Genomic DNA, 69,780 nt, shown 5'->3' on the forward strand with positions numbered 1-69,780 from the left:
TGACCTTCCTTGTCCCAATTCCCAGCTTATAATTGCTGTTTTTCCTTCTACTTTAATTTCTCATTCTAAACTGCATTTTTCTAATAGCTCAAAACCCATATTAGCTAGAAAGGTTTGCTATGTTCCTTTACCTGTCCTTACAAAGTTACACTTCATTTTCCCCATTATTCATCTTCATTTTTGTTCACATGTTTATCTTATTACAACTCTAACATATAGATGTTTTACAATAAGTTCCTATCCAGGTGGCATGTACCTCTAAAAACAATTGTATATCCATCTATGAAATACCTTTATAATAGCTCATTATCCATATGAGATGGAGATCTACAAACAAGTGTGGTGTGTTCCTGTACCTATCCTCTCAAAGGTACACCTCCTGTTTTTTTTAAAGTTTTTAAAAATGCTATATTTAAAAAAATATATGTATCAATATAACTCTATTACCAAACATAGATTAACTTTTTAAATTTCCTATCAAGAAGACATGTACCTCTGAAACCACATTTATTTTGGTCACCAGAGTACTGTCTGTGGATTTGCCTTTTTCAATTTTGTACATTTTAGCAGCTTTTGTCCTTCTCTACCTCTTTCTATTGGTCTCTATCCATATGAGCTACTTTTATACAAACACATGTGGTTTGTTCCCTTATCTTCCTTCTAAAAGTTACACCTCTTATTTTTTCCAAATTCATTATCTGTATTTTATTTTTGAAATATTTGTATTATTATAACTCTTACCTAAGTAACATGAACTATTTTGATAGCTTCCAATCCAGGTGACATATACATTGCATTTTCTTCAATGACCTTCCTTGTCAAGAGCACGTCCCTTAGATTAGCCATTTTCGCTTTCAGTTAATTTACAGGAATTTATATTTCTAAAGGACACATTTTTAATAGCCCAGTATCCATGTGAGTTAGAGATCTACAAACCAGTGTGTTGTGTTCTTTTACCTCTCTTCTGAAAGGTACAACTCTTATTTTTTTTCCATATTCATAATTTTGATTTTATTTTAAGACTACATGCATTATTAGAACTGTTTTGCCTAATTCATATTAACTATTTTTAATAGCTTCCAATCCATATGACATGTACCTCCTAAAACCAATGATATTTTATTCACTGACCTTCCTTGTCAAGAGTATGCCCCTTAGATTTCCCCCTTTTCAGTTTCGGGAAATTTATAGGAATTTATCTTTCCCAGTTCAGATCTAACCCATCAGGTGAGGGTAGAAACTAACCAATTAGTGACCTAATTAATCAATCAAGTACAAGGTGAGACTGAAAACCTGCAGACACTCAGCCCTCCGTGGAACCCGTTTGACACCTCTGGTATAGAAGGATCAATTCTCATATAATCACCGAAATGTAAAAGGGCAAATTTAAAGGTCAGTGACCAAAAAGTGGTTTTAGATGTATATGTAATCTCTATAGGAATCTATAAAAAATTTAAATTTATAAGCTTTAACAGCAAAAATATATGTAGAAAATTATAGGTTTGTTTGATAACACAAGAAGGGTCTGTACCTATGATTTTCCTTTACATTTGCAGGTATTATTAGGTTGACACAAAATACAAATTTTTTTGTCACATTCAATCAGCGGTATTTCACTTTCATGACGGTCCCTAAACAACTGAACCCACATTCTACAGCGTTTTGAAACTTTTTGGCCTCTGCAAAAGGAAAATGTCGATTTTCGATAAAATCACAGGGTGTAGGTTGCTCTCTACTCTCATCCAATTGTATATATTTCACTGTCGTATTTGTAAAACCTTTTTTGGAAGAGGTATTGACGATCAAACTCCCAATATCAAACATAAAACCAAATTTACCCGGGTAGATTAACCCACGTGGCAGCTGCTTACATTTTCCAGAAAGAAAAAACAGCCATAACCATTTGAAACAATGCTCATTTTGGGACGAATTGTTTTTGGGGAACATATATATTAATATACCCTAGCCTTCCCATTTTTCAAATCCAAATATATCCTTAAAAAATTTAACTCAAAACTAATAATTCCTAGAAAATATGTATCTACAGTCCAGGATAATGCTAGATAATCTGAATAAGGCCCCAGGTGTGTTTGAAATGCTAACTAGTGGTTTTCATCTGTGTACCCCAGCCTTCGTAGTTCTTGTACATATTGTTTGTGAATGTAATCATTCCACATGTTTAGGGAGGTCCATTCATAGTATCTTAATGACTAACAGAGCGTTTATATTTATTATACTTCATAATGTCTCATTCAAGTTATACAATTTCACTCAAAATATGAGTAACATACTTTCAGGCCTGCTGAGGGTTTGGTCGATGAATTCAGCTGCAGAGAAGAAGTACTGGCTGATGTCAAAGGTTGTCGTATCCTCGGCCGTGACCCCAGAGTAGATCAGGTCAATGTCACGGTAGTACTCCGCGCCCGTGTCCACGTTGTTGTACGTCCCCTCCGCCGCATTCAACACGTGTGTCACGCCCAGCTTCTTCAGACCGTGTTTGTCTTTTGCACTCGCTCTGTCAAAATAAGGATTTTCCAGCCTGAGCGCCAGGCTGTTTGTGCCAATATCCCAACTCCTCGTCATTCGTTTTCATGCCAACTGTTTTGCAACGCAGCTGGTGATTTGTGGAAGACTAAGGAACCAGGCTTAAGGTTTACTGTGACATGTACTTCAGAGGGGGGGGGGGTACACAAAAGGTGCACTCACAGACTTGAAAGTCAGTATGTAACATAATACTTAATAGTACTAAACAGATGCAGTACTGCATGTGCACATGTTTACCATGAACAGAAGGTAAATATTTAACTATGTGCCAGTCTTTCAGCTCTCTTGCCAATTCCTTATTAAGTTGTCGAGCAAAACATTTGGCGTGACAAGGAGTTGGCATGATGGTACAACCAGCCTGCCTGGCTCTCAAGGTATATACTGCTACTTTGTAGATGTTGAATCTGATCACTCACAGGGCGCAGTACGTCTCACTTACTCATCTCCAATCCAAACGTTGGGCCAGACCTCATTGATGTGAGTGTACTCCACGCTGTCACGGTGAAGGATCTTCTCCAGCTCATAGACTCCAGGTGTGACGTATTCAGCCTCAGTTTCAAGTGGCTTCATCTTAGGAACAAACTTCCTCTTTAAGGTCTCCGACGTCTTGGAGCTGGAAGAAGCCATGTTTTTCTGGTGACAACGTTCTTCTTTCACACAAGGTCCATTCAAGACCTGTTGCACCGAACGCAGCACATGTAATTATGGCAGGTTTTTGGTTAATTGGTTAAATTACATGCGTTATTTAAATTCCTTGCTATCCCTGGGCAACAGAGTTTGAATTCTGATCCAAGAAAAACATGCCATAAGAGAGAAGTGAAGTCGAGTACTCCCTTTAAAAGGCCTATCATGTGTGTCTTGTTACCATATTTTCCAACAGTTATGTATATGAATCAAATACCATGCATAAATTACATACCCACACCTTGACATGGGGGCTGGAAGTAAAATTTTGGGACCCTGATATTTGTTCAGGACAGAGACCAGTGACAGAACAGGGATCAGATTGAGATAATATTTTTAGTTCTGTGAAATGGGAGAAAGAGGCCCCCGACCCGTAGAGGCTGGCTGAAAAACTTGCCTGTCGAAAAAGAAAAACAGATTTAATGGCACACTAGTCATTATATGATACAGCACTACGTTGTTCACTATGAAGTTATCATATGAAGACATACTGTAATCTAGGCTGAGTATGTACCGGTCTCAGTTAGCATTCCACTCCTTGTACTGAATTTCAGGCAACAGGGTGGAAACTAAAGAGACGTAACCTGGGTTTACGGATCCTCCATCTAACCCCCTGTCTAATCCCAGAAAGTGCTGGAAAACCGTTATCTTTGCTCCTGGCGGAGTGAAGCTGTTCTGCACTTATCATCCCTTTGCATTCACCCAAAGATATATAATGTATTAACCCTAGAGTACACGCTACTCCAATCGTCTGTTCAAGCTTAAGGAAGATTCCTTGGAATTCTGTCAGTTTTGCATTTCAGTCTTTCAAGGCTGGGCCGTGGGACATAGTGTCGTTCTGTTAACTGTACCTAGTATGACGTAGGCTGTACGTGCACAAATGTTTTCCATTGTAGTGTATTTCCGGGATGGAAAATAATCTAGGTGTTGTGAGGTAAGATGGGAAACGATGATTATCTGTCAAAACATTGGGCGTTATCTGAGGTCTCAGTCGTAAGGCGATTTGCATGTTGCTCGCTGATCGTTACAGCCTCCTCAGGGCGAGTCTGAGGAAGACGTCTGGTGATGATGACGGATGCATTGAGGAAGGGCGCTGAATGAAGCCTCGAAACGTGTCTGATCTCCACCATCATGCCCCTCTCTGCTCCCTTCACAACTTCATTCACTCTGACAGTGAAATCATTAAACCTATGATATCCAATTCCTTTTATTATGACAGTGAGCAAGACTCTCTCCTGTGGGAAGCAAGTATCTTATACTGCAATGGGTCCATTTCTTTTTATCTCCTTTCAAAGTTTGACCTGAATCTACATACGCTCTGAACCAGTGTTGGCATGTTTCTGTCATTTTGAATCAGCCTTGTTACTGTAAGACTTTTCACACCTTTTAACAACTTCACTGGTAGCAGTTTACACCACATATTTTGTTTTGCAAGATAAGTGTAACATTATTTTATTTAAAACAAGTAGGTTGGCACATGACAACCTCTGACTACACATTTTCCCAGACTGTCTGAAGACATTTCTGTCGAGCGCCAGTGGAACCGTGAGAATATGACACACTGCGCTTGTTTGAGTAGCAGGAGTTTGTGATGCTAGTGGGTATTCCTACCAGGTCAATCCTCATTTCCCCTATCCGGAGTTCTGGATATGTCCAGATGCTACCGTTGGTTTAGACATTTAGCTCTGGCGAGAGCCTGACTGTTTCTTGGGCCAGGCAGAGCGGGTGGCACCAGGCTGTATTTCTCTCTGGTGACAAAACAGCGTTGGACGCCAGGGACTGCAGTTGGAGCAATGGCAGGTGGTGGAGGGAAGAAAGCTATGCAACTGCACCCCTCCAGATGTGATTCTGCTAATTGAAGCTAATTAAAGGACATGTTTTTCAGACCGTTGTCGTTAGCATTGGGTGCTCATTGCAATCTGTCATTCCTAATGTTATTATCAGGGGCAGACATTGTGTTGAGGTGATCATGAGTGACATGAGTGGACTTATTTTGTGATTCTCTATCTAGCTTCTTCCTTACAGTTTGTCCTCGGATTTGGGAAGCAAAACATCTCTCACAAATTTTCAGTGAACAAGAATATATTAATCACACATTTATTTCAGACAAATTTGCAAAAACAATCTGCAGCGGGGGTATTTAACATTTGTCAAGGCTGGTTTGACTATTTTTCATTTAGTTATTCATACATGCAGTGTTGCCAATGTGTGGTCCTTCTCATTAATAATCACAAAGACTTTTAGTCTTTTTTTCAATGCAAATGAAACAATCTATTGAACCTTTCAACAGTTAGAGATAATTGCTGTGTGTGGTTATAACAGTGTGATAATAACATTGGTTATTACAGTGTGGTTATAACAGTGGTTATTACTGTGGTTATTAGAGTGTGGTTATGACAGTGTGGTTATAACAGTGGTTATTACTGAGTGGTTATTACAGGGTAGTTATTACAGGGTAGTTATTACAGTGTGGTTATAACAGTGTGGTTATTACAGTGTGTTTATAACAGTGTGGTTGTTTCTCTGGACCTCATCCTGCATAGTATATAGCAGCACATGCACAGCTAGCTAGCTGTCTGTCTAATCAATAGTCCAAGCCCTTTATACTACAAACTAAGCGCCCACTTCATGTCCCAAAGCCTTAATATGAAGTGCCTACATGAAAGTGTTCTCATTCTGATCTAGCTTGGCAGTGGAGTTTTGTGTCGAGTTCTCTGAGCTGCTCAAGGAATCCAGCGTTGGGACAAATGTTTCTGTTGGCAGACACAGCCTGGATGGCATCAACCAGGGTCAGGTCCTCCACAATCATCAGATAGGCAAGGACCAGACTGGATGAACGACTCAGACCCATCACGCAGTGGACCAAGACCTTACCTGCCAGAGAAGGGGCAGGAGAAGGACGAGGAGGAAGAAGAAGGTGATGAAGGAAAACAAGACGAGGAGGAAGATGCGGAAGAAAACGAGGAAATAGACAGAACAAGCAGGTGTATTTAATAAATAACTACAAGTACTTTAAATCCCCTCCTGACTGATGTTTAACCTCATTTAAATCTCTAAATCCTTGGAAACAGCAGTCTCATTAACACTATCCCATTTAGGAGAACACCTCACGGATTACTTGTTGTTCATTCCATCTCGCGTACTTTGTGTCAAACCCTGGCTTATAACACTGCAGGCTTAAAATCATCAAAATGTAGTACTTCCTTAAATAACAAACCTCTGAAAAGTTTTTCTTTCAGCAATGTTGCAACAAATGTTTCTATACACATTAATCCGTGGTTTCTTATCATGCTTTGGGGCACTGGGCCCATGGGAGCGGCTAATTGAACTGTCTTCTGGGCTGTGTGTTTCTGTTTGGGATTACTGCGGGCCGGCTACACACCGGAGCGGCTGTCCTATCTGCCAGCTAGTCAGCATGTGGAAGAGAAGATGGAAGGCAGCCTGAGTTCTCAACAGCAGACTTCTCCCTGCGTAGGGCACTATTTAAAAGTAGGGCCCACAGGGAACGGGAATAGGCAATAGGGGGCCATTTGGGATAGCACCGTCATCTTATTACTGTCATGTCAGATACTGGATGCAGTCCGCGTAACAGGGAAAGTAGCAGCTCAACTACACCACAAGGCCCTGAACATAATTGTGTAATTTCCATGTCCAATGAAAGTGTTGCTTACAAATTACCCGGCCAATCCATTCATAACCAATTTCCCCGTCCAATGTCCCTGGTTTATGAGGAGATTACTCTGGGGTATGATATTAGCCTGATATTATGTTTTAGCAGTTTTATGATTTGCATTTTAACTGCTAATGGAATGGAAGGGAGGATTACAGCTGTTGTTGCAACCGACAGACAAATTATGTTTGAATGTAATTCATTCACTAACAGGGTACTTTCAAAGGTTATTTTAGAGAGGGGCAAAAAACACGCGCAGACAATCAGAGACGATGCCTCCTGCTTGGTCAATAGATTTCAAATATCTGTTATGCACTCAGTGTGACAACCTTTGATGTGCAAAAGACATCATAATATATTGGTTGATTGATTGTTTGATTGATTGCCTACCGTTAGGTGAGCTAAGGGCAGTCTTTATGAATTCAGCTGCAGCGTAGAAGAAGCGGCTTAGGTCAAAGGACGGTGTGTCGTACGCTTCCACGCCATGGTATGTGATGTCAGCGTCTCTGTAGAAGCCCGCCCCTGTGTTCACATTAAACATTCCGTCGGCTGCGTTCAAGACATGCGTGACGTTGTGGGCCTGGAGAGAACGCTTGTCTTTGGCTGCATACCTGTCAACATATACATGGTGTTGGTAGACATCACCTGTCAACATACAGTTGGGTCCGGGAATGTTTGGACACTGACACAAGTTTCTGAATTTTGTCTCTGTACGCCACCGCAATGGATTTGAAATGAAACAACTGAGATGGAATTCAAGTGCAGACTTTCAGCTTTAATACAAGGGGTTGGAAGAAAATATCGTATGAAACGTTTAGGAATTGCAACCATTTTCATACACAGTCCCCTTATTTCAGGGGCTCAAATGTAATTGGACATTTTTAACATAATTATAAATAAAATGTTAAGAATCCTTTGCAGTCAATGACTGCTTGAGGTGTGAAACACATGGATGCTACATGCTACATTTCCTCCTTTGTGATGCTTTGCCAGGCCTTTACTGTAGATGTTTGTTAACCTGTCTTTAGATATTGTTCTGTAGATGTGTGTTAACCTGTCTTTAGATATTGTTCTGTAGATGTGTGTTAACCTGTCTTTAGATATTGTTCTGTAGATGTTTGTTAACCTTTCTTTAGGCATTGTTCTGTAGATGTGTGTTAACCTGTCTTAAGATATTTGTTCTGTAGATGTGTGTTTACCTGTCTCAAGATATTTGTTCTGTAGATGTATTAACCTGTCTTCAGGCATTGTTCTTTAGATGTGTGTTAACCTATTTAAGACTTTGTTCTGTAGATGTTCGGATGTCTTAAGACATGGTGATGTGGACATGCAAAACAAACTCGCCAACTACAAGGATTGTCTAACTTGGAATTCCCTCATTGGCCAGGTTATTCTATACCCCTCAGTTTTAAAAAGATGGGTGTAGATAATTACCTTGAACTTCAGTGTGCAACGTACATGGAGCAATTTACAAGCCTTAGCCAATGTGGTCCCGGGCGTTACCAAAGTCATGGGTTCAGAAAACCACATACCAAAACGGTTTGAACTGAACCATCTGCTGAGCCTCGCAGGCCGTTTAGCCTGTGATTTTGTGGCTGGGTTATCTTACATGTCTCCAATGTAGATCCCGGGCTGGACCTGGTCCATATGCCCGCTGCTCCCCGGTTTGGTCCACATCAGCCTCTGGAGCACTGAGGCTGGGGGTGTCTCGTACCTGCTCCCTGCCCCCACAGAGCCCCCTAAACAGCTGCCTCCACTGCTGGCTCTGTTGCGGGGCATGTCTGGGTGTCTGGGCACTGGTCTGTGTCACCTCAATCTTCTGTTGCCAGCAGAGCTTCTGCTTTCTCGGCTGTTGGAGTTGCACCTTGAGGTTTTTTTGGTACGTTATTATCAGGAATTCCAATATAACATGATACAATGAAGCAGACACGCAATCGTCCAATGTAACATTTCAAATGCATTTTGAACTCTAACCCCCCCCTCCCCTAAACCACAACCACACCAAATCACAGGAGAAGATGGTCCCCCTAAAATCAATGTCTAAAAATGGCCACGTTTGGACACGTAAGTACCTGTGGTTGATGGCCATTCTTAATGGTAAAAAACTATAATGGAAAATAAATGCATGTATTCATATATTTATAAACATTTCAGGTGAGAGCAACACGGAAAAATTTACACGCTGGGAATGCCAAAAGACTATTCATACTGTACATACAAACACGATTCCAAAAAGGTTAGGACACTACACATTGTGAGTAAAAAAGGAATGGAATAATTTACAAATCTCAAACTTATATTTAATTCACAATAGAATATAGATAACATATCGAATGTTGAAAGTGAGACATTTTGTAATGTCATGCCAAATATTGGCTCATTTTGAATTTCATGAGAGCTACACATTCCAAAAAAGTTGGGACAGGTAGCAATAAGAGGCCGGAAAAGTTAAATGTACAGATAAGGAACAGCTGGAGGACCAATTTGCAACTTATTATGTCAATTGGCAACATGATTGGGTATAAAAAGAGCCTCTCAGAGTGGCAGTGTCTCTCAGAAGTCAAGATGGGCAGAGGATCACCAATTCCCCCAATGCTGTGGCGAAAAATAGTGGAGCAATATCAGAAATGAGTTTATCCGAGAAAAATTGCAAAGAGTTTGAAGTTATCATCATCTACAGTGCATAATATCATCCAAAGACTCAGAGAATCTGGAACAATCTCTGTGCTGGAGGGTCAAGGCCGGAAAACCATACTGGATGCCCGTGATCTTCGGGCCCTCAGACGGCACTGCATCACATACAGGAATGATACTGTAATGGAAATCACACCATGGGCTCAGGAATACTTCCAGAAAACATTGTCGGTGAACACAATCCACCGTGCCATTCAACGTTGCCGGCTAAAACTCTATAGGTCAAAAAAGAAGCCGTATCTAAACAGGATCCATAAGCGCAGGCGTTTTCTCTGGGCCTAGGATCATTTAAAAGTGTTCTGTGGTCAGACAAATACAAATTTGAAGTTCATTTTGGAAAACTGGGACACCATGTCATCCGGACTAAAGAGGACAAAGACCACCCAAGTTGTTATCAGCGCTCAGTTCAGAAGCCTGCATCTCTGATGGTATGGGGTTGCATGAGTGCGTGTGGCATGGGCAGCCTACACATCTGGAAAGGCACCATCAATAATGACAATTATCTATGTTCTAGAACAACATATGCTCCCATCCAGACATCGTCTCTTTCAGGGAAGACCTTGCATTTTCCAACATGACAATGCCAGACCACATACTGCATCAATTACAATGTCATGGCTGCATAGAAGAAGGATCCGGGTACTGAAATGGCCAGCCTGCAGTCCAGATCTTTCACCCATAGAAAACATTTGGCGCATCATAAAGAGTAAGGTGCGACATAGAAGACCTAAGACAGTTGAACAACTAGAAGCCTGTATTAGACAAGATTGGGACAACATTCCTATTCATAAACTTGAGCAACTTGTCTCCTCAGTCCCCAGACGTTTGCAGTCTGTTATAAAAAGAAGAGGGGATGCCACACAGTGGTAAACATGGCCTTGTCCCAACTTTTTTGAGATGTGTTGATGCCATGAAATTTAAAATCAACTTATTTTTCCCTTAAAGTGATAAATGTTGAAATTTGAAACTTCCACATCATTGCATTCTGTTTTTATTCACAATTGTACAGTGTCCCAACTTTTTTGGAATCGGGTTTGTATTTGCGTTGATTTAATGATTTGAATGATTCTGGTCTGGGCTTCAGGCAGGGATCATACATATTCAGCCTATATATTGTCTCTGTAAGGAAACCTTCAGAGCTGCAGCTACTGTACCGCTTTTCCCAACTCGGCCACACACAAACACAGAAAATATACACACACATGCACACACACAAACACACACACACACACACACGAATGAGCGTGAATGTGTGTGTGGCAGCGCTTGACTTGGGATTAAATAGGTGCAGGAACTGAAAAATCGCACATTAGACTATGTTCATCAAAATGTATGTGTTAATAAGGCTTGTTCCATTAAAGTAGCCTATCCCAGATCTCTTCTGCCTGAAAATGAAACCGGAACGCTGTTAGCCTAAAATTAGAAGTACTGGAACGCCATTCCGGACTGTTCCGGCCCAAGTCAAACATTGGTGTGTAGACAGGTAGGTAAGTGGAACATATGTTCTTTACACTAAGTACCCAGAGGCTGTTCTTCTCATCATTAATCTATGAATCCTCTTCTTTCCTCTCCTCTATGATAGGGGGGCAGACAGCAGATTTCCCTGGTGCCCCTGATCAGCTCCAGCTATGTGTCTTTTGCCTCAGCTCCACCCCAGGCGTCCCCTCAGCTTTTTCCTGGCTCACTTCGGTGTAATTAAAGACGCTTCAGAATGTCTGGGAAAGTGCCCCGCGGCTAACAGGGAGGGCAAATCAAAATTGTCTTTTACCTCCTCACGCCTACAAACTGCACCTTGGCCCTTGTAGGGCTCCTGAATTATAGGTGCTCCTTCGGGCAAGACCATACGACATGACCCACGCATCAGCCCAGAATATATCAGAATATACAATCCATCATAATGCGTCTTATTGTCATACGACTTAAATGTTTCATTCACCCTCTAGACTGATCATTAACATGACCGCCTTATTAGACGGATTTAACAGCATGCACACTCGCCTTGAAATGTTGTTTGTCTGGAGGTGTGTCTCATGCAACAGAAGCTACGTGTTTGTCCAGGCGACTGTATAACTGCCTTTACCGCCGAGCTACTCCTGAGTCATCTGCCCTATCACTCCTTCTATTTCTGAATGCCGGCTCAAAATAATTCTGTCATCATGTTCTGCATGGCGCTCTGGGAGTGTGAGCCAATGGGACGGAGAGTGGGAGACTACATTTCTTTTTTCTTTTTGCTGCCAAAAAACGAACTTTCCACTTTCCGTGTGTTTGTTTTGTCAGATCTGTCTACCGATGACGTCGTTCACTTTGACTAGTTTAAATCCAAAGTTTTTTCTTAAGATACTTTTTGTGTGCCATTTTAATGCGTTTCATTTCACAGAGACATTGGTGAAGGATGGAGCAGAGAGTTTTCACTTAAACAGCAGTGGGTCGGACCAAAGCCCGGGCGCAGCAGCACATGTGCCCATGGACAGTGCCTTGGACCCCGGGAGCACCCCATGTCACAGTTTTAAAACATTCATACAACGTCTGAACTGTTATTCTGTTAAAAAAAAATGTTTTGCAATATATTCAAGTTTCTATTCATCTTTATTCGTTTTGAGGTATACATGTTTGTTTCTGTGCGGTTTGTGCATGAAGTGATTTGACATCGAATTCATTCACATTTAATTCACGTACTGCTTCCCCTTCCTCAGTGATGTTTGGTCCATTTAGTTTTCGTTTCTACAGAATCAGACATTTTTTCCAGGTTTTCGGTTTTCTCTTCAACTGAAGATCCAGATCCAGCAGCAGCGCCAGGAAGTTTCTGTTGGGGTAGATGGCTCTCTTTTGGACCACTTTTTGGAGCGCACGGTGGAGTGGGATGTGACAATACAACATGAGGTATGCCAACACCAAGGTAGAAGACCTGCTCATACCCATAATGCAGTGCACCAGAACCTTTCCTGGGGAGAAAAAGAGGAGTGGAAAATCATAAGAAAAGAGAAAATAAATTAAATAGGAGAAAGGAGAAAGGAGAGAATAGGTGCAGGGGGAAAAGCCAGAATGGGAGAAGAGCGTTGGAGAGGGATTAGTGAGAGGCTTCCATCTTATTAATATCATACTTGGCTGCTCGTCTCAAACTGTAGCCTTTCTATTCCCTCCAGAGAAACTAAAAATAGTGTCCACAAGTCATTGCCTTTGTTCATTTAAGGTGCCTTTGCAGAGAGCCAGGCCCGGTCAACCTGGATGTCACGTTAATCCCATAGTCTGCCAGCCATTCTCAGTCTCTCAGAAGGATACTTGGTTAAACATTAGAAAGTACTCTATCATTCTGCAAGGTAAGACTTCTTCCTTTTTTCTGTGTAGATTGGAAGTAGTTACTGTATAACACTTGAATTTGCTTTACAAGGACAGGCTCACTAAGTGCTGTGGGAATGGTTTGAGATGCTTTTGCAAAGATTTATAAAGGCCTAACAGGAAAAATCTGTTTAACGGGGAAATTTTTTTTTATTAGTCTTAATAACTCTGAGTGCACGAAAATCCAGTGTCATTTTAAGAAGTTACTTGAGTTCAAACAGGAATCTTACCATCTGGTTGTATTAATGCTTTATGAATGAAATCTGCCGCGGGCTTGAAGTAAACATCCAGATCAAAGTGAGTCGAGTCCTCTGCTGGAATACCATAATACACAAAGCTGTTGCCATAGAACCTGTGGTCCCCAACGCTGCCCCCCTTGGAGTGAGCCGCGTTCAGTATGTGAGTGATACCAGCACTCTGCAGGGCACTCTTGTTCTGGGCTATTGCCCTGGCCATAGACAAAGAAAAAGATTGGTGAGAGGCCACCACTGTGAGATGCTCTCCTGTGCAGCACTGGATTTCTTTCTGAGAACAGTTCGGTAGAAACAGTAATTATTTTATTTGAATTAGATGTGCAGCAGCCAACAGGGTGACTGCTCTTTGGGTTGTGGCTCAGATTCCATAACATATCAGTTTACATCTGAGTACTGTGGCAAATCAACACTTGGGCACGCAAGTACTTTTAATTTTATTTACAAATGACTTAACTGTAATTAACTAAGTTTAACAGAGTAATGGTTAAGAAAAATTTATACTTACACATTTCCTATAAATATGTTAGGCCAAACTTCATCTATCTGTGCCAACCGCAGCTTGCAAGAGTCCAGAATCTTTTCCAAATCCTTTACAGAAAGGTATTCCTTCTTGGGGTCTTTGGTGGTCCTCAGGGCTGTCATGACTCCAGTTTGAATTTACCCTCCAAATAAAAAACAATGACTGGGCTCCTACTCAATGTTTTTTGAATGTGTTAAAGCCACAGTATACTCTGTACGCCTGGTCCGAGGGACATGCAGGAGCAGGTGTATGCTGATCCTGCACTGGGAAAGTTACGTACCCAGTTTAGCACTCGTGCTTGCGCATACTCCAACCAATCGGTCAGATAACACACTGAGGGTCTGTGACAGTGCTTTTCATTCCATCCCAAATAACACCCTCTTCCCTGTAAGCAATAGGGTGTCACTAGGGACTCGATTCTATAATACACAGAGATAAAGCGGCTGGTGAACTCAGATGATTTTATTCCTCATTATAAGTGTTGAAGTACAATTTAAAAAAATATATATCCAGTGGTTTGGTTGTTTTACCTCTCATTAGAAGACAAATTCACAAAACAAAGTTGTCTGAATCTAGATATCTAAGTTGGTTTGTCCTGATGGTCCACAATTGTTTGATTCAATTCCTGAGACATATATTTCCTTTTCTGAGTGGAGTTGGAGGTGTCATGTCTAAGATGTCAGTCCGTTGCTAGCTTGCTAACACTAGCAACAACCCTCACCCGAGTACGGACAATTAGAAAATATAAAGTTATTTTTACATCAATGTGCATGGGAGAAATATAATTAATCTTATTACAATGACATTGTGGAAGTTTTCCAACTATTCTGTTGAAAGCAACTTTGCCCTAATCATCATCATCATCTTGACATATCTACTTTTATTTTCAGTACTGCATCAAAAAGGTAATCAATATAAGAAATATAGAATTGACTGAAGAAAAAGACAAATCATCACTTGACTCTTGTTCAAAGTGTCACAGAGCTCTATGTAGTACAATGTTGACCTGGCTGTCTTCATATAAATTTTTTCTCATATCTCTCTGTGTGCAGTTTCTCATCCAGCACTCTGAGTTGTTTCAGGAATCCCATGTTTGGAAATATCCATCTATGCTCTTTGACCTTAGTGATGGCATCCAGTAAGGAGTAGTGGTGATGAATCATTAAGTAGGCCAGAACAAGGGAGGCAGATCTACTCACACCAACTGCACAGTGCACCAGGATTCTGGCTGTGGAGAGAAAACATTTAGTTCAGTTACATGTATTTGGGTAAAATCATATACAGTTGTGCTCATAAGTTTGCATACCCTGGCAGATATTGAGAAATTTTGGCATTGATTTTGAAAATATGACTGATCATGCAAAAAAAATTAAAATATTTAAGGATAGTGATCATATGAAGCCATTAATTATCACAATAAATCATTTTGATAACCGAAATCACCCAAATGGCCCTGATCAAATGTTTACATACCTTTGAATGTTTGGCCTTGTCACAGACACACAAGGTGACACACAGGTGAAAATGGCAGTTAAAGGTGAATTTCCCACATTTGTGGCTTTTTAAATTGCAATTAGCATCTCTGTATAAATAGTCAATGAGTTTGTTAACTCTCATGTGGATGCACTGAGCAGGCTAGATACTGAGCCATGGGGAGCAGAAAAAAAACAGTTTAAAGACCTGTGCAACAAGATCATGGAAATGTGGAAAGGTGGAAAATGATATAAAAAGATATCCAAAGACTTGCAAATGCCAGTCAGTACTGTTCAATCACTTATTAAAAAGTGGAAAATTCTGAGATCTCTTGATACCAAGTCAAGGTCAGATAGACCAAGAAAGATTTCAGCCAAAACTGCCAGAAGAGTTGTTCGGAATACAAAGAAAAACCCACAGGTAACCACAGGAGAAATACAGGCTGCTCTGGAAAAAGAAGGTATGGTTGTTTCAAGGATCGCAATACGATGATACTTGAACAAAAATGAGCTGCATGGTCGAGTTGCCAGAAAGAAGCCTTTACTGCGCCAATGCCACAAAAAAGCCTGGTTACAATATGCCCGACAACACCTTGACACGCCTCACAGCTTCTGGCACACTGTAATTTGGAGTGACGAGACCAAAATAGAGTTTTAACCACTATGTTTGGAGAGGGGTCAACAAGGACTATAGTGAAAAGAATACTATCTCTACTGTGAAGCATGGTGGTGGCTCACTGATGTTTTGGGGGTGTGTGAGGCACGGGGAATCTTGTGAAAATTTATGGCAAGATGAATGCAGCATGTTACCAGAAAATACTGGCACGAGAATGACCTTAAGCACAAGGCCAAGTTGATGCAGACTTTTGAACAGGGGTCAGAAGAAAAAAAATCTTTGTTGTCATGTTTTGTTTTATGATTGTGCTTTTCTGTTATGATCTACAGTTGAATGTGTTTTGCCTATAATAAATAAAAGACATGTGTTTTGCCTACTCACTCATGTTTTCTTTACAAATGGTACATATATTATCAATTATCCAAGGGTATGCAAATATTTGAGCACATCTGTACAGAACAATGTTCTATTGGACACTTGGAAGACTCAGTGAAAATGCAGAAAAAGGGGTACGCCTGTTGTGCTTATTTTGATGATGGTTTCTTTTGAATTTTTGGATGTCTTTGGTATTGTAACAATGGATTTCTGAGTGTGATTTGACGGTCTGGCGAAGTGGTTTGATAGCTAAAGCGATAGGTTGTTGCGACAACACAGAACTTACTCCCTGACTCCTCCCTCTATGAAGGTCAAATCAGTGATAGGGATTAGTAAATTAGTATTTTCAGCATTACATTGCTGCAGGATCAAAAGTAGGAAGGATGTCTCTCTAATGAGTGACAAAATGGCCTACATCCACACCAGCTTCAATGAGTGACCTACATCCACACCAGCTTTACTGACTTTTAACTTTTGAAATACCTGATTTGCATAACAATAACTTTGTTTGCTGTTACATCTTTCCCAACGCTGCCAACTCTGTCCAACAGTTTAGCTTTATACGGCCTAATGTATATGGGTGACGCTTCTTTAGATAAATGAACAAGATCACCAACAGACAGGTGCAGGATTCTTTTGTTTTAGGCTGTTTATCCTCTTAAGCATTATTGGTATATTGTTTCAAACTGTAGTTAGCCTACCATCTGAACATTAATATCCTGAATCTGTGATCTATTTTAAAGAACATTAGATTGTAGTTGTTCGGTTGGTAGATATTCAATATGACAACTTTAAATCTTTAAATCTCATTCCACAATCTGACAGCGACCTTCCCTGTCAGCCATAGCAGTTTTGTGTTGAAAGGGAAAACCCTTCCGTGGGGCACCAGGTTCGCCACACCTCATGCTTTGGTGGAGAACGCCGAGTGCTCGCTCACCGTGCGGTGTGTCCAGTGCATCCTGGATGTAGTCGGCCGTGGAATAGAAATACTGGGAAAGGTCAAAGGACGGTGAATCATCGGCTGGCACTCCATGGTAGAGCATCGCAGGCCCGTAGAAAGCGTTGCTCCCTTGGCTGTGCTGCCTCCCGTGGGCGGCATTCAGGACATGGGTGATGCCGAGCTTCCAAACACTGTATCGATCATTGGCTACAGACCTGCACAAAAACACCTGCGTCTCAGGTATTTCTGTCATGGTATGTTCCTCTGAAACCAACGTCCAAACGATACAGTCGTCCGGGGGAAAAACAATAATGATGCAGTCACCTCAGATTAACAGTCTTTTGATAACGATGAGCAAGAACGTCTGTGTGAAATGAACAACAATGGTACTGACCCACTATGTTGTAATTGTCTGGGCGTAAGTGTTGGCCAGGTCCAGTGTGTGTGTGTGTGTGTGTGTGTGTGTGTGTGTGTGTGTGTACTCAAAACTGGGGGGATAGTGGAGAGAAGGACACTTCCATATCACTCCCCAATGATAATCTTTACTTTCCCAGCCCTAACCGTGTCTTGGCGTTGTGGTAGTGGCGGGTTCTGATAGGTACGGACTTCAGGTGCTGGTACCATATGCCATGACTGCTACAACAAATCAAGAGTGTGAGTAGACAGGGCTGAATATTTGGGTGTTAGTGTGGTCATGTAAAATTGAGTGCAGAAAGGCAGTGGCGTGATATGAATTTCCACCTGGTGGCATCTAGTCAGAGAGTCCAGGATCCAGTGGTAGGAAAGGTGTTTAGTACCAGGGTCATGAGTATAAGTTGAACGTTGGGAAGTCGTCAGTGAACCTCATTCTCAGAGACGTGTTCCTCTTGTCCCGTTTGAAGAGGGCAGGGTGGAGAGGATGGTGAATGTGGCTGTATCTGAGTCCACAGTGTCTGGGGTGAGGGCATTGACGTGTCCTCTGATTGACCTTCAAGAAGCATTTCATGGCGTCAGATGTGCTACTGGGCAGTAGTCATTTAGGCAGGTTGCCTAAATTCACAGGACTGGGGCGGTCAGCCTGGAGCTGTTATGGACTGGTTCAGGCAGAACTTGCAGATGTTTGAAATGCCAACTGCCATTTTAATACTCCAGTGAACCAGGAAGCCATGGAAGCTTTTAATATACAGTCCTTAGGACTTAAAAAAATCTAAATTATTTGTTATTTATGGGAAACCATAGGGCTGACAATTTTGACAAATCTTTTTTTTGATTGAGAAGAAAACAACATAAGTTGCAAAATAAGCTGTATTTTTTATCTGAGTAATTATATTACTGAAAAATAATATGGTTTCCCAAATGTGGTTGAATAAAATATATCTCCTTTCCTGTTTTTTTCCCCCTTATTCAGTCATCTTTGCTCGTCTTTGGTGTACAGCGTATGCCACTTGGGAGGTGTTTTGTCGTCGAACTCCACCCACTGCGTACGGGTGGTCAAACATCCAACCCACTAACATGGCATTGTACCAAGCTGCACTAAGCTGGCACATAAGGTTATTATTCTCATGCAATTCAGTTAGCTTGTGAAGGACTAATGCAGCAGGACTTACATGTCCCCAATGAACAGGTTAGGCCAAACTTCATTCACTGGGTTGTTAAACCTTTTACCACCATACAGAATCCTCACCAATTCCCTCGCAGACGGTGTGGCAGAGGAGGAACCACAGCTTTCCTGAAAAGTCACCGTTGCTGATACGTTAGACATAAATGTCCTCTCCCACAGGATCCCCGCTGAACTGAAGATCACACAGCCACAGACTACTGACACTGTTGTGACACGCCAGCAGAGGCCAGAGGATGGGGAATTACTGCCACCAACAGCGTGGGCGATGAAAATAGATTTCAAATGAGAAAAACAAGGTATTTTAGTCCACACGTTTTGTAACAGACACTAAATGGCTGGTGCCAGTTAAACATGCTTATTTCAAGAAGAAGAAAGTTGGTTTCCCAGAGTGGATGACAAAATTGCGGCTCCATTTTTAATTAAAATCTCAAAAATACTGCAAGGGGTTGTAAAATAAATCCTTCTTTTCTTAAAACTAAGTGTTGTTTTGTCCTATCGAACACTGATTTTCTACGTTTGAGCAGCAGTTTGTTCATCTGTCCAAAAGTAGCTCCAAATGAGGAGTTCTCCTTTCAAGTCTTTCTTTGTTAAGTTTGTTCGAATAATATGGACGAGAGAATTTGTTTTAACAGATATTTTCACTAGGCAGTTACTTTCACACAAAAGCAGCAAAAGCAGTTGAATACCCTCAAAACGGCTAGGATAAGGATTAAGCTTATGGTTTTTGACTAGGCCACTCAAACAAATAGCCTCATCCCTGACATGGCATATTTCTGTGGTATTAGCCTGAACTGTTGCCTCACAGAGAACTACTGGAGAAATGAGAAGTGTAAAAACCAAAGAGTTTCTACAGAAGACTTCCCTTGGGGTGTGGTGTGCCTCCCTGTGCCATTGTTGAGAGGAACTACTTCCATCTGTGGCCCAAAATGTGGATGTGCTATAAGTGAAAGGCAGATGCGTGGGTTTTGAGGTGACTGCAAAGCTGTGAAAAAAATTAGTCTTTAGGGCCCTCTTCTGTCCTGTCCTTGTAAGTGCTGACTAGAAATACAGATCTTCCAATTTTATGAGGAACAACACAAGTTAAAAAGCAATGTCTTTTTTTGGGTGGAAAATAGTTCAAAATATGTGAATAGGTCTTTTACTCATTGCTACTTTGCTCCCGAACACCAGTACTTTCACTTAAACATCAACGTTTTAAATAAATCTGTGTAAATTGTCAGTTATTTTTTCCCAATCAAGTTATTTATTTTGAAACTAAATTATTTATGGTTTGCATTTTTAACATTCACCCAGACAACAAGGCACAAATATAAATTACAACACCAGCAACGAGGGCAACAAAACTAGAGCAATACAAATGTCTCAACAAGCCCCATCACCACCATTCCAAACTGTCTGGGCTGGTGCTGTGGAAAGACTGTTATTAAAGTGTAAACAGTAGAGAAAAGGACAGACAGAGTTGTGCAGAGAATTCAGTCAGGGAGAGTTGTCTTTCGTTGGTTGCACATTGCAGATGCCACAAAAATAAACAAGCTACACTTGTAGCTTCCCTGATTCTTGATTCTTGTCATGTCCCCTAAGAGGTACCTCTGTGTACCTCTGTCTTTCTAACAGAAACAGTTTTCTGAATTGTCACGATTTTTGTCTTCCTATTGGTCATAATAGACATGACAGTGTTTTCTACAACTAAACGGTTGGTGTGTTGGTCATAATAGACATGACAGAGTTTTCCACAACTAAACGCCCAGCCTTTTGGTCATAATTGACATGACAGTGTATTTTAAAACTAAATGGTTTGTCATAATAGAAATAACATGGTGTAGCCTACAATGAAATTCTTACCAGAAAAATCGAATTTCAAACAATGCAAACATTTGAAATAATATTCTATTGACGAAATCTAAGAGGTCCAAAAACAACATCAATGTATTTACATTCTATTAATTTAGCACGTGTTCATAGAGTATGGAATATGAATACTCAGTATTGAATATGAATACTCAGTACTGAATATGAATACTCAGTATTGAATATGAATACTCAGTATTGAATATGAATACTCAGTATTGAATATGAATACTTGTAAAAATGAACACTTGCAAATTGTCTGCCCTCCTCTATATTCCTTAATTGCACATTTAGTATTGCCATTTATACTGCATTTGTCTTCGTTGCACATCCATACATTCCACATGTAATATAGACATGCTTAAGACATTTTCTGCCCTCTTCTATTTGCACTTCTGGTTAGATGCTAACTGCATTTCGTTGTACTGTACTTGTACTTGTTCAATGACAATAAAGCTGAATCTAAAACGAATCTAATCTAAATTCAAACGATTTCCCCAGTGGGAATCAAACCCACAACTGTGGCTTTCCAAGCACCATGCTCTCCCTAAATCACACAGGACTGAGTCAGTGGCTCTGGTGGGACGATCTTTCCATTTCTGATCTTAAAGGCTGACAATTAGCCTAGCTGAGGCTTCAGACATATGTTTAATATTTTTAAGCAATCAAACCTAGACTATGGTATTCATTTGGGAATTTCCTCCTTTTTTGTTATAAGGACCAATCCTATAAGACTATTCGAAAACAGACTTCCATTACAGCCTTAGCCTGTATGATGTTCCAAATCATGATAAAAAAAAACGAGGCGTTAAACAGTAATATTATTGTATATTTTGCAATACTCATATTTCAATATTATTAATATTATCATTTGGTTGTCGTATCGTCCAGCAGGAATGCAAGGTTTACGATTTGTGCTTTGCGTCGGGTGCATAAATCCATAACTTGAAAAAGTATGCAAATCTTACCAATTTTTACCGATGCGTTCGTGAAAGGACCGCTGACCCCGGACGACCAATCAATACTGATTAGTGCGCATATGCGCCTCTCTTCTATCCTTTACGGTCCTCCTTTGGTCATGTCAGCTGCAACGCAGATGAGCAACGGTGCGATATGATTTGCATCAATCCTCTTATCACATTAAACGTGAATATACCGTCGTCAGATTCATGTGAGATGCCATATAGTTATAATATTCGCCGCGTCAGCTAACTAACAGTTGAACCTGAATTCTGGTGAGTATTTATTTCTAGCAAGATTGCTAGTTAGCTATCGTTACGTTAGCTACGTTAATGTAAAGCTAACATATTTGGCTAACGCGTTAGCATGCTTGCAAACTGATGGTATGGCAGAAGAATAGAGCAAGGTTCAGTAGCTAGCTACGTTTCTTTGCTAGCTGCATAATTGGATGGTTTTGGATAGCTGTACACAAACCAGACTGTCGGCCACTCGTAGTGAAGTTATTTCATGTAACGTATGTTGACTAGTCAACGTTTTCTAGCTAGTATAACGAGTTTGTGCAGAAGAACTAGCTGATCAACGCCCACCTGCCAAGCCTGCTGGAGAAAATAGCCTGTTGACAGACATGTCACCAATACTCTCTGTTTTGCGTTGTTGTCCTTTAATGGGTTGAGACGTTTGTTATAAGTGACACGGGAATTGTATGACCAGCACAGTCTGTTATTTCGTTTAAGAGTGCCGGACGTGAGTGGGGAAATTCCATCACATGGTGGGGACTGGACAGTTTGTCTTGCCAGGGTCACTGACCTTTGCCAAGTAGCTAGGCTAGCAAGCTGAGCATTACATTAGAGGAACCCTGGCGCTAGAGCTAGCTAAGTGGCTTAGCTAAATGTCAAGTATAAGTCTCAACTTCTGTAACTATACAGCACTCGTTTGTGATTATCTGCTAATAAATTAGGGGCTAAAGGCTGCTGCGTTGTTGAACGTTGCTCTTTCACCCATGTACTGGAACTCTTGTTAGTGGTATCTTGGAATGGCATAATGGAGGGTGTGGCTCTGATATTCCTCCCTGTGTTTCACTGTTTGCTAGAGATTCACTTTGTGTAATTGATGTGTATTGACCAGAACTGAGGTTAAACAGTTTGTGCTGACAATCTGTACCTTGGGAGCATATAGGCGTGTTAGTGGAAAACTGTTTACCGCAACTAAAATTGAACAACCTGTAAAGGAAGTTTGTCTTGAACCAGTGGAAAGTAAGTGGAGACTGTCGTCAGTTACTCATATGTAAATCTTGCTTTGCTGTAAAGGGAACAAGACAGTATTTTCGAAATGCTGATTCAGTGGAATGAGTGAATGCCTTGTTCTCTAATCTTTTCTTTTTCTTCTACATTTTTCAGAGTGAAGAGGAGATGTCTGGCAGCTCCCAGCTTAGCATTCGGAATTGGACCACTAAGCATGTAGCCAAGTGGTTGAAGGAGGAGGGTTTCTGCCATTATGTGGACCTGTTGTGTAACAAGCATCGCCTGGACGGTATGTCCTTACTCACCCTCAGCGAATATGACCTCCGCTCCGCACCGCTGGAGCTCAAGGTGCTGGGGGACATCAAGAGGCTGATGGTGTCCCTGCGCAGGTTGCAGAAACAAAACCTGGACATCTTGGAGGAGCTGGGGGTCCCGTTCGATGGGCACTCCCCTCAGAGTGGGGTTGGCGGCGGGGACTGGCACTGCAATGGAGACTCTGGTAGAGAGTGTGACAACTCGAACCCAGACACGGCGCCGGTTGGAGAGCAGTATCTTCAGTACACCAATGGGAAGTACAAGCATGGCAGTAGCAGAAGGCTGGATCCCGAGTACTGGAAGACGGCGCTTAGTGCGATCTATGTGGTGTTTGTGTTTGGATTTACCTCCTTTGTCATGGTGATCGTGCACGAGAGGGTGCCGGACATGCGCACCTACCCCCCCTTGCCAGACATTTTCTTAGACAGGTGGGTTGCTTTCTCTTAGGTTTGTAAAGGGAGGGTATGATACTGAAAACATCTGGAGGTAACCACCAGTGATCTACCAAATACTGGTCATTTTGATGGTTTATAATTTAATTGGATGCCCTATAGTGGCCTTTTGGGGCACCACTGATTATCCCTGGTGTTGGAAATTCTTTGGCTCTCAGTGCTAACTTGTAGAATCATCTAAGGTGATTTTAAAAGGAAACAATGCAATGGCAAGTCTGTAAAGCGTTTTCCCGAAATGTTAACCACCAACGTCAATATCATTAGTGATGTAATGCTGAGTTTCTCCATTAAGTATCCAAATATTTTATATACATACACATTGTTGATATTGTGCTATGCCCGGTTGGCATTATTGGAGAGTATATGCCTGTGTTGATTGCCTGCATAGTAGTCAAGCATTTCCAACAAATTGCATACTAAGCTTGCTAGCCACTCAGTCAGTTAGCTGGTTAGCTAACGAGTTTGGTAGTTCAAATATGTAATTATTTGCATGTGTTACATGGTTTTGGGTTGACTTTCATCTGCGTTGTGCTTCACTTGCTATACAAGCATGAGGAACATTAACATGTGCCAACATGGTCAGTGCATGGTCTGTTCATACAACTAACATTTAACATTATGGGCTTGTAGGTTAGCTAATAGTTCTTGTTAGCTAATGGCTAACATAAGTTGGCAAGCTAATGGGTGTGGTAGTTACTTTGAATGTACATTTAAGTCATTTAGCAGACACTCCTAACCCCTCCTAGGTCCTCCCAAGACGTTTCACACATTACTTTACCACTAAGCTGGCACACCTAATTCAATTAGTCAGGTAATCTCTTTGACTGCTGATGTGAGTGAAACAGCCTGTCCTGGAGTTGCGTTATAAGCAAATGGATAAGATAGAACTTGTCATTCCCAAATGTTTTGAGTTTGGTAGTCAGGAGTTTAGTATTTGGTCCCATTAATTTCTCCATGCAGTGACAACATTCATCTTTTTTGGATGCAATGGTAGTTATTGTGAGCTCCCAAAGTATTTGGACATACTTTGGACAAAACAATGTTTTGCTATTTCATTCCAGCTCTTTGAATTTGAAATTATTCAATTACTGTGTGGTTAGACTGTAGGCTTTCAGCTTTAATACGTTTCTCTTCATCCATATTGGATATTTCATTTGGAATGGCAGTACATTTGTTACGTGGTTCATCTGTTAATCTATGCCCATATTTTTCACACCTTAAAATGGGGAGGACAATTCGAAACTCATCCTGCTACTGCTGTCAGCACCTCCAGGGTCAATGAAGACAAGTGAGCCAGTTTCAGTGGCAGCCATACATGCCCAAAACACAACAACCTTTCCGCCATGTTTCACAGATACATTGCTATGCCGTTTAAAAAAATAAATAATGTTTATTTTAGTACATATGGAAACATGTACTAAAGAATATAAAAAGCTATTCACATTTCAGGTTAAATGTGTGCTGAAATAACAGAAAATCCTGTAGGGTTTATAAATGTTCGGGTGTGTGAGCGTGTGAGCATAAAAACCCACTAGATAATTTGTCTGTTCAGCAAACACCTTCTGGGTTCTGATCTTGGAGGTAGTGGAGGGGTGCAAAATTCGTAATTAAATGAGTGGGGTTACACTGTCGTTTTGTTGGTTCAATGGAAATCGTTATTAGGAGGAACAGAATGGCCAGGTTAATTTGCTTAAGTGTACCTCAAAGAGTCCCTAGTGTTCTGGAAATGTCTCTTGTCTTCACTGATGATGTCTCATGACAGGCAACAGCAGGTGTAATTCTGAAGTGGACTGAAACGTCTTCTGAAGTAAACGCAAATGGCCCACTTATTATGGAGGGCTCTGTATTGGCTGATGCTTCAAATTACATCTGTTCTAATGTTCTGAAGAATTGCCCTGTGTGGATTTTGTCCCATAGAAAATGTTTTTGGTTGTTGCATTAAACAGTATTTTTATTTTTTTTTAACAAATAATAATTAGCCTACTTTCTGTTCTGGGTCTGAAGCAGGCTAATGGCACTCTATTCTTAATGTTGTCCATAACTCCCTAATGGACCCAGGTCAAAAGTGATTCCCCACAAGGAGAAATGAGTGCCATTTGTGGCTGTCGGCTATAACCTATGACCTACTTTGAGCAGATTGCTTGCTTGAACTTTTGTTTGAGGTGACTCATGTAGCTGCTCCTGAAGGTCTGTCTCGTCCTCGCTGAGTGTTGAGTCAGACTTATTCACTGTGACACAATGTGGCAGATTACTGGTGGCTGGATGAGTAAGCAGTAACCTTGTCCTTTGTAGCCTCCCCTGCTTAACATGGATCTTCAGCACAGTGTGGTAAGGGAGACAAAGCTGTTTTCACTTGAAGTTGACTGTTTTAGTAAATGATCCCAGTACTCTTTCCTGACAGTCCTTCATAAGTGTTAGCCGAGGCTGGGGAGAGAACACACAACATTCTCAGTAGCAGGCAGCTGGCGTCACGAATCAGCCTTTAACCCTTTCTTTTTTTTGACAGTGTTCCTCGAATACCATGGGCCTTTGCCATGGCCGAGGCATGTGGAGTGGTCCTGTGTAATATCTGGCTGCTAGTTCTGTTGCTGCACAAACACAGGTAGAGTACTGGCTGACTGACTGTATGACTCCATAGGGGAACGTGTTCATCACAGCTAGAGGACTGACTGACTGTATGACTCCATAGGGGAACGTGTTCATCACAGCTAGAGGACTGACTGACTGTATGACTCCATAGGGGAACGTGTTCATCACAGCTAGAGGACTGACTGACTGTATGACTCCATAGGGGAACGTGTTCATCACAGCTAGAGGACTGACTGACTGTATGACTCCATAGGGGAACGTGTTCATCACAGCTAGAGGACTGACTGACTGTATGACTCCATAGGGGAACGTGTTCATCACAGCTAGAGGACTGACTGACTGTATGACTCCATAGGGGAATGTGTTCATCACAGCTAGAGGACTGACTGACTGTATGACTCCATAGGGGAACGTGTTCATCACAGTTCATCACATGGCCTACATTATTTAAAAATCTCCAACAGTTTGCTGAAATTATTAGTAAAGATTAATGAATTAGAATAGTGGAATTGCAAAGAACCAGGAGTGTAGTGTTGCCCACCGAGGGACCCTCAGCTAGTCCTTCAGCCTGTCAAGTAGTGTTCACGCCTTTGAGTAATAGAATCAGCTGAGCAGTTTCCTTTAGGAGCACCTGAGGAAGGGATTGAGAAGCTCTGCTGTGGTTTAGTCCCTGTGTTTTGCCTGTTTTAATGCGTGTCGCCTGGTCTGCTGAAGGTCCATTCTTCTGCGGCGGCTCTGCAGTCTCATGGGGACAGTGTTCATGCTGCGTTGCATCACCATGTTCGTCACCTCTCTGTCAGTTCCGGGACAGCACCTCCAGTGCTCAGGAAAGGTACTACAGCTCTGAACGAACACGCACACATGCTTTTCACATACTCTGCCCATACTGAGTAGAGTGTGTTTTTAGCAAACATTCAGTTTTTTTCCTCTGCTTCAGCATCTAAGCGGTAAAGTGTCTAGCGAGTCCAGAAAGCCACCAGCCAATAAAAAAAAGATATGGATTTTGTTGAGCAACTATACAGTGTTTTGCTTGGAGAGATTCTTTTGGAGAATCAGTCCCCCCCCCCCCCCTCTATTTTGCCTGTACATTTTTATTTAGACTTTTATTATTCGGCTCTTTTTGACGGCAGTTCATTAGATGGTTGCTTAGCGATACTCCATGTTCCGATGTCTGCCAGGACGGTTAGTGGCGGCTGGCCTCTGAGAGAGAGACACTTCCTCCCATGGGCTCTGCTCACCGCCAGCTGTAATCCCTTCCTGTCTCTCTGTCCCACAGATGTACGGTGACATGTGGGCCAAACTCCAGCGAGCCCTGGCCATCTGGAGCGGATTTGGCATGTCCCTCACTGGCGTCCACACCTGCGGAGACTACATGTTCAGTGGTCATACGGTGGTCATTACCATGCTCAACTTCTTTGTCACCGAATGTGAGTGTTCCCGGTTGACTCTCAGATCCGCCGTCCAACTTGAGTGCCTTATTGGGGGGAGGGAGGGAGGGAGGGGGGGGGGCGGTGGGAGGGAGGGAGGGAGGGAGGGGGGGGGGGTGCAGGGGGAGACTGACACTGTAATCGGGGCTAGGATGACCCTATGACCACCAAACTGTTGGCATTGATCCAAGTGTGTGGAGAGTCAGTAGACTCTTTCTAGTTGTTCCGGACTGTAAGTGTCCTGGATTTCTAGTAGGAAGGAATGTATGTAGTCCCTTTGCTGCCCTCAAGTGGCCATTTGCTGTACCGCGTAAAGAACTTAAAGAACAACAAAATGTATGATGTAGCATAGGAACAACAGGTCTGCCTTTGTGAAGCACCACACACTCAAAACAAGTGCCATGTCTACGTAATGAGTTGTCATTTTGGACGCGTGTCGAGTTTCCGCGTGACCACTGACGTGTGTTGGCTGCTTTTTGTGTGTTCGCCCACAGACACGCCAAGGGGCTGGAACTTCATCCACACGCTGTCCTGGGTCCTGAACTTGTTTGGCATCTTTTTCATCCTGGCGGCACACGAACACTACTCCATCGACGTCTTCATAGCCTTCTACATCACCACCAGACTCTTCTTGTATTACCACACGCTGGCCAACACCAGGGCCTATCAGCAGAGCCGCCGGGCACGCATCTGGTTCCCCATGTTCTCCTTCTTCGAGTGCAATGTCAACGGACCCGTGCCAAACGAGTATGGCTGGCCCTTCTCTAAACCCGCTGCGATCCGCCGGCTGATTGGATATTAGGAATGCGGAACGGACAGCAATCCAGGACACTAATGATGACTTTGAGCCCGTCCTGCTGTTTTTCTTTTCTTTTTTTCTTCTAATGTTGCCGCCCTCAGAATGAAGTTGCCAACTGTGGTTATGTGAAATCAATTTTATATTCCAGTGTCTACAGAGACTGTGAACTTAAACGGCTTTTGGGATTGTATCTGTGCCATGGTGTGACTTAACTAAGGCTCGTGTCTAAAATGGCAACATGGTCCCTGGGTAGGCCACCGCTTTTTACCTGGGCCCCATTAGGGTCATTGTCCTACGGACATCCAATCCCCTCAACTTCCTCTGCACCTTTGAAAAGGGATGGGACGGGGTTTCTTTTGTTGTTTTGTTACATTTCTCAACCTTTTTAGAAGCAGCTGTGACAGTCATGATATGGCGCATTAACCAACAGCTCATTTTGTTATGTCAAACAGTCTGTTCATAGCATGACAGCAAACAGAACAAACTACTAACATCAGGCTAGCGTGTACATGCTTAATATCTCTGAACTTGTGGCTTTGAGTATCGGAAAGTTGTTGATAACAGCTCACGGTTTGGGAAGACATGAGAACAGAATTCTCAGGCAGCCTATTGTAACCAAATACCTTATTTTTAAATAGTAGTAATTTTTTGAAATCAGATTCTAAATTGTTGTTAAATAGGCTCTTAGAGGTGTTCAATAAATATCCTGAGAAATTAGGGCACTCTTCATGATATTATTGACATGTTTTCTTTTATTGTTTAGATTCCAGCTCTAATACAAGTATGAACTACCTTAAAAGCAATATCAAAGCATCACAGAGAATACTGTTGATGAATTTCAGAATAGCAATATAAGTTAAAGATGTTGTGACTGGTCTTATTTCTTATTTGCCATTATTAGGTACTGCTAAAAGCTTTTTATTCCTGCAGACATAACTGTGGTTTTGACAGTATTATTAGAATGCTGAATTATTCATTTATAGCTGAATTTAAATGTTTTGGGTTCCTTTATAATGTTTGTATTTTTTTGTAACTTCATCTGCCTTGTCCTAACTAGGTCTTATTAAAACAGGGCTGTTTCCAAGGAGATCACTAAAAGCAGCCAAACTATGGAATGGAACAATCGTTTCAATACCATTCCAGTTGCCAATAACTTTAGGTGTAATAATAAAATGTTTAATTGTTATATTAGCTTGTTAAATTGTAATTTAGTCATTGACCATATATTATTGGAATAAGAATAAAATACAAGAATATCCATACCTACAGCACAACTGGAGAAAGGAAATGGTTGTTTACTTCCACAGATCCCTGGGTCTTTATTGTATTATGATTTTTATTGTCTTAATTTATTTCATTTTGTATATGTTAATAGTTTTTATATTTGATGTATGGGAAGGTTATTGCAATGTGCACTTGAACAGGAATATGTTTACAGTTTTTGAGCTAAATTTGTTTGAAACACAATGTACTTTTTTTGGTATAAGTTTGATTTCACAATCACCCCCACACATGACTAGAAAATAAGCCAACACAAAATTTCCTTTAACACTAATCAGATCTCACACTGCCATTGAGTTATTTTTTTGGTTACAACTCACTTAGCACATATTTACATTAACTTCCTGGGCACCAATGTCAATCTTTTAGTTGAAATGTGCAGTCAGTTGAAATTAATGAACATGGTGGTTAAATAAACCAGTTTGTGCCTAGTGGGTTATGTCCTATATTAATCCCATCATGTTTTTACTAAGACATTCAGCTGTGGTTTATTTCTAGTACTACTAAAACCATAATAACCCTTCTCTCTAACTAGCTTCTCATCATTTGTTTGCTACAATAACTGCTGTATGCCAGCTAACTGCTAATCTATAATTTGCTGCTAAGATACATACCATACATACCCATATCTCATGCTTGTGTTCTTAACCCGTGTCGCTGGTTTGGTTATTGCGGTACATTACACACCTTATGAGTAAATGACAACCAAAGTAATATGTAGCAGTAACGATTAGAGTGGATGAACTGGTGAATTGGATTCATGAAGTCTCTCTGAATAAGAGCATCGGCTTAATTACTAAAATGTTAATTGATTATGTCTGTTCGGCAAATGACAAGTGTCTTCATCATTAAACAGTTGAAATCAATGGTCTGTTTTTCTCTATGTGATTCTTCAGAAATGGTTTGTGAGGCAGGTTTGGTGAAACTGCCTTTGGCCCATTCATCACTGCTTATTGAAATTGGGATAAAAATAACTCCTGGCCACTTTTAAGGATTTAAGTTTAGATGTGGAATCTATCTGGAATCTATAATAGATTTAATTGGATGGTCATGTTTATGGTGTGCCAACTGTGTTTGACAAATTGTTCCTAACAGAACTCAACACTATGTTGAAATCCAACGGTGGCCACCATTTGCCCACCCACTGTTACCTTCAGTCAATTTAGCATTTCTCCCACCAAAGGATACAGCATAGAGAAGGATAGAGAACACATTCTTATTCCTATAAGCTATGTGGTCTGTGGCTTTACCATTTCAATAAACTGGGTGCCCAAACATCTAGTTATTGATTGTGATAACAGACTGTCTTGTTCATTCTTCATGTGATTATGACTCCTACAAGATTATCAAGAGGAATCAGCCAAAGGCTACAATAAAGGTAGAAAAAACCGTTACTGATATACATTGGCGTCAGACCGGGGGGAGATCAGGTACTCAGTATATGGGGCCCTCGAAAATGTTTGAATCTAGAATAAAGTGGGGAGGGGACACCTATGTACAGGGCCAAGAATGTTGTGCTACGCCCCTGTTGATATATCTCTCCACACACATGCTCATGTCCTCCTTGCCCCACTCCCTCCTGTCCTCAACCATACCTAAATCCACACACAGCGTCAGAAAAAACCACAGTGGAATAGACCCCAGTGATATTACCGGACCGGAATAGTTATCTCCACCAGACCATACTCTTCCACCTTCTGACCAATCGTCCACCATGCCTTCTGTCTACCCAGGCCTGTCTCCCAAAAATCTCTGGTCGCTATAACCGCCATGTGACTTTCTGCACACCATTTTAATATTGTCCAATACACCAATGCTAATTTGTCCCGCCTCAATCTCAGTGGCTGTACCCCCGTGTCTACCTGCAACGCCACTATCGGAGTAGACCTGATGTGATGGCACCCACACACAACCCCATGGCTCGTGCTTGCACCCTGACGCTTCACCCCCGTTTTGGCAGCCGGTCCATTAATAAAACACTCACAATCTATGGAAGACCGAATCAATGCATAATACATGTACAACAGCGTTTGTCTATCCGCCCCCACTCATATCCTGCAACTTAATCTTCTCCACATTTCAACAGAAGTACAAACACTAGAAACGCCACCTAGACCTGTTTTTTTAGATTAAGTACATGTTAGGCCAATCACCACGGTTGCTATGGTGATAAAGACGGCTTTTAATAGCCGGATTTGTTATGTATTTAAAAAAAATACATTACGTTAATAAATATAATAATGTTCAAGTATTTCCGTCTTATTTTCACTAGATAATTAGATATGGGCCTATAGGTGCGCAACGAAACCCTGAACTCAAAGTAATCCCACGTTGTTTTAGAAAGGCAAACAAGCGAACAGCTAAATTTACAGGGTCCCGCAGTCGTACAAACATGATTGGTTGGGTTGCTGTTTTGGTTTCTCCTTCATCGCCCTCCAGCTGGACTTGACTGTTTTGCTAGTCGGTGTCACTGTCTGTACTAACGAAATCCTGCAAGCTACTGACTTCCAGTAAGTAATTGACATAACCTTTTTGAATTAGTTTACGTACCTTGCTAGCCAGCTAGGGCACATTTAGGGGACATGGCCGAGATCCAGCACAGTGCAGCCAGCTACACAGTAAGGCTAACTGGCTAACGGCGCTAAGGTTGGTCATTTGTCAAGGGTAAATATATATCACAGTCGGAAAACAATATTCAATATGTTTCATTACAGCTAGATAGGTATGTTGTTAGCAAGCAACAGCGTAAGTTCAGTTTGAGATAATACCGTGAGCAAATCCCTGTATGATGTGATGGGTTATAGTATGCTGAAATGAATACTAGTTAGCTATCGATCTAAATTGAACAAACCCACCTTGGTCAGTCAGGTTGGTATTATTGAAACGATCTAATATTGGGCGAACTAGTTACTTACTTTGACAGTAATATCAATATTAAATGTGTGGTTGCAGATAACCTTGTTTTTAAGCTTCACAAAGGGGTTTGTAGGCCTTGCCATACACCTTGAAATACACACAGTCTGAGGGCTGAGATGATCCATCAATTTCCGATTTGATCAGTACTGGGTGGCGGAGTATACTGTGCTGTCAATATGTGATCATGGGACAAACAAAACAAATGCATGTTAGGAATATTCCGTCCTGGCAATTAAATAGTTTCAGTTTCAGCACTTACCATTTTTACCAAATGTAGGTCTCGCTGTAGTCTACCCTACAATGATGACCAGGGAGTGCGCTGAGCATTTTGATTTAGAAGTTGTTCATTTGGACCGTAATGTACGGTATATAGCCGCCCCTACGGGTAAGGCATCCCGGATTATAGATTGTGTTCGATATCGGTCAATTTTGTTCGCGGATACGGGTTGTAGCCTTTCACACGGGAGAATAATTAGATGTTAAAGATCTCCCGGAATAACGAGGCTAATTGCACCAACTTCAGGAACCATGTTATTGTAATAGCGGGGCTTGTTGGTTGCTTGTTCCATGGTTATTGTTTGAAAAGCATGATTTCCATTGGACTGTAGATGCTATAGGCTTCATACTGCAAGTAGGTACTAACACTATAGCTATGAGAATCATTATTCTTTTTCCTCTGGTCACAGATATAATGGCTGTCCCTCCATCATATGGTGACCTTGGCAAATCTGCAAATGACATATTTAACAAAGGATATGGTAAATGTCTCCAACTACCTGGTTTATCTCTGTACTGTGGGAATAATCGAAATTACAAACATTTGCTTTACACAACCAATCTGGCCTCATCTACTTGGAACGTAAATACCCGGCCTTCATTTACTATGCCCTGGAAATGTTTAAACCATACAGCTTTTTACACGGAACACAAGGAAATCAGGCTTAAACAACGCCTATTAAATGAAAAGTAGCAACTGTTTTCTTGATTCTGAGTTATTTCCTATTCGGGCCACTGACCTGTATTTTCAAGAAGCATTATTCAAAATTTAAAATGTATTTGATCAGTCTTAATGGTATGGTTTGGTTCTTCATTAGGTTTTGGATTGGTGAAACTTGATGTCAAAACAAAGTCTTCAAATGGAGTGGTGAGTTTGGCTAATCAGCCATGCCAAGGATACTCTTGACCTTATGCTAACTAACCTGTTACAAGGTATGGCTAGCTTACCATTCCTAACTAACCATGACGTAATTGTTCAGGAATTCAAAACCTCTGGTTCGTCGAACACTGACACCAGCAAAGTCAATGGCAACTTGGAGACCAAGTACAAATGGGCGGAATACGGGCTGACGTTTACAGAGAAGTGGACCACTGACAACACTCTGGGAACAGAGATAATCATTGAAGACCAGGTAGAGGAGAAACCAGTACATACGAAATGTTAGTGATTTGTGAGTCTTCTGTTCAGTTGTTCTTAGTTTTATCTTTCTTCTGTAGATCACCAAAGGACTGAAACTTACATTCGACACCCAATTCTCACCAAATTCTGGGTATGTCCCCCCCCCCCTCAGTTTTTAAGCATAATGTTTCCTGCCAGTGTCTCACCCTGGATGACATGTATAATATATTCAGGTGATGAATGATTCACAGCCAGCCTTCCTTCATTAAAGACCACTGAGTCGACTGGACAACAATGAGATATTAGTCTTTTTTTTCCCCGTCCAGTTTTTCAACTCTCTTGTGCTTTCTCTTCAGCAAGAAGAGCGGGAAGGTGAAGACTGCCTATAAGCGTGAATACGTCAATCTCGGAGTGGATGTAGACTTTGACTTTGCCGGCCCAGCCATCCATGGGGCTGCAGTGGCTGGATATGAAGGCTGGCTAGCTGGCTACCAGATGACCTTTGACACAGCCAAGTCTAAAATGACCCAGAGCAACTTTGCTGTTGGATACAAGACGGAGGATTTCCAGCTGCATACCAGTGTGTACGTTTAGTATTGATTTATGTTTTTCGAACTTCTGCCTCCTGAAAAAACTGAAGCAATACCGTGATAAGACGGTAAAATTAATCTTTGTTGAGATTATTAGTAACTAGGTTTTACTAGTTATAGTTTGACTTGAGCTTTTCTCCTCATCTTTGGGTTAATCAAATAGAACCACTTGTCGGGCCAAAATAACCCGGCATGTCACCGCTTATTTCATGTGTCCAGTAACGACGGGACAGAATTTGGCGGGTCCATCTACCAGAAGGTAAATGACAAACTGGAGACTGCTGTGAACCTGGCCTGGACAGCAGGAAGTAACAGCACTCGCTTTGGCATCGCTGCCAAGTACCAGCTGGACTCCAGTGCCTCCATATCTGTGAGTGCCACTGCCTTGGTCTTGTTAGTCATCAGTCTTGTGTGCCAGAAAGTACTTTTGGATCCACCTTTCAGACCCTTGTCCTGTTTGGTAAAAGACTTGTCATCATGCAACTCCCATTCCGTTGTTATTTGTACCCACATTTTCCAGGCTAAAGTTAACAACGCCAGCTTGGTGGGAGTCGGGTACACCCAGGCTCTCCGGCCAGGTAAGAAGTGTCTCACTACTTTGCAAATCCCCTACCAACATGTGGGTAGCTTAGTTGACTTGGTCTTTGTTTCGCAGGTATGAAACTTACCCTGTCCGCACTGGTCGACGGCAAGAGCATCAACGCGGGTGGCCATAAACTGGGACTAGGTCTGGAGCTGGAGGCATAACGGACCTGCTGTCCTGTCTAATGATGTCATCCTGTTTAGTCTGAGGGAGCAGAATTTGGCCTTATGTTTTTCCAGCCCAACAACCAGAAAGTGATGCTCCAAGGAGAGGGATGAATCTAATGTGAAGCGTGACCAGCATAGCCCCCCCGTTTCTGTGATATTGATCCCCAACCTATCATCCGCTGTCAGTTTCTTGTCGCCGAGTTCTAAACTGTTATTTATTTAGTAGTCGTTTTTCACAGAGCATTTCTTTAGCATGTTCTTAGACATTTGTATTGGTTTTGCGCATAGAATTGGACAATCTGAGGAGGGTGATACATTTATACATTTATATATATGTGTGTATGTATCACAATATAGTGTATCGTTATGTGTTTGTTGTTTTGCACACTAGTATATTAAATTATACCTTCAATATACTAGTCTCATCTTTCCCCGCTTCTTTTGCACATGTACTAATGTTTGGTTAGCAATGCTTTGCCTGCTTTCAGGGCCACTCAATGTTCATGTTTTCCACACACCTTATTCTAATGGGAGATTGATTTAGCTAATGTTCTTGAGGCTATGCTAATTATGCTTTCTCACTGCGGTCTTTGGCAGATTGGTACAATCTTGATTAGCTGACCTGCTTCCTAGCTGAACTTGGTAATGACATGAATTGTACAACAATGCCAAATGATATTTTCTGGGATTGATAAAATAAAAAACAGAATTAAGATATCCTCCTTCCTTCCTCCCAAAGCTGTGTGTACATGATGTGACTGGGACATTGGTGTATGTCCACTGGTGTATGTCTTCCTTTACAATAAAGTATATAAACAAGTGACTCCTTCTGCTTCTTGAGGTCAGGACACAGAGTCACTTGACAGTAAACAAGTCCAGTGATTTACAGTTAAATGTACAGCACAGCCATAATTAACATTTAAAAAGACATACATTGTAAAACTTGCGTAGAACAGACAATGTTACCTGTAAAACACTTTGGTCCTCAGTTAAACCTTTTCAGACCACCGTTATTCAAGGCAGTGTTACCAAAGAAGTTCGCTCTTGACAAATACACTGAACACAAATATTAACACACCAGTAGTTCACTTTGAAATTGTTCAACATACATCCACGCAAATCTACTTCTCACTAATTAGGCACAACAGTAAAGGCCAGGGTTGGCTGTAAACATCTAGTACTACAGTCAAAAAGGCCGTCTCCTACATAACTTGTTTTTATAGTTTGAACGCCAGCGTTAGGCCATCTCCCACAGTTAGCATGCTGATGTTAATCCTAACATCCCGGTACAGCTTCTTGTTTAACTTGTCGATGGCCTGGCTGTCGACATCATGAGCTGCAGGGTTAACCACCTTCCCACTCCACAGGACCTAGAGATCAGACATAATCATCAACATTGATCACCAGAACTTAAAGCTATGGTTTAATAATCACTCTTAGCTTCTGGCTGTCCTTAATGTGAGTTGATATTTAATCGGTTTGATCATCTCCTGATGGCTTTTACTTCAGCCACCCAGAAATAAAGTAACTTCTGTGTTGACATGAGCACTGAACAGACATTTAGCTTCAACATTGCATCTTACAGATGACTGAGCCGTCATCATTCTGAATGTCAATTACTTACATTGTCAATGGCAATAATGCCTCCTTTTCTCACTAGTCTCAGAGACTTTTCATAATAATTGTCATAGTTTGCTTTATCTGCATCGATGAAGATGAAGTCATAGGTCTCAGCCTCTCCATTGGCCAGAAGGTCATCTGAGGAAGAGAAGAGTCCAATGAGAAGGAGTGTGAATACACTGGTTTATTTTTCAGTTTATCAATACTGCCATTTATAAAAGGATCTGTTATAAATGTGTTATTACAATACCTAAAGTTTTCAATGCTGGCTGGATGCGCAGATCTATTTTATGATCCATTCCAGCCTGTAAAAAAACAAAAATGTAAGTATAAATAAAGCTTGATGCGGAAGTTAAATAATACAGTCCATGTTTACACCTCCTGACACAAATTCTGTACTCTGCTAACAGTTTACACAAGATGATTTTTCTTGAAGGTGTTTCAAGGGAGTGACGATAAGTACCGCAGTTATCAGGGCAAAAACTTAACGCATGCTCTGTCTAGCATTCTACGATAGATGGGATGACATTTGCGACCATCTATCATAGATCCACAGCCCGTTTCACAACATCTCCATTGACTCTGAGGGCAAACGGTGAAAAAGCAAGCAGAGGTCGAAGGTAATTGTTCTTTAAAGCATTAACACATAAGCAGCTCTGTGTGAACCCACAGGTTCACAAAATCATCAGGTATCAATGATCAACTTAAAGGAGAGCCTGTTTTTCATGCAACAGGGAGTGCTTCATGTTTGCCATCTTTAAATCAAAGACCAATAAAGCAACAACCAAAACAAATATGCGTGCGCACACACCCACACACATGAACGTGCAGCTCACCAGTCCTGAGAAAATGCTTTGTGTTTTTGTTACCATGCATGTGTGAATAAAATAATATAAAATTGTACATGTTACCTAGAGTGCTTGCTTGTCCCCAGAAGGTGAATATGACAGCAGCATCGAGTGGTATTACACATTACTTATTTTATTTTATGCTGCACTGTTGATCACTCCATACTGTCAGACGCAAACTAACATTGTAGGTATTTTTTATTTTTGTATCCTCTCCAACCAATCATAATACCAATGTTTATAATATACTGACAAGCTAAGAACAATGGTAGTTTGGGCCAGAACCTGGGTAGTCCAGCAAATACCTAGGTTTTCAGCCTGGCCAGAGTGCACCAGAATGGCTATATTACAAGGAGGTATGTCATTAATCAAAAGCTCTCGGAAAGCCTGTCTCTAACAGTTATTTCGCACTGGCAGACAAGCAGACACAATACAAACATCACCTCTTCCCAAAAGGGTTTTCCGATATTGGCGTACTCCTCTTTGATGTCACAGGCCACAATCTTCCCATCATCTGGCAGTGTAAGTGCTATACTCAGAGTATTATATCCTGTGTATACACCTACAGGGAAGATACATATACAAGCATTATGGGACTGACATACAATTCATATCAAATAAAGCAACATGGTTTCCTTTTGCAAACCATGGTAAATGAAACAGCATTCACATGTCCTTGGTGGTGGTGGAAACATCAAATAAAATGTTAAGGTACAGAAACAAATAAAGTGACAATTACAAGTATTAAAGTGTAGTGTGATGTGAAAAACGCATACCTATTTCTATGGCTTTCTTGGTTTTGATTAGTCTTGCCAGGTTAGCCATTAACTGTGACTGCTCACAAGCAACCATGATGAAGCTCCATGAATCCTCCATAGTTCTCTAAAACATGAAAAGGAAGAGAGAAGATGTTAACATAGTTTCCCCCTAAAAAGTGAAATATGAATATGCTAATCAGACTGTTTAAGTCTCGGACACGTTCGGACCTTAACAACTGTACAACGTAGAGCCACCCCCTCGTGACAGAGGACAGACATTAGTCATTAGTGGTAGGCAAATCTGAGCAAATAATTTTAATAAGGACGCCAAGACATCTGGCTTGGAAATCAGAACCTAATCAGGCTCTGTTTACACAGCAGCCGAATTCTGATATTTTTTCACGAATTATTGTCCATTCAGATCAGACCCATTCCTGGAATACATATCAAAATTGAGCTGCGAATGTACACATCCATTAGCGCGCGGTTGGAGCAAAGCACATGACTTCCTCAAGTTCTGAATGCTGAAAACGGGCTGGCAACGGGAGACTATCTTACCATTCTGAGTTTTTTCAGCGCAGGATGCTCCCTCATTGAATGATCGAGAACATATTGCATTATAGGGTTATCTTTTGCCCCAGAGTGACTCTTGAAAAGGTCCATAGCGGAAAATGTGGATCTTCTTTTGCCTAGGGGGAACAATCATGTAACTTATGAGTATCTCAATATTGCAACATGGTAGATTTGCAGTGCTTTTAGTGTTTGAAAATTTAATAATGAGTTATATCTGATTCCGGTGACTGTCATATCGTACTGTTCAACATCATACGCTAGAGATTTCATGGATATGGAGAAAATTCAATCACGTGCTTTTATGCCTTACCGATGTAATACCCAGCGACAAAGACAACTCCAAGTGTAACGGACCCGAACAATGCGTCTCTGGATACACTATAGAAATACATAGTAAAAATGTTTAACCTCACAGTCTCACCCACTGACCCTTTGACAGATCAAGGACTTGCTACCTTTCATCAAACTGTTTCCTTGTTTGCATACTAAGTTACCGCAAAAGTCTTAATACAGAGGCACCCTCTAAATGCAATACCTTAACCATTGAACAGACAATCCTTCTATGCGCTTATATTACAATGTGCCTGGTCAAGGGAATAATAAGCGCTAACATGATCGTTCGTGTTAACTAACACCCCTGCATAAAAAAGGAACTTGAATGCTAATGCTTTCCGACTTTTAACTTTTTCTTTTGATTTGAAGACTAGTCAACCATATCATCAATAACATAAAATGTCCCAATTTCATTATATGGCGTAAACATAATTAGAAAGACCTGACAGATAAACATGCGCAAATGAACACATTCACGTGCATTATACAGCATACGTACCGTGTATATGGAAGTTATTTGGTGGAAGGTATGAATATGAATGGCTCCAGTTCTGTTATGCCAGACGGTAATTTCTGGATAAAATGGTTTCTGACGATGGTCTGACATGGGAGGGTCTTGTGAATCATAAATTTAACTCTTGCGTGGTTTACCAAACTTAAGCAACGGTAGGGTTACTTCAGTCTGTGTGTCTGGGAAGTGTAAAATAAATGTACTGGGTCAAATGCTTCATGATGGTTGTACCCCTGTTGATGGTTTTAAGATTGTTTTATATATCGGTTGGACAGATCCGGACAATGAGACCACAGGAGAACATGGAAAAGTCACATATCTTCCTTGTTAACACTGACAACATCTAATTAACTCCAGGGAGGTGCCACATCCTGAAATAGGCATTAGAAAGAAAAATATGTTTCCCATCATCCCCTGTTCTCCTTGCCTCACATTTGATGGCAACAGCAAGTATACAGTAGTGTTTCCATCCGTGGAGATGTATGGCTCTCTCACATCCACATCGTGTCCTCATTCACACCACCAGCACAGACCAGTTCTTGAACTTGCCAAGTGTGAGGCCATTAGAGACAACATGCATATTTGATTGAAGAGAAGGCCCAGTTAATTCAAAACGTTCACATTTACACAGTAAATTGTAGCATGTACACAGTACACTTTACAGCAACATGTTCAAAACTTCATCAAACATGCGAAGCAACCAACTTGTGTCAGAGGTAGTTAGCAACCTGAGTAGTTCTTGAAGGCCAAGAAGTCATTTTTCACAAGAAGTGTTTTTTATTGTTTGTTTTGTTGCTCAGGATGCAAACTTCCAATTCATGAATTTGGACAATGCAAATAATGCTAATTACTGGCTGGAACAGAGGTGTATAATGTGTAAAATGACTCCAAGGGACTCCAGGAACAGCTGAAGTTAAGGGATATTTCACCCATCTACTGTATGAGTGGAACTATCCCTTTAAACTGCAGGTGTCCTTTGACCTCCTACATCATAGCTTATCTAACAACACATTGGTCGGTGCAATACATTCACACTGCAATGACCCGTTTGAACGATTTGTGTCTCATGTTACATTTCAATTTTAGATTTTCACCAGTTGATATAAGAAAAACAATTATAGCCAAGTCCTACCACAGGTCTCAGTAATGTCAATAAAAATATTGTTGGGTGGATAGGCCCTGACGGTCCATGGCTGTTATTCTGTCTTAACGCTTTTACCTGTTACATTTGTGCAGCAATAGTTTTCCTGGTTGTGACGCAAGCAACAATGCAAATCCTAATTTGTGTTTCCAAAATGTCCTTGAACAGTAACAGAACATTGTTCAATCGACATACAGTACATTGAGGTCTGCTGAACAGTCTCTGCGTTTATTCTGAACTGAAGGTGAAACTAGTGTGAAAGTTTTTCCGATAGTTGTTTTATAAAAGGTCAAGGACACAGAATTATTCTATAGAATATTTGCATACGATATTCAGATTTTTCTGCAATGTTATTGTTAACAGTAATGTTTAAAATGACCATTTTAAATTTTTTAAATATGTTTTTATGTCTTTTCAGATATGGTTTGGTAATGATATGATAATCCACCAATTGATATTACATAAAATATGCATGTCTGCCCTAGTCTACCATTGTTTAAAATCGCTATTCACCGTGGCTATTTTGAAAATGCTGTTAGGTTTGTAATATCATCACATTACTTTTTTGCAGATTGAATAAAAGACTCTCAACAAAGGAATTATAAGTAATATTTTGTAAGGAAAGCGATACTGACCATTCAAATCATGGATGGGCTGCATGTGAACATACTGGTGAGGCGTTGTCATCATAGCAAAGCCCACACAAGTGTTGGACCCCCCTACAACATTGGTCTACTTTCACTAAAATAAAGTATCATAAAAATGTTACGGTATCTTCAACATGTTCTTGTGTGATGACTGATGTCTTGTTTTCTCCTGTATTAAAAGCAGAATGCTTTTGTACTACTTTTGTAGACAAAGAAGGCCCTGACAGCAATGTAACTCGGCCAGCAACACCCAGCCTCTGTGGGGCCTTGACCCAGTTTAGGGCCTCCGTTGTGGCGTTGTGATCAGCCCTGTGGGGGCACATCCCTCCCCCACTCTGAAGCTGAAGTGAAAAAGCCATCTTCTCCTCAGGCCCTTGAATACCGCGACCGTGTCGTGTGATAGCATGTTGTGTGATAGCCAGAGTGAGGCGAGGCTCAGCCTGGGGAAGTCCACTGGGTTGGTGGGGGGGGGTAGGGGCTCAAACACAGGGCTGTGTGTGTACCACTCGCCGGTCCCAAAGGGTATACTTCTTTCTGTGAAGTGCGCACTACTTTTGGGCCCATGGTGTTCTGGACAGAAATAGTGCATTAGGTAGGGAATAGGGTGCAATTTGGGACACCAGGGCATATCAGCAGTTAATCCAGTCATTAGGGGACGTCTCACTTTCATCTGCTACTCTCAGACACATGAGCATGAGGTCAAGAGCAGCTGGCCATATTAGCAGTGATGTCAGAAACAAGTGGTTTGGATAATTGACTTGGGGGCATGGAGACTGAGAGGGTGTCAGGACGAATGGGGGGGGGGGGGGGGGGGGTCAGCCCTGAATTTCTTCTTAATCGGTTATTATCCAGGAATTAAATTGGAATTAAAGTGCAATTCTCATCTGTAATTGAATCCGGCCCAAGTAAGGAGACATACAGCCGGACCGACAGGTCCTGTTGTCCTGTCATTACATCGGATATAATCATTACTGACATGCCTCAGAGTCACCAGTTTTGTTCACTGATATGCTTCAGTTTGGACCAGCGCTGATCTGAATGATCTCTGGAAAGGTCTGTACAGTACGCAGTGTTTTTTCTCCATGTATGCATGTCCATGTGTGCATCAGGTAGAGGTTGGAGCATCTGACCAGTAACCAAAAGGTTTGCTAGTGTGAATCCCCGAACTGGCATGGTGAACAGTATGTTGAAAGTTGTCCCTAATTCCTTCACAGGTTGTTGCTGTGAATGAATATGTATTCTGGTCAAATAAGCTAAATAAAGAAATAAAAAGAGCAAGCAGCAGCCATACATTGCCACTAGAGGGAGACAAACGGCATGGTTTTTCAAATTAGAGAGATCGAGTGTCTGTATGATAGTGTTATAATACTTACACAAAATGTCTTGTTGTGCAGGACGATTCCTGATAAAACAGAACTATTGGAACCTGTATGGCTTGAACCGGAGTGGAACTTTACATTAATGCTATACCTACAGTAGACTGGCCCCATTTTCTTTTTGAGACATCATTGTTTGTGCCTTCAGTGTGACCACAGCAGCTGGCAAAAATACAACACAAACAGTTCCGGTATGGGGTTATGGGTAATTCAAACCTACCTGAGCTGATGACCAGCTGGCTCGTCATGTCCACCTCCTCTGTGGATATTGTCATGGGGCAGTTCCCAGGGAGGTAGTATGGCTGGACAGGCCCGGATGCCGGCACAAATGCCTCCCTATTCCCTGTTTAGTGCATTATGCTTGGCCAGGGACTGTTCAACCAAGGCGGTCAGAGATTATTTAAAAAAACTACGGTATCAGTAATGTGAATTCTGGCATTTGTGGCACATGTACCATTTCCATCATGGAATTGGTGTTGTGTTGTTTTCACACAAATCACCTAACATGAAAATTTCTTAAATACTTTGTATTTTGTATTTGGACTCTGTGCTTCAGGAACTAAACACTAACATGGATCCCTGTCAAATGTTGTCTGTAGACCACTTACAGGTTAAGTTAAGAAACATTTAGCCTTTTCAGGGAATTATCGCTTGGCCTGATGACTCATTGACAATACGCTTGAAATACCTCTCGCCTGAGTTACTGACAGACTGTGATCAACAGGGGGCGGTAGAAACAACCTTTGTCCCCCGGACGGCAATAAGAGGAACTAACAGGCGTCGCTAGCCCAGTGGGGGGGTGGGTGGGGGGGGGGATAATGCCATGGGGCACCCCTCTGAAGTGAGTAAAGCTAATATCACACCATCATAACACAACAACTCCAGAGGGTGTCAATCGCTCCTCGATTCTGGGGCACGCTGCCGTCTGACAAATATCTCTGTGATTGTTATTCTATTTCTGTGAGTGCTACACTCTATTCCAACTGCTGCTATCAAGACTGACCCGACTTATCCTCCCCAGCTCCTATATGGAGCTAAAGACCTCAACCTTCGCCTCGAGGGAACTTAAAGGCGTAGTTCAGGATTTCGTTACAAGTCAGATTAATTTATCGATACAGTTGCATGTCTTTGTATCCAGTATGACAGCAGTTATTGCGTTAATGCTGCAAACCTCTTTCAAACGGCACGCAGAGTTCCCTGACAAAACCCTGAACTATCTCTTTAGTGTGGTGATGTGTTGTTATATACTTCAGGAAGACCACAGTAACTGTCTGTAGTGCGTACTGTGACTGTTGGGTCGTGCGTTACAGCATGCTGAACGCCTAACCTATGTGTCCAGGGAGCTTTTATCAAAATTATGTGTATCTAATGCATCCTAATCTGTAGTGGAGAAGCTATAACCTATCCTCTGCTACCTACACATCTTGGCTACATCCTAAATGGCACCTAATTCCCTATATGGTGCCCTATTACAGACCAGAGACTTGTGTCTTGGTCAAAAGTAGTGCACTACATTTGGAATAGGATTTGAGGCACAGCCAGAGAAGTCATTAAGTGTGGAACAATACCCTTGAAATACCCGTCTTGCTAATGACAACCCTGTCTCTGAAGCCTTAGCTTGTCAGACAACTCTGTTCTCTTCGCTCCTGAATTTGACTTTGGCAGCAGTCTTTCTCTGTGATTGACAGATGAGCAGGCGATACGACTCTATCAAAAAGTGCAGTCGGACAGTTCAATTTGACAGCCCTCTTCAAACTAAATATACTGCTTGTTCTCAGCACTGCATTATCTTGACACGAGTTTGAGAGAGAGAGAGAAAAAAACGACTGTAGGGGTTCATTTCAATCAAACCTGCATTGCAGTATTCCCGCAGAAGTCATTTCCCCAAAAGTCTAATTCAATCAAAGAAAAATGTACAGCTACTATCAGACTGGTCTTACTGTATAAATCCTACAACTACTATCAGACTGGTCTTACTGTATAAACCCTACAACTACTACCAGACTGGTCTTACTGTAGAAAACCTACAACTACTACCAGACTAATCTTACTGTAGAAAACCTACAACTACTACCAGACTGGTCTTACTGTAGAAAACCTACAACTACTACCAGACTGATCTTACTGTAGAAAACCTACAACTACTACCAGACTGGTCTTACTGTATAAAACCTACAACTACTACCAGACTGGTCTTACTGAAGAAAACCTACAACTACTACCAGATTTGTCTTACTGTATAAAACCTACAACTACTACCAGACTGGTCTTACTGTATAAAACCTACAACTACTACCAGACTGGTCTTACTGTATAAAACCTACAACTACTACCAGACTGATCTTACTGTATAAAACCTACAACTACAACCAGACTGGTGTTACTGTATAAAACCTACAACTACTACCAGACTGAACTTACTATATAAAACCTACAACTACTACCAGACTGGTCGTACTGTATAAAACCTACAACTACTACCAGACTGGTCTTGGTACTGTATAAAACCTACAACTACAACCAGACTGGTCTTGGTACTGTATAAAACCTACCATTACCACCAAACTGGTCTTTCCATTATATATGTGTTGTGTAAAATCAACACATACATAATGTTTTATTCTACAACATAATACTTCTGTTTAACCCGGTTGAAATCTGGATAAATATAAAGCACATTGAATGCTTTAATTAAAAGCCCTGCAAGCCTTATTTGTCAATACTTCATCTGTAATCTGAAATGTGTTTCCCTATTAACAACCTGCCCTGTGAGCGGTTTTGATCGGTCACTAAGTATTCTCTTACTCCTGCTGTCTACACTTGTAGAGTGTTCATTAAAATTATTGTGATACGTCCACTTTCTAGTTCCCTCTCCCATTTAGCTAATAAAATGCATTAATGATGCATGGCATTGCCTTTACATAATTCATAATTAAATCACAACTCGATGGGGTGGAATATATTAATTGTGAAAATGCATGTGCCAGCGTCGTAATACACTCATTAATATCTTGGTTTTCATTGGCACATTGCTCGCTCAGCTGTAGCCGAAGCCGCTTGGTCTAGTTATGGAGTAAAGCATTGCAAAAACCGTTGATCTGTTGCGTTTTGGTGGGGGTGGGGGTGAGGGGAGAGAGAGGCTTGCGCCGCAGTGATGGACACAATATGCATTTGCCTTAAGACATTAATGGGGAATCTCTCTTATTGGACTTGTCACACGCTAGGGGTGCTCAGTTTGCTCACTATTCTAGATTAGGGCTAATGCCTTTCCTTTCTGCCAGAGTTGGAGGTTGGCCTGTGGGGCTGCTCTGATGAGGGGTTGTGAGATCCTTCCAATAGTCCCCCGAAAAAAAGTCCACTTCCTGAGAGAAACATCCAGGGTCACTGGTTCACAAAGATCCACTGACTTCTACAATAATTCATCAACTTCTGTTTGTTGTTAAGGAACTTTGCATTGACAAATACTGAAAATGAAGACATTTACAATCTCAAAATGCGTTGGTGTATTGCTGGTGTATCGTGGTGAAGAATCTTGTGGTGCCATGTTGCATTTAAATAGCTTTTTTCACTCTGATCAAAACTAGTGCTCTGTGAATAGGATGGAAATAAGGTATGTGTCTAAAGAACACTGGAGTTATGATGAGCCCTTTAGTTTGGGTGATAGGCCACAAAGGAAACAGAGCACTCATTGGCTTCCATTGTGCGCGTGTTAATTGATACCATCTTAGCTGCTTTACCGCCAGCTCGCAAAAAGCTCTGGTGGACTGAAAAACATCCCAAACTAATGCCCAAAAATTTCTTGGTCAGCTGACACCTGGGAGTTGGAGTAGCTATCACTTTAATACTATACAATGTCAGGAGTGTTAGTGTTATTAATAATATATTAATGAATATGTAATATGTATAAATATAAATGTTTTATTTGCAATGTAAACCCAGACTTCTCAAAGGGAGAGAGACAGCATGATGTTAACTGTATAGCTCGGTGTTTGCTCTGTGTTTGCTCGGTGTTTGCTCGGTGTTTGCTCTGTGTTTTCATTATTTCAATAGGAAGTCTCTACCGCAAACACCGAGCAAACACCGAGCAAACACAGAGCAAACACAGAGCAAACACTGAGCGGTGTTTGCGGTAGAGACTTCCTATTGAAATAATGAAATTCCATGATTTACAAATCTGCCGATACAAATAATTTGTCTAAACTAAACTCATAGTAGCCCAGCCTTAGTTCAGCTATTCAACCATTTGGGCGACAAATGAGAAATAAGTTGCTTCTTTTAAATGTAAATATTTTTAAGAACATGCTCATCTTCACAACCAGAACTACATACAGATTGCTCTGAGTTGCGATCAAATTTTCCGAAGCTGTCTTGTAAAATAGGAAAAACACTGGAGCAACAAACTCATTGATTCATTAGACTCAGTAGAGTCTCAGGGACACAGGGGTTTTCAAGGCTGCGAAAGACCACTTCTTCCTGAATTTTCTTGTCTCTCAGATCTCAAATGCTTTTGTCTATTTGGCCATAATGTGTTTTACAATGCACATGTTTTACACTACACATATGTGTTTTACAATGCATTTCCATGCAACATAGCCATGAAAACCCATTTCATTGTAATTTCAAATATTCTAATTGTGCAAATTGGCTTTTTATATCTAGATGAAAATGCTCAGTGGTCAGTGGTATGGCTTCACCACTTCATGATGAACACAGTTGCACTTTTTGACGCCCAATCTGAAAGCCACGCCTCACATCTGATAAGCTGTGACCTGTACAATATATTGTTAAAGTTCACAGGAGTTCCCCAAAAAATCCTGTTGACCTTGAAAGGTTACATAGGCGGAGCAATCTTTATTATCTTCGAAAAGGTTCCTCCTAGGCACCTTTACTTTAAATGTGTAGTGCACTTAAGAGGAAAAAGGGAGGCCTTTGGGAAGCCCTTTCTACGTTAGACGAACAAAGGAGTCCTCTCCACTAATGGCCCCTCAGGGTTCATGAGAAAGCCGTGACTATCTATTGATCCAGTGTCACCCAATTTCTCTGTGACTTACACCTCCCCTAATTCTCATTACCATGTACATTGGGCCTTATCAGCGGGAACAAGGGGCCTTGTGTAGCCGAGGGGGACAGTATGAGGAGGGCGAGGGGAAACTCATGACTCCAGCGGTCGGTTCAGACGGCTGATGCTGGTGAATCCATTGTGTAGTCCTCCTGGTGACCTCTAGGCCCATGTGGTGTGTGTGTGTTTGTTTATGTGTGTGTGTCTGTGTGTGTCTGTGTATGTCTGTGTGTGTCTGTGTCTGAGTGTGTGTCTGTGCGTGTCTGTGTGTGTGCGTGTGCGTGTGTGTGTGTTTATGTGTCTGTCTGTGTGAGGTCTGTCTGAGTCTAGCTCAGGAGTGCTAAAACTCAATCTGGACAGTTGCAGATGAATCAGAAAATTAGATCTTGCTCATTTCATAGAAAGGTAAGGCTCCAAAAAATAAAGGTCTGCCTTCTTTTGCCATAAACCTGTCCCCGAGATATGTCTCTGTAGCGGTGATGATACTCAATCCCCTCTCACCGCCCAATCCCCTTTAGCGCCATAAGCCACCAGCCGCTATCTCCCCCTTTCAATTATACGTTTCTCTGCTCTTTTAGACAAAGAGTAATAAAGCTATAAATCCTGTATCCCGCGGAAAGTATAGACATTTTGTCTCGAAGCTGCTGTTGAAACTGCCATAAACCACCCACAAAGTCAGAGATAAGGATTTACAGTTATTTAACATCGCCCTTTGTCCCTTAAATCACAGTGATAAGAGAATTAAGTGATGACTAGAGGTTCTTTGTCCTCTGGTTATTGATTTTTGTAACACAGAGCCACAGACATCATTGTTTTTATTGAGCACACTGTTTGCTTTCAGTTCACCCACGATTTAAATTGGTACGCTGCCGGTCCTTTGAGCCAGACAGAATATGATATACGCAAACACGCAATTTCCTTAACTAACATTTGACTAACAGGCTGGTATTATTTCCAATTTGTTGTATGCAAACCCATATTAAGTCACGTTTGTGTAAACTTACAGAAGCTATAAGGGGTTGAGGTGTTTTTAGCATCATTTATTGTTTCAAGGTTTCGTTAGCAACCCTGTTTCGCTACAACACATTGGTCGTGTTCCTTACATTATTACCACATGGAAGGACAACAGCAGGTTAAGGTCAGGTCAAGTGAAGTCAGGTTAAGGCAAGGTCAGAAATATTTTTATTTTCTCCTTTACTTTATAGAGGTGTGTCAACCAAATGGAAGTTTGGATTCAGGGAATTTGCCTGTCCTATTTTGGCCGAAATTGTGAGCACAGAGGATGAAATGTATTAAAAAGAAACATTACATATCATTATGCCATTGTAATAAGTTAAAATCACTATAGCTGTTGGGAGATTTACATGACAGGCTGTATGTTAATAAACACTACATATGTCAGTTATACAGCAACTTAAATAGCTGACTAATATCATGCCTTATTACTCAATCTAATTAATCAAACCTTATTTTAAAGAGAACAACCATAACATTATTGTGTTCTGAGAAACAACTCTCACTAAAATAGTCAAAGATATTTATGAGGAATTCACCAAATAAAAGGGCAAAAACGGATTGTTCTGCAACCATTGTTTTGTTGCCTCCAGCCTGAGGAGTGCCTTTCTACACAGAACATGCCCCTGTTTGACGTCTGCGGCTTAGCACAAGTCCACTTCAGCATGAAATCACTAGTGTTGACGCCTGAGAGAGAACAAAGCAGAAGCCCTGGATCACATCTAATGACTCAGTGGTGTTTTGCTTGAAGATAAACGTGTGTGTGTGCACGAGTGTGTGTGTGTGTGCACGAGTGTGTGTGTGGTGTTTTGCATTAAGATCACAACCCTGAAGCTATGTCACAAATGTCAACCACAACATTGTCCAGTTAATAAGATACCGACTGTCAACCAACCAACCAAGCCATCATCTCATCAGTGTCGGACAAAGCGGATGACTCTGTAATGTGATTCTGAATGGTACAATGTCATGCGACTGAAAAGCGACGCCCAGGGGCTAAGTCTCGTTCATCAGTGTTTGCTAGTTTGCCTCAGAGAGATGCCAGTTGAATTTCTACGTCACTGATCGAGCAGTGGAGAAAGAAGCGCTGATACCTGCATCATCCAGGTTATATCCTGGGTCCAAAAGAATGACCTTATTCCCAGAACCAATCACTATGCTATGCTCACGCCTCTCTAGCAGTTTCCCCAGGACGGGCCGGTTGTTTCCAAACCCCTGATTCTGGAAGGAGATTTGGCTAGTTTAGAATCCGGATCCCCCATTCTTGTCACACTGCAGCAATATATCACGGACAGATCAGAACGGTCAGCATTCTACTGACTTCCTGTTTTATGTTTAAGTCGAAGGTTATTCCCAGATGGCACCCTATTCCCCATTTTGTGCCCTGTACAGTCTTCTGACCAGGACCCCCTGTTTATATTTATTCAAACGATTTCTCACCACTGCGAATATAACACTGTATAACACTGTAAGAAAATGATACTTATGAATTAACGTGTGGATGAATGTTTTCTAAATGGTTTTGTCATCGTGTAGGGCATGTCATATGGACATAGTAAAAGACCCCCTTGTATGACTGACATGGCAGTTGGCTTAAGCATGTGTTACTTTTTCAATAGATATTGTACATGGTGCACACCCACTTCCTCTAGCTCTTTTGCTCTCTCTCTCTCTCTCTCTCTCTCTCTCTCTCTCTCTCTCTCTCTCTCTCTCTCTCTCTCTCTCTCTCTCTCTCTCTCTCTCTCTCGTATGTCTCTGTGTGATTCGCTGGTTGACTTCCATGTGTTTCCTGCCGTCTCCCCTCATGGTGTGGTATGTTAATGATGTTGACAGCGATCTGAGCTGGATTAAGGTGAGGTCAACTCTGAACCAACTCTCGGCAAAGTGCTTTGGTCTTCGCAGAAGAACCCCAGAGTCCAGTTTCAGACGGAGACGGGGGGAAAAAGGATTATGTCCAGATGTATAATAATAAAGCAACTGATATAACTGTGTAATTCCCCGGGGCGTCTTTCCAAAGCTTTGCAATTGTCGTTAATAAAGAATATTGCAGCGCGGATCCACGCCGGACCTGGATAAACAGTTTCTTTAATCATTTCTCTGGGAGACATTCGAGTGAATTTATGACCACGACCGCTGTGGACAGGTACAAAAGAGGACTGGCACGCATGAAAATCAAGTCCTCTCCAGGGAGACATTCAGCCCGGGCTTTCCTATGCTAAATCACAGATGAAAAGAACAATAGTCCTGACTGAGTGGGATTGGAGAAGCCATGCCGGGGGCCATGTCTAAGTGCTGAACGATGCATGAATTGCACAACCTGATAAGAACAAGTTGTTGTTGGCAATATTTCCCCTACATCTGTACACACTGTGAAATATTCTGGCCTCCAGAATGGAATCGATCTGTCTTTATTCTGCATGTCAATGAGAAATAGCAGGTTTTAATGTAATTGCATGCAGTGATGTGTCTTCCTTAATGCTCAGATTTAAAGGGCTTCCAAACGATGGTGTTTCTCCTGTTAGCTTATGTGAAGTCGATTTCCTTTACTAGTATATGAATCACGGAAAAAGTCATTACTAAGCTGGACTCTTTCATTAAAATGAACTATATCTTCTTTTCGCCTCTGCAAGGCTTCTGGGAGCCCTAAAGTGAGAATATACATACATTCTGCACAGAGAAACACGTTGAGGGCAGAAACGCGTCTGTGTAACATATTACTTAATTTATCCCACTAATGTATAACATTGATTCTCTGTGGAGAAAATAGGGGACAACACATTCTGAGTCTACATCATTAAGCTTTTAATACTTTAGTTGTGTGATAATAAATATACACCTACTGATGAAAGTTAAGTGGGCGTAGTGGTTGATAAATGCAATTGGAAAATCTTGCACTTATCTAAAAGAGTAATATGAACAGAGTTGAAAATTCATTAATACTGTACAAATGTAATGGCTAAACCCTACAGTGCTTTCAAAGAGGAGCAGCAATACCTCTACATTATGTGTTTGGCAGGGCCACTTCCAAAAAACACTTTTAATTGGATGGTTGCTAACGGATTACTTTACTTCAGATTGCGCTCCCTTTGAGAAAAAATGTATCACTCACACACCAACTGAGAAACTGTATTGACTTTCCAAATGAAAAGACATTAATGTAGATAAGGGGCCATTTTGAATTCTCATTAGTCACTGGGTTTCATTGGCAATCTGGAGACATGGGCGATATATTAACAGTGCTGTTCACGGCTAGTCATTAAAGGAGAAATAAAAGAGAAAATAAATCCAATCCAGAAGAAGGAATGCTTGCCATTAATCTTGTTGAAAGACCATTGGGTTGCCTGCTTAACAGTTTTATTTAGTCGTTTGTGTCCACTCCCTGATAATGCATATATTCTGAATAATGCCCAGGTGCCATTTTGAAAGCGCTGAGTCCAAGAGATAATACAGTCAACACCGCAAATGGGAAATGCCTTTTTTCTGTTGCCTTGTCCAATAGTGCATCACAGCTGTGGAGAAAACCATACAAGAGAATGTATAAGAAAAACCATACACCATAATGTATAAGAAAACTCACAAAGGATGAAAACCACACAGGATAATGCTTAAGCAAACCATACAGGATCAGGGTAATGTATAAGAAAAACCATACACCATAATGTATAAGAAAACTCACAAAGGATGAAAACCACACAGGATAATGCTTAAGCAAACCATACAGCAGAGGTGTCAAACCGGTTCCACGGAGGGCCGAGTGTCTGCAGGTTTTTGCTCTCTCCTTGTACTTGATTGGTTAATTAGGTCACTGATTGGTTAGTTTCTACCCTCACCTGGTTGTGTAGGTATGAACTAGGAACCAATTTATAGGAAAAACCAAAGACCTGCAGACACTCGGCCCTTTGTGGAACCGGTTTGACACCTGTGCCATACTGGATCAGGATAATGTATAAGAAAAACCATACACCATAATGTATAAGAATACCGCAAGGACAATGTGTAACGGAAAACAAACCGGATAATGTTTAAGAACAAAAAACCAGGCAAGCCTAGTTCAGCCGGCCCGCAATAAAAAGTGCGACCATCTCGAGATTCGAACTCAGATCGCCTACGTGAAAGGCTGTGTTGTTAACTACTACACCACAGAGCTGTAAATCTGCAGTGTGTCAGTATAGCCTCCTGTATCTACCGTGAACAAATCCTATTTTGCCACTTGCCGTTGTAATAGTTAATTGTCCATTCATGAATGACATTGATACAGTTCAACTGACTAACGTTTCTTACAAGTTTACCTCCACCATAAATAGTGTCTATGTATGCAGTTTTAACAGCGTCTTAGCCAGTAATAGGCTTTACCGGTATCTACTAACTTACTGGAATAGTCATAAGAATTGAGCAGTTGCTAGCGAGTCTGCCAAAGCTATTTCATTTCATGGCATATGAACATATTTTTTTCTTTCATGGCAAAACAACATACTTTTTTCTTTCATTCGTGAATTCGTTATACAATATATATCAATAAAGGAGACGATAACTAACTTTTTCATCAAGTGAAAAGATGAGAAAATCGTGGAATCTACCAGAAATAATTAATTAATGTTGTTGCTCTCAATAGATTCAAATGTAGGTCTTCCATATGAGAAATGCTGTTGTTAACCACTACGCCACGGCATTACACCTTTCAGCAGTCGCTGGACTCCATTGAAGATTGTGTTAAATAGGCTTACTAAGTTCCTAGGAATAATCAAAACAATTGAGCAATTTCTAGCGAGACTGAAGATTAACCTTTCCATGCCAGAAACAGATGCAATATAACTGTGTACAGTTTCAGTTAAGGCTTAAGATATCGTAACCATGTTGTTATGCCAGCAAATGTGTTTGTTTAAGGTAAACTCAGTGAGTCACTCACTCACTCATTCACTCAATAAGAGACATTCGCACTTCTTGGCTTACGCGGTCCGACAAAAACCATAAAAGATCATGTATACTGGGAATGTTTAAGAATTTTTTTTATAGTAAACTTTATTATGTTTTCCCTTTTAGTTCTATATTATGGAGACATTTAAATCAACATGCATTAGTATTACAGTTTAAAAATGTCAAGTTGTGCAGTGAAGTCCTTTGCATTGAAGTCATGGGTTAGTAAATATATGTTGCTGTCATGTGTTACATTACAAAACACCTTACTGATTTCTCTGATTACCTTTAAACCAAGAAAGGATATATCCGGAAATTAACAATGTCCCCTTGCATATAATTATCTGGTTTCTAGATTCAGATTTTTAACTCAGCTACATCATTTAAACTCCCATTCATCCACCACAATCTGTGGTGGGAGTACAATATCAGTTCAGCAAGATTTGTCGTAACGCATTAATTGTAGTCCATCCTCACCACTACTATCACTGTGTGTTTTGGGTCCGCTTCTGCCCAATGAAAGGATCACCTGTACCTCTGTTCACCTCCATGCACCAAAAAAGCATTGAATGAACTGGAACGTTAAATGTGTACATCAACTGTAAATCTGTATGTTATGTGCTAGTTGCTCCTATCTCGTTGTCTCACACGCTCCCTGTCCACCGTGTAGAGTGACTGTATGTCTTCTTTGCGTAGGACAGAAACCCACCCGACCCCGGTTATTTAGTAACCGTGCACACAGGCAACAGTTTCCTGTAATAATTTGTCAGCGCCGGAACCTCCAGGTGTGAAGTCGTTGGGCTGGACCTGCCAAGCAGCCGCGGTAATGGTACATAATGTCATGAACATGTGGGATGTTAAACGACAGCGGGCAATTACGTTTTCCATGGTGATACACACGGCTGACATCACAAATCACAACCAGAGGCCGCGGAGCCTCAGGCCTCTCTATCCTCATGACTGCTTCCCAAATGGTGCCCAACCTTTCATCGAGCTTCACTCGTGCACTAAATAGTGGATAGTGTGTGATTTGGGACACGTCTCTCCTCTCAGATCCCCCTGAAGTGGCCTTGACAGGCGAGCATCTGCGCCTCTGATATGCTGACAAGTGTCTTGAGAAGCGAACAGGAATGCCAGAGCGGCAGACGAGGCCTTGTGGAATCGCTTCCCTTGCCTAGACGCTCTGATGGGGTTAAGGTTAGGGTTAGGCTGACTGAGTCCCGGCCCACTGCTGGTGATGGACAGTGTTGGTTTATAGCCGGGAAAGTTCTAACAGATTTTAAAGGCGATGTGGTCAGCAGCCCCCTTGGACTCCAGACCTGAGTGACTGCTGTGAATCACTGATGACAAACGATTTTGACACTCTGAGTTCGGCTTGCTGATTCATTGTGTGATAGGGTTCACTTGAAGAATTGGATAGACACTTAAACACACAGTGGAATATCCCTGTTCGACAAACAGTACTCTCTGCTATGCTTCTGAACCCAAGAATAGGGAAATACAGATGTGCAGATTGTAGATGTGCAGATTGTAGATGTGCAGATTGTAGACAATGGGCCCAACTAGTTAGTGAAGTGTTCTCTTTAAAAAAAACGTAACTGTGCCACAGGTTTTCAGCTGGCTATGTTGACCACTCAAATATTATTCGTTTTTTTTACGTTTCGCAATGTTGTTGTTAAAAGATGCAACATTGCATTTAAAATCTTTAAAGGACTAATTCACTTCATTGTCCAGAAATCAGTCTAGGGACAATGTACAACATTCACCCACACTTTGGTTTGATTTCCTTGCCATTGTTTTCCAAATAACGGTTTAGCGTGGCACAAAACACATGCTGCTGGATGTAGGGTGCTGTGATACTGGATGTAGGGTGCTGTGATGATGGATGCAGGGTGCTGTGATGATGGATGTAGGGTGCTGTGATGATGGATGCAGGGTGCTGTGATACTGGATGTAGGGTGCTGTGATACTGGATGTAGGGTGCTGTGATGATGGATGCAGGGTGCTGTGATGATGGATGCAGGGTGCTGTGATGATGGATGCAGGGTGTTGTGATGATGGATGTAGGGTGCTGTGATGATGGATGCAGGGTGCTGTGATGATGGATGTAGGGTGCTGTGATGATGGATGCAGGGTGCTGTGATACTGGATGTAGGGTGCTGTGATGATGGATGCAGGGTGCTGTGATGATGGATGCAGGGTGCTGTGATGATGGATGCAGGGTGCTGTGATACTGGATGTAGGGTGCTGTGATGATGGATGCAGGGTGCTGTGATACTGGATGCAGGGTGCTGTGATGCTGGATGCAGGGTGCTGTGATACTGGATGCAGGGTGCTGTGATGTTGGATGCAGAGTGCTGTGATACTGGATCCAGGGTGCTGTGATGCTGGATGACATGGTTCTGCAGGGAGTTTAGGCCGTCACAGTTCAGTAAAATTGGAGACAAAGGGATGGCACTGTTGTTTGCTCCTTGGGGTTTAAGGCTGGGTGTTTTTGTAAAAGCACTTTGTGCAACTGCTGTTGTAACAAAGGCTTTATAAATAAATGTGATTGATTGGCTGTATTTAGTGAATATAAAGGATGCTTGATGAAAATCCCTCCTTGCGTAGGAAAACATGCATAAAGCAACAGTGCAATGAAATAACCATTGTTTTTGATGGTTGATTTGAGGAGAACAGAATATATACAAAACCATTCCTTCTTGTCTTCTACCTTTGCTGTCAACTGCAGTTAAATGTATTTTGTTTCATTATCCAACAATACATCTCTAGATCTCTTTCCAATCATGTCCTGCCCAATGATATACAATGTTTAATTGAATACAATGTAGTTGGATTTAATTTTACTTTGAAACTAATTCTCTGTAAGATGTGTTATGAATGAAGTATGATTGGTTAATGACTCGGTTATATTAGTTTCAGAATACTGCTTTATCCCAAAATGTATCTTGAAACAGAGAGACACCACAGTCCATAATACAGTCACAACCCATCAAAATGTTGGATCAAAAGCCAAGCATAATCTTCAAACCAAAGGATCAGACTGCATTCAGGAACGCCGGGAACTCCTGCTTTGTCAGAACTCATGTCCCTCACAAAGATGGTAATGTTGACTAATTCCTTCAAAGTCCTCATACGCCATGTAGCCCTCCGTCAGAAGTGTTTTCTGTCATGTCATGTCTGGAACACTCCTCAGACTCTGACATTGACTCTTGATGAGCCATAAAAGGCTTGCTGTGATGGATGATGACTTGGGGCATATTTCTTTGTTGTTTGCTGGTGATGACGGAGTGTCAGTGAGATGTAAGGAGAAGACACAGCGTGAACAGAACAGAACAAATATGTGTGTGTGTGTGTGTGTGTGTGTGTGTGTGAGAGAGAGTTCAATAGACCTTCACATGACGCAAACCTGTTATAGACTACCACTATAAATTTGACTGAAAATACCTAATGTATTGTAGATTTAGATCCTTTGCAGTTTTTAGCATTTTTAACGTACAGTATCTATTTTCTGTTCTTTACCCTCCAAGGAATCCTTGTGATCTGGATACCAGAACAAAGCAGCAATGATAATAGGAAACTAAACTGCTACTTTGGGTTCATTTCAGCTTCCTCCAATAAATTGTTTACAGTAACACCTAACCAGCCTGAGGCACTAACTTGCCTGGTTGCCAAGTACTGAGTTTCAGTCAGTGGGGGAGATTGTCCTGTAATGGATTATATAGGGAGGCTGACAAAGAGAAATATTTCAGTCGTAATAGAACTTCCCTTTGCTGACAGAGATGCCTAGAGCAACCTTCTGGTGTACAGATACAGTGTAAGATTGTGATATACCACTACATCTATTTTAGAGGTGTCTGGGTATCATCACTTTGTACATGATACTTGAGTACCTCTGTTATTCGGGTGAAGGGGGTCAACAGTCACACCATCAAACGGACAGGCTCCTCAAAGGACATACTTGTTCTTGAAAAGTGACCTTGCTTTGTCGAAAAGTGACCTGACCCTGTCACAGGCACGTCACGACCAATCCCAGTCTCAATCCCAGTCGGGTTGAGGTGAGCAGGGGGTGGATTGGCGAGGGGAATGAGTCGCTCTGTCTGATCCAATAGAATCACTAGAATCCATTGTCACTATTTTTAGATGAATGACCATGTAAGTAAATGCAGGGTAAAATGGCATCCATCCAGCTAAGTGAAACGTACCCATAAAGCAATGTTTGGAATAATCTATGCCGGTAGTTGTCAAGGTGGTCCACATGAGACCCAATGGGTCCCTGTTCTTGGTGTGCTATGTCATGTGAATATGTACTGCACCAACACTGCTGCAACCTGCAAAAACACTGTTTCCAAAAAAGTTGGGACGCTGCGTAAAATGATGATTAATACCGAATTATCCCTCTATTTAATTGACAATATATCAAACGCTGAAACTGAGAAGTTTTAATGTGTTTGGAAAAATACATGCCCATTTTGAATTTGATGCCGGCAACACATTTCAAAAAGGTTGTGACGGGCATGTTTATCCAACACTACTGTTGTTTGCTTCTTGGGGTTTAAGGCCGGGTGTCTCTGTAAAAGCACTTTGTGACAACTGCTGTTGTAAAAAGGGTTTTATAAATACATTTGATTGATTGATGTTTACCACTGTGTTGCAACGCTCTGTAAGCTTTTGGGAAATGAGACCAGTTGTGGTAGTTTTGAAAGCAAAATGTATTCCCATTCTTGCTTGATGTATTCCCATTCTTGCTTAATGTATTCCCATTCTTGCTTGATGTATTCCCATTCTTGTTTGATGCATTCCCATTCTCGCCTGATATAGCGTCCCAACTTTTTTGGAAACAGGGTTGTATGTTATTTTTCCAATTCACAACAAATCATACAAATGTGTATGTTTAAAGGAGAATTTCAGCTTTTTTTTCCCAAGCTGATGTAATATGGTTCCTTACGTTGAATGTACATTTTTGCGCAAAAGTTTCTACCATCAATTTTATTTTATTTTTTATTGATACCATAGATTTAGGCAGATTTAGGTTCCAAATTTACCTACTCAGAACCATACTCAGAAATGCGTATCTCAGACAGATCATTTCAAATATGCTTGCTATTTCCTCCAAAGGATGATGTCATCCTCCTGGGAAGAATGAGCTGGGCAGTCACTCGTCTACTTGTACTATTTTTTATGACTAGTATATTTCCTCCTCATTCGGTTGCTGGGCTACACCCGCACAATTCCAACAAAGAAATACTTTGAAAATAGATTTTTTTGGAAGGAAAATTATTTGACTCATAATGTAATAAATGAAAAGTAATTTTTCACAGAAACATGGAGGCACTGGACAGGAACGTTAATAAAAGACCACATAGGAGAACTGTAAAGGAGACATCCGGCAAGGTTACGAACATTTGTCAACATGCTGAGGTTAATGGAAATTATTTTCAATTTTGGTTAACCGCCCTTTAGTCCAAAAACTTCAAGGGGGAATTTCATAGACATTGTAGGCCTGCAATTCATTATTTGAGGTCAACAAAATGAATGGGTTTGTTGATATACACACAAGTGATTTACTGTTTTTCAAATGCATGTCTTAAAAAATCTCACAATGATTTATTGAGAAGATCGACAAAACATGACACAAGTCCTCTGATCTAGTCTCTCACATATATGGTTGACTAAAAACCAGCCAGTCATCCAGTCAGCCTTAGGAAAGGGTTGAGTTCCCCGCTGGTTTTGTAACATCTGTTCAGGCACTTACTCTGGTAATATATTAGCTGTGACTCACACTATGAGAGCCAGGCAGGTGTTTTCAGCTCAGGCCAGGAAACATCAAAAGCAGATTGTGCTGTAAACCTTCCAGTTCGTTCAATTGAATAAAAATGTATTACTCACCAGCGGCTTTCGCTGATAATAAAACACACATAATATAATGTCTGTTGGTCTGACTGCGAAGGGTGTCCAATCAACAGTGAATCCAGTGCCATTTCAGATCCATGAACCTACAGAGTCTCTGGGAAGTATTCAGACCCGTGGACCTACAGTGTCTCTGGGAAGTATTCAGACCCGTGGACCTACAGTGTCTCTGGGAAGTATTCAGACCCGTGGAGCTACAGTGTCTCTGGGAAGTATTCAGACCCGTGGAGCTACAGTGCAGTGGAAGTATTAAGACCTCTTCATTTACTCCATATTTTTGTTATGTTACAGAGCAAACTCATGATTGATCATGTTTTTACCATCAATCTACCCACAATTCCCTATAGTGACAAAGCAAAAACACATTTTAGGAATGTTCACCAATTCATTGAAAATGAAAAACTGAGACATCTCATGTCCATTATCATTCAGACCCCTTTACCAAGACACTGGAAACTGAGCTCAGATGCATCCTGGGTCTCGTGATCCTCCTCCAGATGAGATTCCAAATGTGGCAAATTCAGTTGATTGGATGTGTTTTAGAAAGGCACACATCTGTCGATACAAGGTCTCACATTTCACAGTGCATTTTGCATGTTAGAACAAAAACCAAGCCATGAATTCCAAAGAACTCTCAATAGTTCTCCAGTGAACGTTTAAGAAACAACAACTTGTTTTTTTCTTTTGTTTTACTATTTTGCACATTATACAAATCGTAACGTCAAAAGTATAAAACAATGCAGATGGAATCATGTAGCAACTAAAAAAGTGTTAAATAGATCAAAATACATATCATAACGGAGATTCTTCAAAGTTGCCACTGTTTGCCTTGATGACAGCTTTGCACACTTTTTGTATTCTCACCCTGCTTCATGAAATAGTCTTGAATGAGTAGGTGGGTCCAAACTTTTGACTGGTGCTGTAAATCTGGGGAATGTTAAAAAACAATCAAGCGAATGCATTCCCTGGTGCACAGTGGGCTCCATAATTTCGTAAGAATATTTTTCCCAGAGCTGGCCGTCCAGCCAAACTACGTAGCCAGATATGAAGGGCCTTGGTCAGGGAGGTGACCAAGAATTCAATGGCCACTCAAACAAAGCCTCAGAGTTTATTTTGCAGAGACGTGAGAACTTGTCAAAAGGACAACCATCTCTGCAGCACTCCAACAATCAGACTTTTATTGGCTGGACAGAAACCACTACTGACTAAAAGGCATATGACTTGCCGTCTGAAGGAAAAAGATGATCTGTTAAAGGCCTAAATGCCAAGTGCTATGGTAAGGTACTGATCCTCACCAGGTTAACACCGTCTCAATGGCAAAGCATGGTGGCAGGAGCATCATGCTATGGGGATGTGTCCCAGTGGAAGGGAATGGGGGACTGGTCAGAATTGAGGGATGATGGAACAAATAAGCAGAGGTCCTGGAAGAAAGCCTGATCCAGAGCATACAGGACTTCAGACTGGGCTGAAGAATGGATAGTCTGGTATCATCTAAGACAGCAAGGCATCTCACAGGTGGTATACAAAGCTGCAAAATAAGCCTGTAAAAACACATCTACGAGTATGTACCTGAAATGCACAATCACACGCAGATACATGCACATGCACAAATACACACACACACACACACACAATCACTACGCAAACCAGTTACATGTCACAAATCAAAGGTGGTAACATATATTTCAGTCCTGTTGTGTTGTCACTTAGAATGGAATGATTTGCTGCTGAACTCCCCCTCAGAGTATTTAAGCCGGGCAGTAGAATTTACACCAGGGACGGACACTCCCTTCAGCTTCGGCACTCGATGGACTTTAAAAATACATATTTCTTTTGCCATCTCTCCCGTGCGCATAGCTCTACGCTATTACTTGTGGCAATCTGTCATTTATGCCATCTGGTTATAATTTCCTGTAAAGTACAAGACCGTGGGAGGGTGAGAGTGACTTCTGAAAACAATCGCCCGGTTGGAAGTGGCAGGCTAATGTGGTCAGCAGGGACTTTGTCACTCATGTTACGGTAGATAACTTGGGGCACCGAATCTCAGCTGTAAGCAACCAATTATTTATGGACATTCGGTGAACCGTGGCAGAACCCAGAGTTCAGGGCAGTCAGAGAGGCAACTGCAGGGCTGTCTTTTTGTCAGGCTGCAGGCAAAGCCTGGGTTAAAATACTACTTTAGATATTCCTGAATAGTTTATCTGGGCTTGGCCAAGCTTTCCTGGCAACGGTGTGACCAATACTCTTAGCTGCAAGGGCCGCAAGACCCACCCATCTGGCATGGCTGGAGCAATAGCTGAAAGTATTTGAATGTAAAAAAATATATATATATTTTAATTATTTCAAATAGTATTTTAAGTTGGGTTTCTGCATGCTTGATGACCCAACTCCCACCCCCGACACACACATTCATGCCAAAGTATTTCGCACGGCAATTAGTTCCGTCCTCATTTAGTCTGCCATCCCCGAGGGTTAGGAAAGTAATTCATCATCCTCACAACCCCTAATTATTCAGCTTCAGTTTCAGGTAGACATGCTGTAATAGGCCAGTCAGTCACTGGCCTGGTCGACTTGCATGGCTGGCCGCTAGGCTTACGGGTGTTTTGCTTCTCCACTGAGTTGAAGGGGAGATACAGTAATGCTCTCGGCTTGGGAGTCGGCCATCTTTCCAATACCCTTGTCATACATCAAATACATTTTTGCCAGCATACTGTTGGCTTACATTGCTCATTTGTCTTAGTGTAACTAAAGAGATGCGAGTGAATTAAGTTTAAAAAACTGCTTACAGTTTTGCCTGTCAGATTTGTTTGGTTCAACTGACTCTGGGAATCTAGCGGGAGTTGGGACACACTTAACGCTCAAAAGTAAATCAGAGAAATAAAGTAAAGCTATGCTCTAAACAATTGTTTTTATAGGAATCAAACTTTAAAAGATTTAGTGAAGCATCCAAAAAATAATGTACGATGCTATTTTGTTTTCACAAATAAGTGTTTTGAAGATAGCAGCAGTAATACATGGTTACCATGACATAGAGGCTGTAAACCTGAGGACTTGGTGGTTATTGCAGGACCTTTTTAAGAGTATTACAGCCCACGGTGTGTTTAATGTTGAACCATGTCCTTTTCCCAGTAATAATAGACCATAAGTGTTTGCTCCACTGGAAATATTTATATAGCTTCCAAATGCCTGCAAGCCATCATTAATGCACATTTCTGAGCGGACTGCTGTATTATAAACACATGCTGAATACAACATTATTTGGAAAATAAAGGGGGCTTCTTTCGTTTTTAGCCCATTTTGGTTATTCTAAGGAGAAGCATCACTACAACCCTGTATTTCTTTTATGTCTGAGATCTGAAATAATACAGTGAGGTCAGTTATAAAATGTTGTATTTATCTTTGGCTTTGTGACTGCTGTATTCTTAACAATCAAGCAACGATAGTGATTCATTTTCATTGGAAAAAAATTAGCATCCTCCATTAAACCTAAGAGTACTTTTTCCTTTATACAATGTCCGATAATACAATCCACCATAATATAAAAAATTGCTTTAGAAAAAATTCCAGAACAATGCTCAAATTCTTAAATTTTTTAAAAACCTGTAGGTCTTGGAACCCTGAGCTAGTTTGACTGGATTTTGCAACAATCAGAGCAAAATATCAATATCTTCAGAAATGTCATCAAATTTATCTGAAATAAAGAGATAACAGCAAAACTGGGATCAAAAACATTTGAACAAAATGACAGTGAATTTACAGATTCCGTGCAGCTTTATTGAAAGTACAATTTAATAAGGATTTATCATAATTAGATAACTGTATAACTTTTTTTGTTACTGAAGAAAATACTTTTTATTGACCAAACACACTGCAGTTCACTTTGTAAAGAATTAATCCTGAAAGACACTGCAAAAATGGCTTAGCTTTCTAAAAAATAAGTTCATTTGGATTTTGTTCATTGTCAATAGATTTAATAATTGACAGAACATGCAACTATAAATATGTATTAAAATATCAAGACAGCTCACCATGTAGATTCAAACGGTATCTATGCATGCTCTCTTGAATATTCAAAATGTTAGCCCACTCTTAAATGTCTGAGCCTTAATTTGAATGAATGGCCCTAGACATGTTTTAATACCTGAACTTGTCTGGCCTGCAATATGATTCTTACAAACAAGTCATACATATGCGACCCTACGTCTAATTTTCAAAATCCAATGAAGCCCGCAAGCCAAAAGGCTGCTGATTCAATGTGACGATGTAATAACGATTGAACCACAATATCTTATAATACACCTTGTAAAGTGTCAGCTAATTAAACACACCTGTTGTTTTTCCAAGTCCTTAACCCAGCGTCCTAAAGCTATACCCTCACCGCTGTAGTAAACGCCCCGAGAGACAGCAAGAGAGAGTGAGGTTACTGGGAGTATCAGAGGGGACTAATTGTCAAGGTTTGGGCTGGGAGGATGATTGATGTCAGGCCGGGCAAATTCTGTCAGTGTGTCAGGTGGCTGGAATGTTTAATGTTCTCATTATTGGTGGCTCTGTTGTGTATATTTCTCTGTCAGCGCGTGCGGACCCATCCCGAACTGCCAAAGCACTTCAAAGACCCGTGGGTCATCCGTCTACCTCCAGACGCCCGCAATGTTCAGCCTCAGCTGAGCGCCGGTGATTTGTTATGACTCCGCGGTCGCGGCTGACAGGACAGGCCTCCTGTAAAAACGAAATAAAAAAACACAAGAGCCACTTCCCCTTTCCGCAGCGGCGCGGTGGGTTAAAACATCCCCGTGGAAACATCCCCGGCTTAATGTCTGACAACCATCGCAGGTTCTCAGTCGTGTTGCCTCGCTGATTTGCCGGAGCTGGACTGATTGGACGACTTGAGATGGCTCACTCGGCGATGCTTTTGGTCGTGGTATTGCAGGCTGTTGCGTTGTTGTAGACAACAGTTCTGTTCCCCGTAAACCTCGGTCAGTAGTAAAGCCTTGTGCAGAGGATTGGAATGCGACAGACCCATACAGGGTCTGTGGTGGAGTCCCAGGGGCACGGCCAGTGAAGAAGGATCACAAGCCAAAATGGCACCTGAGTAGCTCATCTATAAAGGCGGTCCTGTATAGAGAGCTAGGCAGACACGAACGGAAATTAGCCTCATAATCTGAGTTGAAGAGACACAGGCAGAGAGAGAAGGGCTGACAGATTTAGAAAGAGACTAAGAGAAATGTGGTAGGACTATGGATAGGGCATGAAAAGACAGAACGAGAAAGGGGCTGTAGTAGCATAGCCTGCTAACAAGACACTGAAAACTAGAGGCCTGGGAAAGAAAACCCAAATCTAAATTATTTTCCCAGTTTTTGACAAGATGGATTTTTTTCTGCTGATCTAATTTTGGAACCTGGGAAAACAGTCCATTCGTCACGAAGATGAATGATGTGCTGTGTGGTGCAGAATTGCTGATAGAAATTTCTGAAAGCTCAAAAAGATTAAAGAGAAACTCTGGTGCTTAGACCTAATCACGAGCCGTAGATTATTCTGTCGATTTAACCAGATGGTTAGGCTTGATTCTGACGCCCCTCCTGTATGTTAATGAATGCCAGTCTGTTATATTTGACTTAGGTAAGTGAGGTGTCCATCACACGTAATGGCTTGTCAGCGGCCGTTATGCATGTTGTGCCACTCTAATGTCCTCGCACGATCTTTCATTTTCTACATTATTGTGGATCATTTTTGTTTCCTATCATTTTTCATCAGTGTCAGTGCATGGAAAATCTATATTTTTCCCACTGGAAGAAAAAAAATTGAATAAAAAAACACAAACTCGTACCAATTTCCAAAGCCTGTTGCCGTAGGTCAAGGCAGTACATCTGGCCCCAGAACCATTACCTTGAGCAAGGTGCGACAAGTCTGACGCTGTATTTTAATTTAGCTGATCAACATGACTGTGAACTTTTGTTCGTACCCCTTACTACAAAGGGGTGACAGTGTGTCCGGAGGGTGACTGCAGGCTTGTAGACTATCAGGAGATACACTGGACAGCCTTTGGCCAGGGCCCTATATGATTCGGTCAACAGTAGTGTAGTAAAGACTGAATAGGGGGCATTTGGGATTGCAGACTCAGCCAGAGACAACAGTGATTTGTAAGTCCTTCCCATGGCCTTTCAATATCAGATGGAAACACTTTTGTCAGTCTGTTTAATGACACATTCATGCAGCTGATACGCTTGTCAGACATTTTTCTCTGTTATAGAAGAAATTCTAAAAAGCCCAGAGACACAGAAGTTTTAAAAGAAAGTCCACTGGTCGCCTTGTCCCAGAAAACTATGTTTAAAAGAAAAGCCCTGAAAACTCTTAACAGGGAAAACAACCCATACGACTGGCAATGCAGTCCCACAGAAACACCCCACATGAACATGCCAAGCCTAATTTTAAACCAACAGCAGGGGGTGGGGTGGGGGTGGGGTGGTTGTGGGGGGCTTTTGGCGTCGGTTCCTAAACTAGAGAGCACGAACGCTATAGGAGCACAACGCCAGCAAGTCATACTTTTAAATACTGTTAAATTACAGCCTGTTTACTGTTCACGGTGAGACCATTCATCTTACTCAATGTTGGTCTGCTCCTTGCAAATTTGTCACTAAGAGCTTCCACATGCCAAGGTTTGGACGGGCGGGAGGGAAGGAAGAAGGGAAGGAGAGAGGAAAGAGTTCAGGTTATCAGGAAAGCTTTTCATAGAATGTCCTCACTCGGTCTGTGGTTAATTAGTGGGCCTCTACACAATAGGACCATAAGTCATTAATCATGGCCCCGAAAAGCAGTCAGCTCTCTGAGGCCAGGGGCTGTTCCACAAAAATACACCCCGTGCTACGTATAGCGCACTACTTTTGACCAGGGTTCATAGGGCTCTGTTTAATATAGTGCACTACTTTTGACCAGGGTTCATAGGGCTCGGTTTAATATAGTGCACTACTTTTGACCAGGGTTCATAGGGCTCTGTTTAATATAGTGCACTACTTTTGACCAGGGTTCATAGGGCTCTGTTTAATATAGTGCACTACTTTTGACCAGGGTTCATAGGGCTCTGTTTAATATAGTGCACTACTTTTGACCAGGGTTCATAGGGCTCTGTTTAATATAGTGCACTACTTTTGACCAGGGTTCATAGGGCTCTGTTTAATATAGTGCACTACTTTTGACCAGGGTTCATAGGGCTCTGTTTAATATAGTGCACTACTTTTGACCAGGGTTCATAAGGCTCTGTTTAATATAGTGCACTACTTTTGACCAGGGTTCATAGGGCTCTGTTTAATATAGTGCACTACTTTTGACCAGGGTTCATAGGGCTCTGTTTAATATAGTGCACTACTTTTGACCAGGGTTCATAGGGCTCTGTTTAATATAGTGCACTACTTCTGACCAGGGTTCATAGGGCTCTGTTTAATATAGTGCACTACTTTTGACCAGGGTTCATAGGGCTCTGTTTAATATAGTGCACTACTTTTGACCAGGGTTCATAGGGCTCTATTTAATATAGTGCACTACTTTTGACCAGGGTTCATAGGGCTCTGTTTAATATAGTGCACTACTTTTGACCAGGGTTCATAGGGCTCTGTTTAATATAGTGCACTACTTTTGACCAGGGTTCATAGGGCTATGTTTAATATAGTGCACTACTTTTGACCAGGGTTCATAGGGCTCTGTTTAATATAGTGCACTACTTTTGACCAGGGTTCATAGGGCTCTGTTTAATATAGTGCACTACTTTTGACCAGGGTTCATAGGGCTCTGTTTAATATAGTGCACTACTTTTGACCAGGGTTCATAGGGCTCTGTTTAATATAGTGCACTACTTTTGACCAGGGTTCATAGGGCTCTGTTTAATATAGTGCACTACTTTTGACCAGGGTTCATAGGGCTCTATTTAATATAGTGCACTACTTTTGACCAGGATTCATTGGGCTCTGTTTAATATAGTGCACTTCTTTTAACCAGGATTCATAGGGCTCTGTTTAATATAGTGCACTACTTTTGACCAGGGTTCATAGGGCTCTGTTTAATATAGTGCACTACTTTTGACCAGGGTTCATAGGGCTCTGTTTAATATAGTGCACTACTTTTGACCAGGGTTCATAGGGCTCTGTTTATTATAGTGCACTACTTTTGACCAGGGTTCATAGGGCTCTGTTTAATATAGTGCACTACTTTTGACCAGGGTTCATAGGGCTCTGTTTAATATAGTCCACTACTTTTGACCAGGGTTCATAGGGCTCTGTTTAATATAGTGCACTACTTTTGACCAGGGTTCATAGGGCTCTGTTTAATATAGTGCACTACTTTTGACCAGGGTTCATAGGGCTCTGTTTAATATAGTGCACTACTTTTGACCAGGGTTCATAGGGCTCTGTTTAATATAGTGCACTACTTTTGACCAGGGTTCATAAGGCTCTGTTTAATATAGTGCACTACTTTTGACCAGGGTTCATAGGGCTCTGTTTAATATAGTGCACTACTTTTGACCAGGGTTCATAGGGCTCTGTTTAATATAGTGCACTACTTTTGACCAGGGTTCATAGGGCTCTGTTTAATATAGTGCACTACTTTTGACCAGGGTTCATAAGGCTCTGTTTAATATAGTGCACTACTTTTGACCAGGGTTCATAGGGCTCTGTTTAATATAGTGCACTACTTTTGACCAGGGTTCATAGGGCTCTGTTTAATATAGTGCACTACTTTTGACCAGGGTTCATAGGGCTATGTTTAATATAGTGCACTACTTTTGACCAGGGTTCATAGGGCTCTGTTTAATATAGTGCACTACTTTTGACCAGGGTTCATAGGGCTCTGTTTAATATAGTGCACTACTTTTGACCAGGGTTCATAGGGCTCTGTTTAATATAGTGCACTACTTTTGACCAGGGTTCATAGGGCTCTGTTTAATATAGTGCACTACTTTTGACCAGGGTTCATAGGGCTCTGTTTAATATAGTGCACTACTTTTGACCAGGGTTCATAGGGCTCTATTTAATATAGTGCACTACTTTTGACCAGGATTCATTGGGCTCTGTTTAATATAGTGCACTTCTTTTAACCAGGATTCATAGGGCTCTGTTTAATATAGTGCACTACTTTTGACCAGGGTTCATAGGGCTCTGTTTAATATAGTGCACTACTTTTGACCAGGGTTCATAGGGCTCTGTTTAATATAGTGCACTACTTTTGACCAGGGTTCATAGGGCTCTGTTTATTATAGTGCACTACTTTTGACCAGGGTTCATAGGGCTCTGTTTAATATAGTGCACTACTTTTGACCAGGGTTCATAGGGCTCTGTTTAATATAGTCCACTACTTTTGACCAGGGTTCATAGGGCTCTGTTTAATATAGTGCACTACTTTTGACCAGGGTTCATAGGGCTCTGTTTAATATAGTGCACTACTTTTGACCAGGGTTCATAGGGCTCTGTTTAATATAGTGCACTACTTTTGACCAGGGTTCATAGGGCTCTGTTTAATATAGTGCACTACTTTTGACCAGGGTTCATAGGGCTGTTTAATATAGTGCACTACTTTTGACCAGGGTTCATAGGGCTCTGTTTACTATAGTCCACTAATATGCCATTTGGAATGCGCATCAAACGATATTGGGAGACAATGTTTTCTGTCTCTGTGGTACTGGTCATGTCAGTGGTCCCTGTCTGCACGGCTTTCTGTAGAAAGAGTGTTAGTTATGGATATTACTATCAACATGTTGTAAACCTGTAAGTAGTGAGTCACAAATATATACTGCGAGTCACAAATGTCTAATTCAACTGTCAA

The 69,780-nt window shown here is 41.3% G+C and overlaps 7 protein-coding genes across 10 annotated transcripts in view; 2 read left to right on the plus strand and 5 right to left on the minus strand.

Annotated features, from left to right (window-relative positions):
- Positions 1-3,543, minus strand: part of LOC105029556 (dual specificity phosphatase DUPD1) — a 7,790-nt gene extending 4,247 nt beyond the window's left edge. Inside the window, exons 1-3 of the mRNA XM_020047402.2 lie at positions 3,470-3,543; positions 2,984-3,219; positions 2,292-2,515 (exon numbers count right to left, since the gene is read on the minus strand). Of these exons, the coding sequence (XP_019902961.1) occupies positions 2,292-2,515; positions 2,984-3,171 (412 nt within the window). The 5' untranslated portion in view covers positions 3,172-3,219; positions 3,470-3,543. The remainder of the gene's footprint in view (positions 1-2,291; positions 2,516-2,983; positions 3,220-3,469) is intronic.
- A 1,821-nt stretch (positions 3,544-5,364) lies between these two features.
- Positions 5,365-11,699, minus strand: LOC105029555 (dual specificity protein phosphatase 13). 2 transcript variants are annotated; one of them, XM_010902965.3, is made up of 4 exons: positions 11,529-11,699; positions 8,508-8,762; positions 7,289-7,509; positions 5,365-6,102 (listed from the first exon to the last, which is right to left on the minus strand). In XM_010902965.3, the coding sequence occupies exons 2-4, from the start codon at positions 8,675-8,677 to the stop codon at positions 5,900-5,902; spliced, it is 594 nt and encodes a 197-aa protein (XP_010901267.1). In that variant the 5' UTR covers positions 8,678-8,762; positions 11,529-11,699; the 3' UTR covers positions 5,365-5,899. The 2 variants fall into 2 exon arrangements, with proteins under 2 accessions (XP_010901267.1, XP_019902761.1); XM_020047202.2 differs by lacking the exon at positions 11,529-11,699 and adding an exon at positions 11,113-11,516.
- A 460-nt stretch (positions 11,700-12,159) lies between these two features.
- Positions 12,160-13,981, minus strand: LOC105029553 (dual specificity protein phosphatase 13). Its single transcript, XM_010902963.5, has 3 exons — positions 13,688-13,981; positions 13,159-13,376; positions 12,160-12,534 (listed from the first exon to the last, which is right to left on the minus strand). Exons 1-3 carry the CDS (start codon positions 13,822-13,824, stop codon positions 12,314-12,316), a joined length of 576 nt encoding a protein of 191 aa, XP_010901265.1. The 5' UTR covers positions 13,825-13,981; the 3' UTR covers positions 12,160-12,313.
- Positions 13,982-14,129: 148 nt separating this feature from the next.
- Positions 14,130-20,265, minus strand: LOC105029554 (dual specificity protein phosphatase 13). The gene is made up of 3 exons (XM_010902964.4): positions 18,692-20,265; positions 17,103-17,320; positions 14,130-14,930 (listed from the first exon to the last, which is right to left on the minus strand). Exons 1-3 carry the CDS (start codon positions 18,844-18,846, stop codon positions 14,719-14,721), a joined length of 585 nt encoding a protein of 194 aa, XP_010901266.2. The 5' UTR covers positions 18,847-20,265; the 3' UTR covers positions 14,130-14,718.
- Positions 20,266-21,547: 1,282 nt separating this feature from the next.
- samd8 (sterile alpha motif domain containing 8) lies at positions 21,548-30,483 on the plus strand. 2 transcript variants are annotated; one of them, XM_029120463.2, is made up of 6 exons: positions 21,548-21,788; positions 22,911-23,497; positions 26,028-26,123; positions 26,825-26,942; positions 27,387-27,537; positions 28,032-30,483. In XM_029120463.2, the coding sequence occupies exons 2-6, from the start codon at positions 22,923-22,925 to the stop codon at positions 28,337-28,339; spliced, it is 1,248 nt and encodes a 415-aa protein (XP_028976296.1). In that variant the 5' UTR covers positions 21,548-21,788; positions 22,911-22,922; the 3' UTR covers positions 28,340-30,483. The 2 variants fall into 2 exon arrangements, with proteins under 2 accessions (XP_028976296.1, XP_028976297.1); XM_029120464.2 differs by lacking the exon at positions 21,548-21,788 and adding an exon at positions 21,888-22,766.
- Positions 30,484-32,000: 1,517 nt separating this feature from the next.
- Positions 32,001-36,084, plus strand: LOC105029551 (voltage-dependent anion-selective channel protein 2). Its single transcript, XM_010902961.5, has 9 exons — positions 32,001-32,127; positions 33,220-33,291; positions 33,628-33,677; positions 33,790-33,942; positions 34,028-34,080; positions 34,286-34,513; positions 34,739-34,889; positions 35,040-35,097; positions 35,175-36,084. Exons 2-9 carry the CDS (start codon positions 33,225-33,227, stop codon positions 35,264-35,266), a joined length of 852 nt encoding a protein of 283 aa, XP_010901263.1. The 5' UTR covers positions 32,001-32,127; positions 33,220-33,224; the 3' UTR covers positions 35,267-36,084.
- Positions 36,085-36,128: 44 nt separating this feature from the next.
- LOC105029550 (catechol O-methyltransferase domain-containing protein 1) lies at positions 36,129-40,024 on the minus strand. Of its 2 annotated transcripts, XM_010902960.4 has the most exons (8): positions 39,901-40,024; positions 39,379-39,446; positions 39,054-39,184; positions 38,514-38,619; positions 38,181-38,299; positions 37,140-37,194; positions 36,894-37,027; positions 36,129-36,639 (listed from the first exon to the last, which is right to left on the minus strand). In XM_010902960.4, exons 3-8 carry the CDS (start codon positions 39,156-39,158, stop codon positions 36,487-36,489), a joined length of 672 nt encoding a protein of 223 aa, XP_010901262.1. In that variant the 5' UTR covers positions 39,159-39,184; positions 39,379-39,446; positions 39,901-40,024; the 3' UTR covers positions 36,129-36,486. The 2 variants fall into 2 exon arrangements, with proteins under 2 accessions (XP_010901262.1, XP_010901261.2); XM_010902959.3 differs by lacking the exon at positions 39,901-40,024 and having other exon boundaries at positions 39,379-39,475.
- Positions 40,025-69,780: the final 29,756 nt, after the last annotated feature.

Source organism: Esox lucius, chromosome 6 (assembly GCF_011004845.1).
Source record: "Esox lucius isolate fEsoLuc1 chromosome 6, fEsoLuc1.pri, whole genome shotgun sequence".
In the NCBI taxonomy this organism is placed as follows: Eukaryota; Metazoa; Chordata; class Actinopteri; order Esociformes; family Esocidae; genus Esox; species Esox lucius.

Bases quoted from the DNA above. Each gene is read 5' to 3' on its own strand.
- LOC105029554 (XM_010902964.4), bottom strand. From the start codon at position 18,846: ATGTCTAACGTATCAGCAACGGTGACTTTTCAGGAAAGCTGTGGTTCC. The intron at 17,321-18,691 runs GTAAGTCCTGCT...GTTTTTGTGCAG, and splicing joins AACCTGTTCATTGGGGACAT to GTCTGTAGCCAATGATCGAT. The intron at 14,931-17,102 runs GTGAGCGAGCAC...TTCTCTCCACAG, and splicing joins TGCACTGGACACACCGCACG to CCAGAATCCTGGTGCACTGT.
- LOC105029553 (XM_010902963.5), bottom strand. From the start codon at position 13,824: ATGACAGCCCTGAGGACCACCAAAGACCCCAAGAAGGAATACCTTTCT. The intron at 13,377-13,687 runs GTAAGTATAAAT...GTCTATGGCCAG, and splicing joins AACATATTTATAGGAAATGT to GGCAATAGCCCAGAACAAGA. The intron at 12,535-13,158 runs GTAAGATTCCTG...TTTTCTCCCCAG, and splicing joins AGCATTAATACAACCAGATG to GAAAGGTTCTGGTGCACTGC.
- LOC105029550 (XM_010902959.3), bottom strand. From the start codon at position 39,460: ATGTATTTCTATAGTGTATCCAGAGACGCATTGTTCGGGTCCGTTACA. The intron at 39,185-39,378 runs GTAAGGCATAAA...TGTTCCCCCTAG, and splicing joins TGTCGCTGGGTATTACATCG to GCAAAAGAAGATCCACATTT. The intron at 38,300-38,513 runs GTATGCGTTTTT...TCTTCCCTGTAG, and splicing joins CAAGAAAGCCATAGAAATAG to GTGTATACACAGGATATAAT.
- samd8 (XM_029120463.2), top strand. From the start codon at position 22,923: ATGTCTGGCAGCTCCCAGCTTAGCATTCGGAATTGGACCACTAAGCAT. The intron at 23,498-26,027 runs GTGGGTTGCTTT...TTTTTTTGACAG, and splicing joins CCAGACATTTTCTTAGACAG to TGTTCCTCGAATACCATGGG. The intron at 26,124-26,824 runs GTAGAGTACTGG...GGTCTGCTGAAG, and splicing joins CTGTTGCTGCACAAACACAG to GTCCATTCTTCTGCGGCGGC.
- LOC105029551 (XM_010902961.5), top strand. From the start codon at position 33,225: ATGGCTGTCCCTCCATCATATGGTGACCTTGGCAAATCTGCAAATGAC. The intron at 33,678-33,789 runs GTGAGTTTGGCT...GTAATTGTTCAG, and splicing joins CAAAGTCTTCAAATGGAGTG to GAATTCAAAACCTCTGGTTC. The intron at 34,081-34,285 runs GTATGTCCCCCC...CTTTCTCTTCAG, and splicing joins CAATTCTCACCAAATTCTGG to CAAGAAGAGCGGGAAGGTGA.
- LOC105029555 (XM_010902965.3), bottom strand. From the start codon at position 8,677: ATGCCCCGCAACAGAGCCAGCAGTGGAGGCAGCTGTTTAGGGGGCTCT. The intron at 7,510-8,507 runs GTAAGATAACCC...ATATGTTGACAG, and splicing joins GGGATCTACATTGGAGACAT to GTATGCAGCCAAAGACAAGC. The intron at 6,103-7,288 runs GTAGGCAATCAA...CTTCTCTGGCAG, and splicing joins TGCCCTTAGCTCACCTAACG to GTAAGGTCTTGGTCCACTGC.